The following is a 71,201-nucleotide window of genomic DNA, read 5'->3' as shown; positions in this document are numbered from 1 at the left end:
GTAGTACAGCACACGGACAGTACTAGGCACTTCTGTTCAGAGAAATCTGAATACATCAACCTTAACAAAGAGAGAAAAGGTGAGAATTTCAGCCCTTTTGCTCCTTTACACCAGGTAAAAAGGAAAGTATGGATTAAAGCCGCCCTCAGTATCCTGTGTCCAGCTGACAGAGATCGCTGGAAGCCTGGCTGGGGCAGCTGTGAGGGTCCCGTTTCCCCTGTGGCAGGTATTGGCAGGGACAGGACTTGTAGTGACAAGGAAAGGAAAAATGTACAAGTCTGGGGATGTTTATGAAGACTGCAGACTTTCTTAAGTGCATCACTGACTTCTCCAGCTCCCCAAATTAGGGTGACCTAAAGCTCTAGGACAGCTTCTCACTCTGGACTAACTCTGATTTTTGTTTTTTTACTTACATTATTGGCATAATGGGTGTGAACTAGAATCACATAAAGTAGGGAGGAAATATCCAGGAGCTGAAGTTACTTAAAGGGAAGAGAGGTTTCATAAATATAACAATGAATGTGAACTTTAAAAGATAATATGATTTTTTTTTTAATGCAATAAGTGGAAACATAGCAAGAGAAACAAATGTTGGAAATGTAATCCTGAAAACTCGTGACTCATTGAATGATACATTAATGAATTGTGAAAGCCAAAAAAAAATTGCAGAGAAAATAAACAGTAAACTGAAAATTCAATTGAACCATAGGAAAGTGTTAAAATAGGGAAAATAGCTCCTCGACTATTGTTCTGGGATATGACTACTTTCTCAGATGAGCATTTCTACCTGTTCCTTCTTTTGCTCCCTTTTCCCCTCCTAAATGTTTTAAGTGAGGAACGTGTCAGGATCAATGGAGAACACGCTGTGACTGTACATGAATGGGTTGTGAAATTTACTTAAGAGATGCTGTACAGGCTGGGCTAGAGTAATTGCAATAATTATACATTACTATTAACACATTTATTCATCTTGGTGGCAAGATTTACTTTAAGGGGAATGTTAACAGACATTTGATGGAGGAAGAAAGAAAGACTGACTTACTAGAGATTCCTGGAGACAGGTAATATGGTCGATCTTACTTACAACTGGAGCAGACTCTTCCACAGTGACAGGCAGCGTGATCTTATATGTCTGCTAGTCTACCTTTCCCTCCCATGGCAATACTAATTTTCTCTTCTTCCATAAGGATCTCTAATCCATCCCAGCTGTGCTTGCCTTTTAAATCCTTCTTCAAAATCCTCTTTTTACTGTGATGCTTGAAGAAAACACCTTGCCAAAGGTACCTAGCTTGACTGGTAATTGAGGAGAGATGATTTTATTTATAGTTAAAGAGATCACACATGCACCAGACCTAGTAATAACCACAACTACTTTGATTCGCAACTACCCTGTTGTGCATACGCTGAGAACATATGACTGTACTAATATTACTCATATCTTCTCCAGTCTTCCCCTTTTCATTGCTTCCCACCCTTGCTTATCATATAGCTTCTTAAATTGTCTACTGTAAATCTGATCAGTGTTTGAGTTTTGAGTCTTCTCTGGATCAGTCTTGGATTGTGCTTTGGAGACCTGTAATTTCCCTGCACGTTCTGTCTTACAGCATCTGATGCGTCGGCCTCCTCGTTGTGAATGGATCATTTGGGCACTATGGCTTGGGCTCATCTCACCTGACTTTACCTTTTAACATATAAATCTGACCCAAGGGAGATAGGTAAGAATCTTTAAGGTGCCATTCAGACATATCTGTGATCTGTACTCTAAAGTGGATTATGTTATTGACAGCTCAAGATTGGTCTCCCCTATGACCACTGCACCAGCAAACGACTGTTGTGCTGTATGTTTACTGTATGTAAATGTGCATATATGTATGCATGTATTTATTTTGAAGTCTACCCTGGGAGACCCAAATCATTTGGAAACTTCCAGTGTTTTGTTAGTGAATGGGTTTGTTGAGTCGGAACAAACACAGAGGAAGGCCAGGTGAACTGACGGTGCTGAAGTGATTGCTGTAGGGTGCAGTGGCCAAGGAAGAATATCAGCCAAAGTGAACAATGAACTCGGTTCTGGAGGCTTAGCATGGGTGTATTTAAGCATGGGGTGCATACATTATCCGTAGACTCATATATCACACTGGAACGAGCAGGATATAGACAGATATTTGAAATACAGATTTGATAACAACCAAAATGAAAGATGAGTAACCCTAAAATCCCTAAATATAAAAGAACATTTATCATGGCTGTAGTAGGAAGTGAGCCACAGGAATGCAGACAGAATTATACACAGTGATGAATTTCATATGATAGGATAACGTGGGAGCTTAGTACCCCTGTTAGTGTGCAAAAACGTATATTCCTTAAAGGCCTATTTCTTTTACGTACTCCACAGATCTGCTGCTACTCCATTGTTTTACAGTCACAGCATGGCACAAACAGGAAGCTCGAGTGCTCCTGTTTCATTGAACTTTCTCTTTTGTCCACAATCTGTAGCAGATTTGGCAGTGATGGGTTTTAGCAGCTGAGATTCTCCAGACAGGAGAAGGAATGATGGGGGGAGCAACAAAAAGCTAATTCTGAGGCTGACTAACAAAGAGAAAGGCTAAAAAGCTCCAGTCATTAAAGTAAAAATATTTAGAAGTGTTCCCAAAGGATACATTTAATTTCTGATTCAGAACAAGACTAATGTACCATTTAACCTACAAGTTTACATGAGACTTAAATGATACGCAGTAGGAACTCTCTCCAAAGAGATACAAGGCTCTAAAATTTGCAGCGTGAATTGAATGGTACAGGAAGACATTCATGTTTTTGAGGTAAACATATTATTGGAGTTCTTGGTACCTTGCTTTTAAAGATTCAAAATCAGTATCCATTTTAGGTGACTATTTATTCAGTCATACTAGTGCTTTTACAGTAACACAGACATTTAAAGAATCATAAGAATGCCTGCAATTTCTCTAGAAGTACTAAAAGAAAATAATATATTGTTAAACAAAATGATCGGTGTCTGAGGTCTTTGACAACTGTAAAAACAACACCCTTTCACAGGCAGCACTATTAAATAATTTTTAATTTGCGGTAATAGTGGGGTTCAGGTTCTCTAATGATCCTGTGAAAACATCCACAAAAATATTGAGAGAACATTTATTTTGTGGCAATACTAATCCTAGGTGACAGACAGTGTTCTCAAGGCTTTTTTTGTTGACAAAGACAACAATAATACTTCCTCATAAATAGCTGTATAATGACTACAATCTGCAAAATCCAAAGTCATTAAAAAAATCTACATTCAGAGAACACAGTCCTCGCTTTTTCTGAAAGACAGTTTCCTTATTATGACTTCTTCCATTTTGATTGAGCCAGATGCCAAAAAATTTCTTTTGGGGCCTATTCTTTAAAAACGGAGAGCAAATTATTAGCAGAAGCCAGCAGCAAAATAACAACAGAGTGTCGTTTGCTGAAACAAACTTGAGAAATAATTAGCAGACCCCTTATGCATCTTTACTTTCTCCATGTTTCACTGCTACTGAAGAGCAGGATCATCATTGCCATGTAGGTGCCAGGGCACAGCTCCATACTCATAACTGGGCTTGGTTCAGCTCAGCTGCAGTGGGGAGCGTGGTTTCACACCATCTTCATGTGCCAATCAGAAATACCTGGCACTGCAGAAGGCTGGCAAAGCCTGTGGATTAATTTCAAATAGCATCATTTTGCCCTCAGGACATCAAATACTACTGACCTCTCGTAAGTCTGACCCATGTCTTGGGATCAGGGCCAAGAAGTAAACAACAGTCTCAAATTAGCATTCTTCACTGTCACAACCCCATTAGAACTGGCTTAAACAAAAGCAAGAAGCAATACTTTCCCCTTCCCACCTCCCATTTTCCTCCTAGGATGGCTGTGGCCATAAAACAAAGATCATTAAAGAGGACTTTTGTATTAATGATTTAGTGTACGTTACAGTAATCAGATAATGGCTATATCAGCTTTCATTAGAAGTCTCAAGAAACCCCTCTTTGCTATGCATGATAATCTAATTTCTTCCAAATACTTTGACAGCATTGTCAATTAAAGCCTTAATGTTCACTTTACCTATAAAGGCAATTGTTTTTTGGTCAGTTTATTGCTTTGTTTAACAGCAAACCTGAATATTAAATGGGCTTGAGAGGTGTCAAGGAAAACTCTGCATACTGAGTGATCTCTACCCTAAAGTATTTGTATAGCGTTTTTTTTTTTAATATATAGATATATATATACTTGCATACAGTCCAGATATAAAAGAAAGAACACTGTTACTTGATCTCAATTGTCAGCTAAAATGACTTGGGCCATTAAGTATCAAGAGTAATAAAATAATAAATTAATTAACAATGGGCATTTCTATCATCCTCCTTAGGATGACGCTTTGCAACTTGGAATCAAGCAGATCCAGTGGAGCAGGGGTAACAGACAGAATTTCAAGACTGAAGGTGTGTTGGTCCTTGTTCAATTGCTTGATAATATCTCCTGGTCTGCCTATAGCATGTTTTAACAAGATCTCTGTACCCAGGGCCTTGTTTCCTCTGTTCTGCAGATGCAGTGTAAAGCAGGTGTCCGTCTGCTCATGGGGGCTAAAGTTACACCCAGAAAGGGTTGAAGCACTAACTGAAACATAACTGTCATTCAGAGCACGTAGTAAGGTGTGCAGGGAATTGGCTGGCATGCCAGTGAGTGAGTGAGAGGGCTTTCTCTGGGGGCTCATCTAGGCGGCGCAGCACCGGCTGCCATAATAACAACTCTCTTGCTGGCAGGAGAGAGCAGCTTAAAATATTTGTGTGACTGCACATTTGTACGGGACTGTACACGTGTGAGAAAGGATAGCTATCTTGGTGAAACAAGAAAGTTTGCTCATGTCCCTTGTGGCACCTTCTGTGTTTTGTTCTGCCCTGATTTTCCTGTAAAATCCTCACAATACAGTTTATCCATATTTCTTCCACTGCTCTTCCACAGCTTTTTTTTTTTGTTGTTGTTTGCTTTTCAATATGTTCATTTATGTCCTTCCCAAGTCCAGTAGCTCACATCTTGTTGCCGTTCTTGGCATGTAGTGTATTATTCTGACCACCCATTGGCCTACCTTTCCCAAAATCCTCTTTATTGAATGTCTGGGGCCACAGCTGTCAGTTAGGTGACTATTGAAAAGCATTCAGGGAACCAGGGTGACAGTCGTAAACTGATGGAAACTGGTATTATCTGAACCTCAGCAGTTACCTTTTCTGTGAGGCGATACCTGCTGTTGAATGTCCTGCCTTACAAAGGAGGTGCTTAGTTGCAGTCATCTAGATGACAGACACTGTGCTGTCAGCTTCCAGCTACTTGTAGCATCTTTTAAACCACCTGATGTGTGAAGCAGCCAGTTGGCCTCCCCACCCCTCTTCATCTGTGGATACCTCTGAAATCGGAGAAAGAATCAAGTTCTGGGGACACCAGTAGAGGACCAACAGCACTTCTCTAGGATCATCCACCGGTCCTATGCTTGCAGCATGTGGAGTCCCATTTTTATGCCTTCTGACAAGTAAAGCCGAGGGCTGATAAAGATGACCTCAGGGGCTAGTAAGGGAAATGACCATCCACTGCCTGCTGGTGCTTATTGCAAGTCAGAATGATGGCCTGTAGAAGGATACAAGTGCTTCTGGCACCTAGAACATCTTTGAGTCATGATCGTCATTCTTCCCAATGAAGCCTTAACCATAAATAATAGTATTGTGTGAAATCAAGTGTTTCAAAAACATAAGCTTTATTCCAGACAAGCTTGAATCTTTAACAGTGACGACAGATGAGGGGAGCAAAGCAATTACAAAACTGGATAGTAAAATATACATGTGCCTTTCCCCAGAGTGTGAGAACTGAGATGATCACAGAATCCCTGGCTATTTTAATGAGAAGATGACCAAAGCTATGCAACGGCACTGCTACAGAGAAAACACTTTTCTCTAGAGAAAAATCTCACTCAAATTCCTTTCCTAGAGAAATCACCTGAAGCAGATACTAATTTTTCTTTTGTTGTTTTATGAGATGCTAAAATAGTTGAGTTTGCTTAGTATTTTGGTTTCAGATGCTCTTCCAGTCCAACAGAGCCTGAAGTGCTCAAAAGCTAGGAGATGCCTGGGTTGAGTTTATCCATGCAATCTTTACTTTACTACCCTGATACATACACCTGATCAGGCCCTTAATTGCCTGATTGCGTGCTAGTCTTCCCACAGGACTGTTTACTCATTTAATCTGTGGTCCCCTTTCAGCATCAGTCTTTTTTCTTCCTTCACAAAGTTGCCCCAACTCCACACATCCATATTGCAAAATTTCTACAGCTTCTCTCTGTGGTACCTGTGTACTTCTCAAGCATCAATGAGTCTGTCTCCACACTCTGGAAGTGGGATCATCCTTGTATTGATAACTTAATAAAAGAGATCATTAGATTTGAATGCTCTGTGGCAGATGCTTACCTTCTGCTATTGTCAGATCACTTAGCATTTCCAGTGCTGGGTTACAGAGGGAATCTTTTTCAAAGATCACCCAAAAAGAGACACTTAGAGAATTTTTCCCTGCTGCACTTCTAACAATTCTTTTATGTGTGAACTAAGATTTTTTTCTTATAGTTCAGAAATTTGTGCAATTTGGCTGAATGAGGTACGTTCACAATGACCAATTTCGAACTTTTACGGACAAGTGCAGAGGCATTAGAGCTCCTTCGAAAAGTAGTTCTTAAATAGTTATTATTTTAGCAGAGAAAATGTGTTTGTTGAGAATGAAGTCAGGAAACCAGCTGAACCGTTTTAGAGACTGCATACCTCTCAAATTGGGAACTTCTAGTTCAAAGAGGTGAAACCTGACAAATCAAGAAATATCTGAAAATAGGGCCTGAAAGAAAAAACCCACCAACTGTCAGGCATCCTGAACTAGCAGCAGTGATACAAACCTTTCTTACAGTTTTCTCAGGGATATGCAAGTCCCAAAAGAACAAATACTTTTTCTGAGTAGCTGCCCCAGAGGAGCATTTGTACGATGCCATTTGACAAAACAGAATACAACCCCCTTAGCACCAAGGAGCCCTAAAGCTGATTAGGTGAACAAGCCCACACTTGCTGCATACTGGCCAGGGAGTGCTTATTCTAAACCCCCTTGTTAGCGGCTGGCATAACATTTCTGGCATGTCGTTTAGATTCATAGAGCATTTGCAGCATAAAAGCCACTCCAGCCCCCCTCCAATAAAGGGCAGTTTTTAGGAACCAGAAAGAAATGAAACTGTGGCACCAACACGTGGGCCAACATTCACTGAGGAGAGACATCTGGAAATACCGAGGTGGTCTAAACAAGCTCAGGTATTTTTAGTAGCCAGCTCTTTGGACCCAGGTTTCAGAGCTCTCAGTCTGTGTCCTGTGAAGATCCCAACATCAAGCGTATGAAGATAACTGTGAGTTTTCTTTTTCCTGGGCACTGCTGTTTCTCAGATGGCAGCATCTCATTGAACACGGTGCTGCGATGCTGACATGCAACAGCAAGGGATCGAGCCCTCTGGGGGCCAGCAGAACTGGAGATCAGCAACCTGGACTCCTGCCTAGGAAGCAGCAGGAAAGCAGCTGTACTTGAAGCAGAATCAAACTAGATTCAGACTAACGGAAATATTAAATCTGTAACAACTTTTTTAAAAAATTGCTCTGCTACATTATTTTAGTAAATATTTGTAGGTGTCTGTAATAGGAGGGTAATCACTGCGTTTCCTTTCAAACAAAAGGAGTAAGACCAGTTTTCAGTAATCCAGATGATAAGCAAGGCATTCTAATGGATGGGTTTTAACCTTATTTTTGCTGGCAGATTATGTGTTTCAGCAGTTCTCAGGTGTTTTTTCTTGCAGCACACAAAAACTAGCTCATGCCTGGTCTTTTCCTTTAGTGATACAAGAACTCCACAGTAGCTGGCAAGCAGTGAGGCCTTCCTCTTAGGCAGGGAGCTGGGGTGGGCTGCATGTGTGGAAAGCAGCAGGGGCAGGCGTGAGGGAGGTGTTCAGGAGGTGCCTGGCCTCAGCCATGAGAAGGAGGAATGGTACTTGTGGGCCAGCAGAGAGGTGGGCATCTACAGAGGAATGAAGGAGGGTGCCTAGCACTGCTGGAAGTCACAGAGGTGAAGTGCAGCTCAGGAGGGGCTGCGCTCAGTATCATGGCAGTGCAAACAGACAGCTTTCAGGTTAGATTGGAGCCCGGATCCCAGAGAGTCCACAGAATAATTTGTATCTCAACTGAAGTTACGAGTTACGAGGGATTCCAGGTAGCAGAGTGCAGGTGTGCTGTTGCTGTTGTGGATGGTGTACAAGACATTTCTGTGTGTTTCCATGTGTTTCTTGCACCAACTGAATAACAAAGAAATCTGTTTGGGAACGCTGAGAAAACCTGTGCATCTCTTCTTCAATTTACCTCCTGTCTCAGAAGTGGAGGACTGTACGTTTGGAGTGCCCACAAGACTGGTGCTAGAAGAAAGACTGGCAGAAGTGTCTTTCTCCTCAAGGGTGGGAAACAGCTGAGGCACCATTTCCATTTTCATCAGGAGGTGAGGCATAGAGCTGGGGGCAGGTAAAGGAATGTGGTCCTGAATGAAAACCAACCACTTCCAGTGCAAGGCAGGAGATCTCCCAATGAGTAAGAAGGGGAGCAGGGGCAGCTGTTTTTCCAGTCCCCATTTGCAGTTCTTCTGTAGCAGAGGCCCATGCCCCAAGGGCAGCCTGCTTAGGTCATGTGCCGGGAGTACCCAGGGGAGAGCCAGAGTCCCAGCACGCGGCCAGGGACATTTTAGAGCTCCTGGCCCCAGTGGAAGGGAACTCAAACACAGCAGCCAAGCGAGAGTCCAGCCCTGACAGCAGATCCATGGGCTTCGGGAGCCCTAGGAAAAGAGCACACAAAAGGAAAGAGTAATAATACTAGGAAAAAAGACCCAGCTAGAAGTCTGTAATGAACTGCTGCATTCCCCAAGGGCTTGCTTCACCTCTTTTTTCTAATTCTGGCACAATGCTTATAATGCTGATGGATCAGGGTAGGTTTACAGTGGCCACTTTGCAGATACACACTAGAGCCGGTAACAGAATGAGCAGGAACAGAAAGTGAATTTCAATTTGTTTCCTTTTTTTTGCAACTTTCTTTCAGAACGACCTTAATATTACAAAGGCAGGGCAGCTCCCATGTTCACAGTGTTGCAACATGCTGCTTTCCCTGCATTCCTGCTACAAATGAAATAGGAATGGTTTCTGGACAAGGACCAGAGCCTGCGTTTTTTAACTTTCCGTCCCTCCCATCAAAACACGGATTATGCTGAAAAGGACAATCTGGAATTGCTTTCTTAAGACTCGCCATGAGAAAGTTGTAGCTGGAAGGTTGGCTACCTCATTGATAAACACCTGTACATTTTCCACTCTTCCAGTCCTCCTTGGCTCCCAGGCTCAGGGCAGACTGCAGGATAAAATAGATTAATATCTGAGAGCAAAAAAGCCCTCTACTGAGCAAAAGGTTTCAGGGAAAACCCATTTGAATTGGATTCCACGCTTCTACCCCAACACCAGAAAAGTATGCAAGTTTTCCAGGCTGAAGCAGAAAGGTTATATATAGCACTGCAATTTAATTCACATGACAATTAAAAAATACATGAAACGATCTTCCTTATGCATGAGAAAAGATTATCAGTTTCCCCCTTTTCCTCTTTTAGGTTATTAAAAATGTAACTCCTTCAAGAGTAATAAATTAACTCGGAAGGGATTGCTTAAGTGAGACCCGGGTTGTGATTAAAGGAAGTTTGGCGTTCAGGAGAAGCCTGTGTTTGAAAAACATCCTCAGTGTTTGGAGTATCGCATATGGCTTTTGACAACTAATTTGGGAGAAAAGTGGTAGGGAATGAACCTCAACAGGAAAAGCGCTTGTTTTTTGTCATTTTGTGACATTACCGAAACATCGTTTCCCCTCATTTGTATTTTTTCCCCATAAGTTCATATCAAAACAGAAAAGACTTTGAAAAAGGCAGCAGAACTGTCATAAGCAATGATGCTAGCTAGTCGGAATGTTGCGCTTTATTATGTAAATACATGTTTGGGGGTATTTTAAAATGCATATCATGTGGTTAGAGGCAGGTTATTAGTTTGATAAACTGTACGGGTTCCAAATAAAGTGTACCAATCCATAACATAAATGCCAGTGGTGTGACTTGTGGGAGATCCACCAGCCACCCGATCGACCGTAACTGTCCCTCTTCTGTACCAATCAGTCTCACTTGTTGGAGTATTAACCACAAGGCTGCTGGTCCTCACCAAATCCTGCTGCTGAAATCCACCTCTTCTTACTGCTTCTGGGAAAAAGTTCTGCGGCACTTTCCTGCGGGTAATTCCTTAGCGTTGAGCACCCCAAGTTTGAATTCAGATTGGAACAGAAGGAAATAAAACTTCAGTCTGCGACTACAGCCAGCATTTACTTACATATAAAGCCAGTGAAATGGTACAATTTTCCCTTCTTTTTCTGTAATTTACAAATGGCTAAAATTATTTCCCTGGCAGAGACATCCGTTTCTTAACTGCTTAGTGCCTGCACTGGCTGCACCAGGCTGCAGCATCATCTCTGTGAGTGCCAACACTCGCGGTGGAGGTACCAAGAGGAGCTGGATGAAGAACTTGCGATGCGTTATTTATTCAGTGAATCCAGGCCCTTTTGTGTGCTTGCAAGAACTCTGGGGAAGGCAGGTGGGTTTGGTTGGGGGTGGGTTTTTTGGTTTGTTTTTGGTTGTTGGTTGTTTGGGGATTTTTGGGTGGTTTTTTTTTGGTGGGTGGGTGGGTGACACTTAGTTGTTGAAATTCCTTAAGGAACTGCAGTGTGTTTGCAGGCAGTATGTGCACGCCAGCAGCTCGACGAGAGAAGCCTGTCAGCCTTGGCAGCGCCGGTGCGGGGTGCCCGTGGCCTGCAGGGGCAGGTGCCGCGCACCCCCCGGTCTCTGGCACAAACCTCCTAACGAACGGCGGGTGTTGGGAAACCGCTTCCAGCCGTGCCGAGCCACTTGCGTAACATCCACGGTCGAGCTGGCTCCATTTCGCCTAAATACGCCTGAAACCCGCAGCACCTCGTCCGCCTGCAAGGATAAACGGCGGCGGGGCGGCGGCAGGCACCGGGGAGCCACGCTGGGGAAACTCGGCGTTGCGGGGCCGTGCGCCGGCTGGGGCAGCGGGCGCCGCTCCGGCCGGTAACGCCGCTGCCGGGCGGGGCGAGGCGGGGGCCCCCCGCAAACTTCCCGGGGCACAAAGTTTCCCGGCGGTTCCCCGCCCGCCGCGGGGAGGGCGGTGAGGGCGGCGCGGCGGGGCGCGCCCTGCCTCCCCGTGCCCGCCTGCCGCCTCCCCTCTGCGGCGCGCCGCGGCCCCGCCCCCGCGGCAACCCCGCACCGGGCGGCCGCCGGCCGCAGCGCCCCGCCGTGCCGTGCCGTGCCGTGCCGTGCCGTGCCGTGCCGTGCAGTGCCGGGCAGAGCCGCGCCGCGGGGAGGGGAGGAGAGGAGAGGGGAGGGGAGGGGAGGGGGGCTGCCCCCCGCGCTGCGCCGCGGCCCGTGCGCGCCGCTCGGCGGCGGCCCCGCCAGCGCTGGGCGGCGGGTGCCCGCATCCCTGCGTCCTCCCTCACCTCGGCGGCGATCGCCCCGCCGCCGCCGCCGCCTCCCGCCCGCCCCCGCCCCCGCCCCGCCACACGCGCGCACACACGCACACCCGGCGCTGTGTGCGAGGGCGGGCGCCGGGAGACGGGCGGCGAGCGGCAGAGACCACCGCGCACACGCACACACGCACACTCCCTCTGTGCCTGCTCCTTCCTCGCCCCCCGCCGCCTCCCCGGCTCCCCCCCCCCCCCCCTCCTTTCTCTGCAACGAGCGAGAGAGGGAGAGGGGGGAAAAAAGCCACTTACAGGTATTTGTTTAGTGGATCGGCGGCTTAATTTATCCCCCCCGCCCCCCCCAGCCTCCCCACCGCCCCTCGCAGTTTGTTTACAAGTATCAAAGTTGTAATTGAGGAGCTGCCAAGGCACATCTGGATATTTTTCTTCTTCTTCTTCTTCTTCTTCTTTGTGTTAGGGACTGATGTGCAACTAATTAAAGGCAGACAGGCTGGTAGCGCCTGCACACTCAAGCCCCCCCAAATAAAGAGCCTGGTAAGTGACTGGTTTGCTTTTCCCCCCCCCCCCTCCTTTCCCCCCTTAATTGTCGTGGATTGCTTTTTGTTTTGTTTTGGGGTTGTTATTTTTTTTTAGGGGGGTGGGTTTTCTTTTTTTTTAATTTTGTGGTTTTGTCGGGAGCTTTTATTTTTTTTTTTCTTTTTTGTTCTTGTTCTCTGGATCGTAAAAGTAGATTGATGCTAGACTTGGGCAATAAAAGGCGCCGCTATATTAATTTATTAATTAATCTGCACCCGCCCCTCCTCCTGAATGTTAAATATGACCTTTGATCTCTCTGTCTTTGGCAGAGCAGACATGCAATATTGAACATGTACGGTCACATTTAGCTTAAGCAGGGAGAGAATCGCGAAGCCCGGCTAGCAATTTCTATTTATTTCATTCGTGGAAAAGAGGGCGATAGTTGAGGTGGTGCTGGTGGATCAATAACTGCGTCTCGGGTACCCTTTTCATGCTCCGGAGATGCATCGATTAAACAATAATGACCCGGTTGGTGGGCACCATCATTTTCTCGCTCCTGGTGGCAATAAACCCCGAGAGAGGGCTGCGGGGAGAGGAGAGGTAGCCAGCGAGGGAAGCTTTTGTGGAGAGAAGCCACTTCAATGCTGGGGGGGAATAGGGCAAGAAAATGCGTACGTTACTTGACTTCTGGCATAAAAGGCTGAACGCTAACGCTTTATTCCTTACCAGATGCGTGGCTTTCCTACACATGTCTGGCAAAACTAGTTTTATTGAGTAGTTGTTATCGAGGACATGCGGCTAGGTTTTCCTTTCTGAAAACGGGAAAGGGTTGAAGGTTTTTTGTGGTGTCTGGGTTTTGTTCTTTTTTGGGGTTTTTTTTGTTTGTTTGGTTTTTTTTGCTATATGCAAATCCTTCGCATCCCTCCACAAGACGACGCTTAGCCTAGAGCTTTCCGGGGCAGCCTTTGTATTGCCACCAGCCCTCTGAAGGCAGCGAGTCTGGGTTTTTCCCTGACGTGGAAGCACAGAGGTGGCTCCTGCGGGCTCGGGGTCTTTTTTTTTTTTCCGATGGAAAGCCGCCCGCCAGTCCCTACCGCAGCCGAGGGTGAGGTTTCTGCTGTAGATTTACGCTCCCTTCATCTGGATTTGTTTACATAGAGTCCGCTTTTTTAGTGCACGACGTCGGGAGAAGATCAAGTTTTTGCACTCGGTAGGTTGGGCTGTAAACGGTTCATTAATCTAATTATGATCGTAATTACCGTAATTGATAACCGTTTTGAACTAAACATACCGGAGTCTGGAAACTAGACGTAGCCCCACGAGTGTCTCCCAAGTGAACGTTTCTGATCGATAGCCCTACCTCAGAAAAGATGCTGGAAATATCTAAACTATTCAGGTAGAGCATGTGGAAAACAAAGAGGCAGTGTTCATAAACTGAGGGCTTTTAAAGTTATGTTTATGTTTTGCTTTAGTTCGCGCAGGCTGCCATAATGTACCTTCCTCGTTGCCATAAACTAAAATACCCCCTTCGCCTCCCGGCGGGGGGGGCGCGGAATCAAGCGACCCCCGTATCCCTACCCCCATCTAAACTTTCCTAACCCTGGGGCAGAAAGCCATCTTTCCCCGCCGGGGGCGAGTTCAGCAGGTACAACGACGTGCCCCCCCCCAGCGTTCCCGGGCTGTGACCCCCGCGGAGGGGCTGTCCCCGTGCCGGTGCCCGTGTCCCCCCCCCGCCCCAGCCCTCCCTGCGCAGCCCCCGGCGGCGGGGAATCCTCCCGAGAGGCTAGGATAAATACTCCGTCTTCAGTACAGCTGCAGGCGCCGGGATCACAAGCTGTGAAATTGCCTGCCTGAAGTATTTTTTTTTTTTTTTTTTTTTAAAACCTAGCCCCGGTTTCCCCCGCGGCCCGCAGGCAGCCCCCCCGCCCCGCGGCGGGGGGGCCCGGTGCCGCCGCGACCAGCGCCCGGCGGAGCCAGCTGTGCCGGCAGGCAGCTAATGACCGCCGGGCGCAGAAGGACACCGTGGCAGCTGGCGGCTCCCTGCCCCCGCCTCCCTCTTCTTTTTTTTTTAATTCCTTTTATTTATTTTCCCCCCTTCCCGTCTTTTTTTTTTTTCCACTGCCTTTTAATTTTCCCCGGTGGAGAGGGTAGGTGGGCAGCTCCCGGCCCCCCCCCCCCCCCGCCGTGCCGCCGGCTTGTCCCGGGACCGGGCTTGCTGCGCCCGGGCCGCCCCCTCTGCCCGCGGGTACGGCGGCGGGAGCCCCCGCCCGTGCCGTCGCCCCCCACCCCCCACCCCGGGGTGACTGTTGGCGACCCCCCCGCGCGCGCACCCCCTCGGCAATGACTTTCTGTGTTTCAGCTGCGGCAGCTCCCGTGAGGATGCAGGAGGAGCGGCTGCCCGGCCAGGCACCGACCGCGGGAATGCGCCCGGAGGAGGAGGATTAAGCGACCCCCCCCCCCCGCCCCGTCCCTCTCCCCCCGGTCCCCCACCCCCCCGCCCCGTCCCTCCCCGCCGACCCCCCCGGCCACCATGAACACCAACGTGTGCGTGGAGAGCGGCCCCAACCCCGAGGCGCCGGGGCTGCCCAAGGACAGCCACCTGCCCGAGGGGGCCCTCAACAGCCTTGTGGATTACAACTCGGAGATGGAGAGGTACCGCTCCTTCGCCACCTTCTACAAGACCAACGGCGGCGCCTTCCCCCAGGCGGCCAAGATCGCTCGCATCACCACCCCCATCTTCCCCAGCGCCGCCGCCGCCGCCGCCGCCCGCATCGGCATGTCCCCCTGGAACTGCGACACCGCCACGGCCGCCGCCGCCACCGCCATGCTCTGGGGCAGCGGCGGCGGCGGCGGCGGCGGCGGCGCGGCGGGCGGCGCGAGGAAGCCCTCCTCCGCCGCCGCCGCCGCCGCCTCCGCCTCCGCGGCCGCCGCCGCCGCCTCCTCGCTGCACGCCGGCAGGGGCGGCATGCACCACCGGAGCGACGCGCAGCGGCTGGGTAAGCCCGGCTGCCCGCCGGCCGAGCAGCCCGCCTTGCCCATGGCGAACGGCAACTTCCTCTCCACCCTCTCCCCCGAGCACTGCCGGCCGCTGGCCGGCGAGTGCATGAACAAGCTCAAGTGCGGCGCCGCCGAAGCCGAGATCATGAACCTCCCCGAGCGCGTCGGCACCTTCTCGGCCATCCCGGCGCTGGGCGGCCTCTCCCTGCCCCCCGGGGTCATCGTCATGACGGCCCTGCACTCCCCCGCCGCGGCCTCGGCCGCCGTCACAGACAGCGCCTTCCAGATCGCCAACCTGGCGGACTGCCCGCAGAGCCACGCCTCGGCCTCGCCCGCCTCCGCCCTGGGCGCCGCCGCCGGCGCGGGGGGCGGCGGAGGCGGCGGCGGCGGCGGGGGGGCCGGCGGCGGCGGGGCCGGGGCCGGGGCCGGGGCCGGGGCGGGCAACCCCGCCAAGAAGAAGCGGAAACGCTGCGGGGTGTGCGTGCCCTGCAAGCGGCTCATCAACTGTGGAGTCTGCAGCAGTTGCAGGAACCGCAAAACGGGACACCAGATCTGCAAATTTAGGAAATGTGAAGAGCTTAAGAAAAAACCGGGCACTTCGCTAGAGGTCAGAGGAGATGATTTCTTTTTCCCCAGCCTCCCGCCGTCCCTCCTCAACCCCCTGCCCTCCCCCCTCCAGTGCTTCTTGTCTAGCTTCAAGATGCAGCATCCCTTTTCCGAGGCCTCCTTCAGGCTCTGAGGGTGCCCCCGCCGCGGGCGCGGCCCCCCGCGGCGCTGTCCCGCCGCCCGCCCCCTCTCCGCCCCGCAGGGAAGAGAAACGCCGCCCCCCGCGGCGCCCCGCCGAGCTCGGCCCCGGCCCCGGCAGCCGGCCCCGCCGAGGAGGCACGGAGAGCCGCCCCCGGGGCACCCCCGCCGGGCACCCCCGCCGCGCCCAGCCTTCCAGAGCCGGGGGGCGCCCGCCCCCTCCCCGCCAGCTCGTGGCCGTTACGAGACGCTGCTCGCCTGGTTTAACCTGCCGTGCTGTTTCCATAAGACTGCTGGCTCGCTCTGGTTTCTTTTTTGCCTTTTCCTCTGGTTTTCGTTTTGTTTTGTTTTGTTTTTGTTTTCATGACGATTCGGGGCGGTTTGTAGGGACGGGGAGGTGGGAGAGGGAAAGTTTTAGCCGAACGCCTGGCTCCCGCCGTCGGAAGTTCAGGGGGAAGTAATGGCGAGTTCATCTCCGGGTTGGCTGGTAGCTCGTTGTCCAAGACAGCTGGCCGTAGAGCCTGGTAGTCGGTGAAACGTGCCCAAGGAATCCCTTTGGCAGTATCTTTCACGAAATAACCCGCTCATGGTGTATAAAACACGATGGAAGAATAGTGCAGGTAATGACTGGACTGATTTCTGACTAAACTGTACATACGGTTATTTTTACGACGTGTCTGCAGAACTGACAAATGTACCGCGTTTCCCAGAGCTGTGAGGACAGGTTTTCGGGCTGGCTAGGCGTGTGAGACAGGCAGATCCTGTGTCACAGACATTTCGGTTAACGTATGGGGCACGACAGACAATGGGAACCAAAATACACAACCGTAAGGAAAACGGCGATCGGCTGATATCCTTAGGCAAAGGTAGCAAGCGAGAGGAAAGACTAGTAATCATACTTATTCCCTTGTCATTATTGAAATTATAGTGTTGCTGGTTAGACACACGGATCAGATGCGTCTGAAGGTGTCGAGGATGATGGATTTAGTACAGAGGAGTAGCGTATGCTGGGTGACACCAAGATTCGTAGTCACAGAAATTGGCAACTAAGTGAGAAATTGCAACTTCCCTCTGTCTGGGTGTCTGTGTGCGCGTTTGTGCAGAGCAGTTTATTCCCTTACACGTTGCTTGCAGTTCTCTCCAAGAAGAGGTGGGATGAGGGATTTTCCAGGGAAAGATTCCAGGCAACACCAAGAGCCCATTAATTTGATCTGCATTAAATAAATGGAGATAATGGTGTTGGTATTGATACCGCCATGGGACAAAAGCAACACCCGGGGATTTAACTGACGTTTGGCTGATACCATTAACTCTTACCTAACCAGCCTCATCAAACCAACCAATTCCTCCTTGCAAGAGCGAACTGTCCTTGCTGAAAGTTTGATTTGTAGCTCTGCATCCTCTTAGCCCTTCTTTGTGAATGCGCGGTGACCCAGCATCACCAATGCAGAAAGACCAGGACGGACTTCCCAGGTGCTAGAAGCTAGACATTTCTCAGTGATAACGCCTTTGTTGGTTTCATAGCAAGTTCGCAAAGAAGATCCTTAATGCCCGAGGTCTGTTAATGACAGATTATCATGCAGAGTACGGCCTAAAAGAGACTCCTCTGAAGCAGAGACGTGGAGAATCCCCCCTGCACCACCCAGCATGGGGGGTGCCTTTGTGTGCCAGGTTCCCTCATTAGGCTTGCAAACCAGGACGCTGCTGGGATTTAATGTTTGTGATAAATGATAGGTTCTGATGGCTTATCGATTTGTGCAGAAAGTGAGCTATCTCTGGAAGAAACGAATTTGGACGTTATCAGATCTTCCTGTGGGTTTGCTTGCATCTCTGAGCACATTTCCAGAACTTCCTTGCTCCTGACAGAGGTGTTCAACGGCCTTAAAAACTGCTCAGGCGTGTTATGAGAATGCCGCCCGTTAAAATTGTTTAACTGCTGTGACTAGTAAAAACCATGGTTTTATTAGCCACTTGTGTACTCTTCATAACCACCTGCCTTTGCTTCTTTTCTTCATTCTCTTTTCCCCTGCTCCCTCTCTCCTGTTTGTGATCCGTCAGATACGTAAACACAAAAGGCTCCTCTGCCGCTATGTCATGCCTCGAGCGAAGCAGGTTTCTCTTTCCAGCTGTGGGGTTGTCAGTAAGGCATCGCTTCTCTGCAGGTCATGGCCCAGCGCAAAGTTTCGTCACGGATGTGGCTAATTTCCTTACAGAAATGTGGATTTTCAATAAGAGAGGAAGAGTAACTTTCTTGCATGGTGGTTTTTCTTCTGTCTTCTTCTTTTCTTCCTCTTCTCCCCCCCTCCCCCCCTTCCCCCCCAGTTTAAACTAACTAATAAAGAGTGACAGCAGGGCTGCCTGAAGCACATGTGCAGCAGCAGCGCTCTGGCTGTAAGGCCACCAGCTGGAAGGGTGTGGGAGAGTGACAGGGCCTACATGGGGGCACCGTGGCAGCAGCGGTGGCTGGGGGTGGCCGAGGGCAGCCTCCCTGCGTGGCGAGCTGCTGGGGCTCCTTCGGTCTGCGCGTGGGTCATCCCCCGTCACCTCCGTGGGCATGGTTCCGTGGAAACACGACAAGGATCGAAGGGCTCGCTTTCCACTACATGCTTGTAAGGTTTGTGAATTGTGATCGACGGTGGCTGCGAGCTGGGGAAGTGATTCAAGGCAGGGGGCTGAACTGTGTTTAAAAACAAAATAAACGAAAAATGAGAATAATACCAATAAACTGGCTGGTCCCACAGAAACCATTTCTCTCCTTTTCCTTTAAATCTCTTCTTCTACTGGTGCAATGAAGGCATTAGGATATAACTCTCAAGGTTAGTACATGGAGTTGAAGACAGATTCACATGAATGCTTTCCAGTCCCTGACCCTTGCATCTTTAATGGAATGCTTCCCCCCCAAGCATTTTTTTTTAAAGACTTGAATTATTTTTTCCTATTTTTCTTGTACTGTTTTCACGTTAAAAGTGTCCCGATGCTCTAGTATTTTTCATAGAATGTTATTATTACTAGGAAATTTTATGTACGGTAATAATAAATCTATAAAAATAAGATTGACGTCACGTTGCACGCTGCCTACTTGTGTATGTATATTCTGCATTCATTCAGATTTACAGTCGGCTTAAAGAGACATAATCTTTATTTACCCATAGAGACTACTTATTTTCCTCTGATTGGTATACGTGTCTATAACTTCTGCAGGTTATGAAGATTAGGAGCCTGACGTTACTTTACATCCCCCTCTCTTTGACGTAAACCATTTTGATTCAGGGTGTGAATCTCAATTGCCCCGCTCTTCGTTTTCATTAGCGTGGCAGCAGTGTCAGGCAGAAGGGCTGACTCGCATTGGCAGGGTCTGAAGGGTTCGGCCCAAACGTGAGATCCTTGCTGTTTGGGCATGCTGTCATCATAGCTGGTGCCACTTGCTTTATTCGTAACAGCCCCACTAATTGATATGTGTGCTATTAAAGTAAACATTTGCATACCGACCTGGAATAGTAAATACCAGCATCCAAATCCGAGGAAGCTCGCTGAGTTGCATTTCCAGCCAGCGGGAGTTTGAGATGGCCTTTGCCGGGGATAGGGTTGTGATGATTGATTTCAGCAGGAACGGCATCTGATCCTGAAAATCTTAACACCATATGGCATTGCCACGGGGGAGAGAGGCTGCGCTGGCAACCTCCGAACTTGCACTCCGTGTTGTGGTAGCGCGCGTGAGCGCTGTTAAGGGAAGACTGCTGAGCTCTGTGGATAGGGGTCAATTAGCAGGGGCCTCAGAGGAAGCAATTTCCCTGCCGTCTATCTAGCTTTAAATTACATGCATAAGTTAAGCGACGGCACGATGGAATTGAGTAGTGTGGAGGGGGAACCGAAAAGCGTGATAAGGAGCAGGCAGCTAACACGATCCAAGTGGCTAACTGGAAGGTGGAAAGAAAGACCACCTTGTAGCCTGCATTGCCATTCTTCACTGCAGTGTTGCTGTGTGGCAGTGCTCTCCTCCCTGCCACTGCCTTGTTGCCCTCCATCTGGCCGAGGCTCCCCATGTGTGATGTGATGCAAGCAGGCGTAGAAGCAGTCCCTGTCCCTGGGCGTTTACAGCTGGAGCCACAGTCCTGAGTGCAGTTCATGGTGGCTACAAGCAGTAAAACCCTGATCAGCCCTGATTGCTGGTTTTGTCCTCTCTCCTGGTGTGTGCACGTTGTGCTCTGCCAGAGTGCTCTTGTTTTTCCGTTCCCAGGCCTGAGCCTGCGGGGAGGGCACCTGGCGCTGGAACTGGCTGCTGGCACCACACGAGAGCCCTTGCTGGGGGCTTCCAGCACGGCGCATGATCCTGCAGCGATGGTGTTGGCAGGGAAGGGGGGGAGGCAAGAGGCAGGGCGAGTTGGCGGGTTTTGACCTTTGCTGAACGTTTTGCAATGGCTTTTGTCACTTTCATCCAGATTTTACATGTCTGCGATAAACATACATTTGGCGATGAGCTCTCCTTTTGACCGCCAGGGGTTCTTGGGGATGACACAAGGGCCTCCTAGTGCCACCTCTGTTAGAGACCAGACCAGAGCAGCTGCAGGCGTCTTTGCTCACCGGTTCCTGATCTCTTCTGCTGCTTGGAAATCTTGTTGACGCTATTTGACTTCTGCATTAAGATCACATCTTGCAAGGCGGGAATGCGTTGTGGTTGGTGGGAGATGTGATGTTGGGGAAGGTGTTGAGAGCCCAGCAGAATCAAGCTGTTGGTCTCCATACAGTTCTGGCAAATTACTGAGCACAAGGGATAGCCTCTGAGATGGAGTTGGATGTCTTCTGTTGAACTGTTTCATGTGGTGTTGTTTGCCTTTCCTCATGTGATACTTATAAAGGAAAGAAAGTGGCCAAACCCCATGACATTAGCATTCAATTTAGAATATACATTATATGAACTGCTGTTTGATATGGTGTGGTTTGTTAAAAGGGAGCAAAAATTAAGTTTCTCCTGCCTCAGGTAATAGCTTAGTGGTGGGATTTGGTACTGAACTGAACAGAATTTCAAGGAATTCAGCAAAATTGTAGGTCAGGCAGAGGCTTAACAGCCTCTTTCATACAAACACTGCTTTCTACTTGCGTTGGAAATTGCTTGCTTTAAATCATTGAACTATGATTGTTTGCCAGTGAAATTGTCCGTATGGTAAGAGAGGTTAACGGGTTGTGGTGCTTCTGCATTTTGATTGCACTGAATAGTTCTTTGCACATTTTTCTAAGTACTAATATAGCTTATACAGTTGCGGCATCGGGATTCTGTGCCAGACTTTGGATTTCAGTGTCGTGACTGATCGGTTAGTCTAATTTTTTAAGCTGACATAATGAAATCTCTGTGTATTGTTTAGGCTGGACAAGTTGCACGTATTGTGAGAAAGATGATGAATGAAGCCAGGTTTTTTTCTAGAGCAGTAATTAGCATAATAAATTCTTTTTTCTTTTATCTTTCTTTTTTTTTTTCCCTCCAACAAATTGTCTAAGTCACTTTGAACTACGTATTTCAGTTGAAGGTGCATAGAGCCATCATGACTTGGACTCTTATGCCAGCTACAGGACTTCTGGAAAATCTTATCAATTCTGCATTTGTACAAAATGTTGTGGGCTGTACACATCATGCCTTATTCATGTAGGGAGCCTCATTTAATCTGGTAGATAGGTGAATATTGTGTTATATACTGCTAAGTCAGAGTGGGAAACAGCAAGTTACAGTCTCAATTTTTGTCTGCTTGTTTATATATGTTCATATAATTGGGTTTTTTGAGCCATTTTCCATGCAATTCTAACACCTTTACTGAAGTCAGGGAAGACTTTGCTCACTTGGCGAATAAATTAGGATGTCAGAAAGCAGTCCCTTTTGAAGACCAGCATCCCGGTACTGCATTTTTTGTTTTTCAAAATAAACGTGCTCTAGAGAGTTAAACAAAAGGTAGATACTAATTTCTGTACGCTGTGTCATGCGTTTGATGCGTAGCAATGACTGAGAACATGTGCTTGCCAAATATCCTGAAAGTTTGTATCTGCAAAAAGAAAACTAGTAGTATTCCAACTCTTAACGTGCATGTATTTTAAGGGTTAGGCTTGGTGAAATATTTCTAAGCAGGCAAACCTAGAGCGTACACCTTTGTCTCATCAAATACAGCATAATCCTTTCAATTGCTGGTTGCAGTGGGAAGCGGCTGCTGGTTGTGTAGGGAAAGGCTTTAAGATTAAGCTTTGCAGATGGGCCCAGGTGAGTTAGGATGAATGAGAAAGTAACTCCTGTCACCCTAAGAAAGTCCCTGGGACTTGGCCTCAGTTGCTAAGAATTCCTGAGTCACCGACTATGTGCTTAAAAATTGCCAGCACATACCATGTCTTCTGAGGAGTACCACCATCCAAAGAAAGCATTTCTCTGCTTCTGTAGCGTCTGTAATTTTTGATAGCTCATCCGCTTTGAATGGTTGTACTGAACCATGGTGTCTTGAAGCATGCAGTTACGTTTGACACTTTTTTGCTATTTGAGAGCCCAGCCTGCTGTGTCTGTCTTCCCTCTTCTTTTGGGTACCTTTATTGTTTTCCACAGTCGTGTCTTGTTCAGTCACATGCAAACACCTGCCCTGAAATTGAATTACTCTGCGGCGTGATCTAAAGTCATCCCCCATTTCAGCATCCTGCGCTTCCTCTTGTGTGTTGAGTTATGTTGCACCATACTTTAGATGCGACAGCCATTTAATAATGTTGAAGCCTTAGCTCTGCAGGGGCTAAAAAGATCCCAGCAGGCTTGTTAACTTCTACTCTCAGACATTATGGGAAATATTTTCTCCTCCCTGGAACTCCTAGGCTTCCTCTTAACTAACGCTATAAAATTCCATAGTCAGGTATGCATGAAGCCTGTGTAATTTTTTTGCCGTTTTCCAGAGTTTCTCCATTCTTCCCTGTTTAACCAGGCTCTCCAGTGCCAAGTAAGGTATGAGAACATAAAAGGAATAAAGGCAGCCTGGGTCATGCTGGATACTACTTTCTTGGTGGGCAGCAAACTCATCAAATGCCTTTCCCTTATGCACTATAGGGTTTTATTCTTTCTCTTGCACTACTTCAGTATTTTCCTTTATCTCAGTCTCTAAAGGGTTGGACATTTTAAATCTTTGCACCTCTCCTGTCTCAGGACAGTGTTCCTTTCAGTTCCAGACTGCTGTGGTCATGGTTTCTGTTGTACTTCTGTGTAGGATCCCTGTTAGCTGGTATCAGACTTCATTTGACTAGGAGTTATTTGTAACTAGGAGTTATTGTAGTGAGAGAGATTATTCAGTGGTTTAGGAAGTGGAGAAGCAGTTTAGTATTTGAGGTGAAGGGAAGAACTTAATAAATACTGGAAAATGATGGGAAATCCTAGGGAGTTCAGGATGGATATCATATCACCTAAGATGAGGACAGAGGAGGAGGAAAGAGCTGCCAAGTGCTCAAATAGAGAAGGATGCAAAAGTGGTTGAGGGTTTGTTATAACATGCAAAGCCTTGGTGAGGTTGTGTCTGCTCCTCCGTAGCAGTGACTCAGTTACCTTGGAGCAGACTGGCCGAGCACGGGAGGTGATCTGCTGACGGGCAGGGTACCATGGTAGTGCTGAAGGTGATGGTGAGATCTCTCCTGGTGAGAAGAGTGCAGAATATATCTGCTGCTGTGAGCAGGAGGTTTGCCACTAATAGTTCGGGTGGGGAAGCTGAAGAGCTCACCGGTAACAGTCTTCACAGCATTTCTAAGGGGGAAGGCCAAGACTTCATACAGCAGAAGGGGACCGTGGTGAGGGTGAGTAGGGCTTTCCACGTGCCCTTGTTGGCAGGGTAATCCAGTTTCTTTAATTCATATTTCAAATTGACTAGAATTCATGGAGAGAGTTTGGGCATTGGGGTGAGCACATGGTATGGGAGGAATCACATGATCTAAACAGGTTGTTCAAGAGCTAAGGAAATTATAAAGGCATCTGTACAGACAAGCTGACAGATGTGAAACAGGGAGGGGATGCTTGCATATGAAAGGCAGAAAATGATGATTTGTTGCATAAGGACTGATTGGGCTTAGAAGTTTCTTTGGTGGTGTGTACCGCATGTCCCAGGGAAGCTGGAGCATGCTGACAGCACGTCAGTCTCCACTACCTTGAGACAAAGAATTTGCTCCATCGTCACGAAAGGAATACCCAAAAACAACTGTGGTTCAGTGACATCCATCCTTCTGCACATCCTGATTGCTGGGTGGGGGATGCAGAGGTGGTGCAGCAGCCTTGGAAGACAGCTGAAGAGCTCTTAGCCATCTGTGTAGAAGGTACAGGGAGGGCAGAGTGTGATTATCGTGGTGCAGTTAAAGAGGTCATAAATGGAAAGGGAGAGAGAAGGAGTATATATTGTTAAATACGTGATCTCCAAAGTGAGTGGTATCAGTCAGACAAAGGCTGTTGGTTTTAGAGTGAGCAAAAGAGGAGAAAATATATTTGGAAGGGGTGTGGGTTGGAATAGCTAGCCAGCAGGGAGTGGGTGAGAGAGGACTCAATGACACAAGCTTAGTAATGATGTAAAACCTGTTCCCTCTAAATCACCAGTTCATCTGAGCTCTGGGTGGCAGTGATCACAGTTGGCTGGTTGCTTAGAAGCTGATGTAAAATAAATTGGAGGTCAAAGTCCATCAGAGGTGATAGTGTCATGAAAATAATCACTGAGATGGGTCTTAATTGTCATCCTTGAAAATTTCAGAAGACATACCCAGGAATGAATGGGGTTCAGAGCCATTTACAATCTTTTAATGTTTTCCCCTCCAGTCAGGAATTGTGGTGACCTGCTGTATAAGAGTTTGTGTTGCTGCTCCTCTCTCTGCATCTAATCAGGCAATACATGGCGCTCACCAGCTGTGAGAGAGCCAAGCTGGCCCCTGTAACCAGTCTTAGGCATGGGCTGAAAGTACTCCCTCAGCCCAGGTAACTGACTGAGTACTGCATTGGAGTGAATCTTTTTCTCTTCCCCCCCACCCCCCACGCCCTCCCCCGAATTTTGCAGAAAAAGAAACAAGCAAGCAGAGGCCAAACATTCAATGGATATATTTTTCACTGGCTCTTTTATCAACAGCCTATGAAAAATCCCAAAGGACAGAAGGAGTTAGCTAACCAATGAGGCATCATAGCCGATTGTAGGTTCCATGCAGGAGAAAAATATGCTGAAGCCTCAGCAGCTCTAGGGGAAAGAGATTTAAATTTAGGTTTGGTACTGAGAAACGTGCCTCCCCTCTGCTTGGAGACCAGTCTGTAAGAGATTACTGTACCCCAGAGCAGCAGTTTGGAGGATGATAGAGATGTCAGCCTGTGAGTGCAAAGATTTGTACCACTGGATGATGAACCAGCAGGGATTTCTCATTAATGGAATGAATGTTAACAAGAATAATTCTGTTTTGTGAGCTTGTGTGTGTGGGAAGGATAAATGATAGGGACTGATGGATGGTCTTCACAGAGATTTGATTAGGGAGAAGGTGAATGGTAGTGTGTGTGAGAGAGAGGGGGGGAGGTGTATGCACATGGTACATCTATTGCAGAAGGCAGGCACACTTCTAGTTGATAATGTCTGACAGAAGAGAGTCAGCAGAAGTAACCAGGCGGGTCCTAGGCAAAAGCAGAAGCTGAGCAGTGGTGTGGGTATTTCCTTTTCAGTGTCTTTTGCATTGCCGGGATTTGGGGTTTATGTTGCATGGTGGTAACAAACCTGCATCCAAGAATTTCTCTATAAAACTTTTCTCAGAAACGGAGGTTTCTGCTTTATGCTAATAAAATATTTGGCTATTTGATGCTAATTCCCACCGTCAGTATGGGAGCACCGGGTGACAGCTTTTCTGACCTGCTTAGCATCAGTCTTAGCTCTGAAGTAACACTGTGTTAGAGACTGTACGAGCCCTTCCCCGTCCCTGAAAAAGCAGGAGACGGGCCAGACCTACTGGTTGAGAGGCAGAACCAGCAGAAACAGTCCCTCATCCTGCCTGAGGCCTTCAGATGCCGCTGGAATGTAAATAATAAATAGAAAAAGGCAAAATAGTCACATAAGCTGAATAGGCACTCTAGCAGGTCTAGCAGCCCCATCCTCAGGGATAACTGAAAAACCGAAGGGACTGCATGAAGTGCTTGGGAGAGATGCAGGAACAGGGAAAGAAGCGTGGATCCCTTTGGCAGTGAGCTAGGAGAGACCCCTAAGCTGAAACCCCAAACCTCGGATGTCTTCCCTGCTGCCTTTGCCAGAAAGCAGTTGGGAGCCCTGTCTGAGGCCGGAGAGCGGCCAGCTGGAAGGCAGCTGCCGGGTGGCAGACGGCAGGAGGAGTTCCTGACCCCGGCTTGCCCGGTGCTGCCAGCCCTGCACGCGGGATGCCAGGCACGGGCAAGCTGGCGGCCAAGCCGGCTGCATCCCTCGGGAGTGAGCGGGACGGCAGAGGTGGAGACTTGGCTCCGTCCCTGGGCTCGCTGGCCAAAAGAGCTGCGCTGGCACAAGGGAGGGAGTGTGCTGGAAGGCGGCCGCAGCCAATTACTCCCCGCCCGGGAGGGAAGGGGGAGAGGAGATGTGTACCTTTCCAGCAGCCTGCCCGCATCCTGGGGCGACGCTTGTGCTGCCAGCCTCGGTGCAAGCAATGGTTAGCGGCTCGAGCTGCCTGCCGGGGACTCCAGGCCCAGCGGTGGAGTGTGCGAGCCGCTCCGCTGAGAGCTGGCGTGGCTGCCTTCAGCTGTCGGTGCTTGCCGGCACCGAGAGGGGCTCCGTCACTAACGTGTCCTGGGACTGAGCTGTTTTTCTTTTGACAGCGTTGGTCTGGATTCCTTATGATTTCTCATCTATATTTGCCATCTGTTTTCCCCAGTGGTGTTATGCATTTTTTCAGATCAAAAAAGTGAAATTGTTTACCCATTCTCCAAATTTAATCTCATATATAAAGTGAAAAAAATTAATATAGAAAATAAACTGTGGTGTGTACTGAATGTAAATGAGAGGCACATTTGCTCTTTCTTTCTGCCGTGGAGAAACGCATTACTCCTCAGACTAATCCTATTGATTTAGTTGGGGAGCTGCTGCCTGCTGCTGATGCCGAGTCCGAGTGGCAGGATCCAGCCCTACAGCGGCTGATATCCGTGACCATGGGCACAAACCCTTTACTCTCCAGCTAGCCCCACTGAAATCTGCTGAGGTTAACTCTGCACGAGCTGTTTGAGAGGAGATGGGTTTTCAAAGCATGGCCCTGAACTAGGAGCACATTTTTTTAATTTCTGTTTGCAGCGTCCCGTGGCGGAAGTTTACTTTTCACTTGGTGGAGCTGGTGGTGGAGAAAGTCAAATGAGTTTCCTAATCTGGTATGTTCTAAATCTGGTTTGTCTCAAATACAGCCTGAGAGATACGTGGTGCAAGTGGCAAAATAACTGCCAGCACACAGATGCATGTCCTCTCGGGGCAAATACAGCTGACTTTTAAAGTAAGTGTTAAATCTCATCCTTGGTATGAAGGGACACAGGCCTGTAGCTCAGGTATGGGGAGAGATATTTTAAGGTGGGCTGTGGAAGCAAACTCACCACTGAGCTTCTGACCCGCCGTACGCGTCCCTTTTTATCTGCTAAGTCCAATAATAAGCTTGTTATTAGAAGACATCTGTTACTGCCTGATAACACGTACGGCGAGCAGGAGTGCAGCGTCAGTGGGCAGCCAGGGATTTTGGCAGCTGTGGGGAGCAGCAGCTTCGTGGACTGTTTCACACCTCATCCAGAGCTGGCGAGTCTCTCCTGTGGGCCTGCGGCTGGCTGGGAGGATGCCAGGAGCTGGAGGCACGGGCTGTTCCAACGCAGAGCTCTGTCATGCCAGCCGGTGTTCGTGTGTGCTGAAGCAGCAACGCGTGCAGGAGCAGCGCCTCGTCACCCCACAGCCAGCCCCCTCAGTGTGGGCACGGTGGGACTCCCAACATACCTCCCGGGCAGGGAGCGGAGCGGCTGGGGGAAACTCGCTGTGCACCAGGCTCTGCCTTTTCCTTCCTTCCGCATCTCCAGGAGATGCAATGCACACACCGGTTTCTTGCCCCCAAGCCTCCCTGCCTGAAGAAAAACATTCAAGGAGACTCTGTGTGAGCTGAATGTGAGCGTCAGAAGGTTTTCCCCAAAGTCATTGCTGTAGGTAATGTATATTTATGAGCGGAACAAAGTGGGCCATAGATACTTTCAAAGGCTGCTTTCCTCTCTGGGTGGCTCGGTATTTAGGCAAGTAAGGAGGGGAGATGCTGTCCAGACCGCGTTTAGTTTAGTGGTGGCAGAGCAGGCTGGTGCAGGGGAGGTGGCAAGCATCCCTCCGCCGCCAGCCGTGGGCACTGCTCCAGGGCAGCCGCTGCCTGTGGGTCAGGAGATGGTGTCACTGCTGTGCACCAGTATGTCCCAGTGAGGCGCACAGCCCTGTTCAGCCATGAGGCTGGGTCCATACCGCCACGCGTGCCCTGCAGCCCAGCCTGTGGCTGGGGAAGGGGCTTTCCAGAGAGGGAAATTAGGGACAGAAAGTGAGTTTTGGAGCACGTGGATTTGCACCAGATTCTGCGCTGTTTATGTATGAGCAACGCTGTGTGTATATTTGATGTCATTTCCAGCGTGATCAAGCTGACACCTAGATTAGCTTGCGGCACTGAAAATACAAGGCGTGATGTGGAGGAAAGGCCAGTTTGCTTTCCTGCTGGCAGTTGCTTGAGTTTCTGAGGCTGATTAGGTGTGTAGCCCGCATTTGCACAGGCGTAAGAAAACTGCATACAGTCACTGGTTTGTGGCCAGTGGTGGTCAGCATTGGCTGGGCTGGGCTGCTGATGGATCCAAATTGCATTTTGTGCAGGTGCCATGGCTTTTCAGCTAATGTTTTCGGCCACTGCGGAGCACCAGCATTCTCTATCTCTGATCATGTATCTATATATGTACATATATATGTATATAACTTAGTGGGCCAGATTTCATGCTCTATGTTGCCTGGCCTAAGTGCCAAACTGCTTCTCTTGTGGAAGGCATTTCAAGAAAGGATTGTCCTCCAGGCTGCAAAACCCGCGTAGGGTTCTGTGCAGACCTTGGTAAGATCGTTTTTTCCTGTGGCCAGCACTGGTCCAGCTGCTTTGGGGAATACACTGGTTTCGTTTGCCCTTGCCATGTGAATTTGAGATTTGTTAAGGACAAGGTTCCTTAACCGCTGTCTATTTCTGTGGTTGTGTCGATCTTTGTAAAGACTGTCAGGTAGCCCAGATCTTGTTGAACATGCCTCAGATGCAATATACTTCCCAAAGGGCCTCTGTTGAGCTGGATTATTTCAGCCAGGACTCCTCAAGAGGAGTGAGGAATGCCACACCTGGCCAATAATTTGCTGTAGCCAATGTGTGAGTTTGCTTCAATGAGAGCAGGATTTTTGCTCATGGATCAAACATCAAAGGTTTCTTACATAATGCAACATCTTTTAACATTGGTAAAGTATTAGGTCATAATCATGTAGCACTCTGATATGTTTTATTATTCTATTTTATTTCTCAATGTGGTTCATCTCAACCCAAGTGATTCCCTAGCCTTGGAGAAAATCATAATGCAGATGACTTTATGCAGCGGTGAATTTGGGCTGCACCCCACGCTACAGCATCCCAAGCAGGAGCGGCCAGCTTTCCCGAATCCTAATCTCCACACCAAATCTTTCAGGCTGCTGTGAGCTGCGAGACTCAGAGAGCCGAGGAGAGAGGCATCTCCGGCAGGTTTTGTAGGCACGAGCCTGCCAAGGGATGGGGCTGGGCTGGGCAAGCAGAGCCTGTTGTCTCGCACCCCACGCTTTGCTCCATCAGTTGGCCAGTCGCTCACTCTGGGGGGCCGTGGGAGACAGCATTCTTTAATGGATGCTTTCGCTGTGAAAATACAGAGCACAGCTGTCGAAACAGAGTCTCTGGTGAGGAATTTACAGCACCTGCCAATGTGCGGTGTTCATGCGTTGGCAGCGCATGCACACACGCTCACACGTAGCACAGGTCTGCTTTTATGTGTCTGTGTGGGGCAACCAGGATACATACGTAGGTATCGTTTTTCCATTGCTGCTTCATTGTAGGGATTTTCACTCTTCTGTTAGTTTCCGTTGCCTTTTTTACCTCCTCCTCCAAAAATGTAGTGTGCTTGCTTGCCTATATGAAGCTGATTTTTCAAGGCAACAATTAAAATTTCAGATTTCAGATGATTGAGCTACTTCTTTTGCAGTGAAAGCCGGCAAGAAGGGAACAGAATAGAGAGTTTGAAAGCATGGAGGTCATTTCATACCAGGTTTGTGCAGGGATAAATTCTCTCGAGCGCCATGCTTTATGGCATTACCTGCTCGGAGAAGCCAGGGCTGCGGGTTTCTGAGCATCCTCCTGGGAGCGAGCTTGCCGTTTGTCAGCATTTGCACTGGCATGAGCAACGAAGGTTTTTACAGCAAAACCACACTGATCAGCTCTGGTTGTGCTCCTTGCCACCCCTCCCCAGGCTTCCAGGGGATCTGTCTTTCCTGTCACTCAGGATAACGATTCCCTGCTGGCAGCACAGAGATCCAGGGATGCGCTGTAATCTTGCCGAGAGTTTGATTCCCCAGCTGGGACTCCCAGGTTTATACAGCCAGGCGGTAGATGGTCATTGCACTTAAGCTCGTACGTTGGTGTGCTGAACCACTAAATGGGCTGAAGGGTCTCTTTTTGTCTGGAAATAGCCTTGTGTCTGGAAATAGCCTTGATTCGTGGAGTGGCAAAATCTATGGATTTCATCACGTAAATTGGTTTAGATTTAACTCGATCCACCTATTCAATTCTAAAAGCTTTCTTTTTTGTTTAAGCGTGGATTAATAATTCATTCCCAATTTGGGGGTTAGCGCAATGGATATTTAATTGTAAATGTGTATCTTTAATTAGAACTCGGTACGTGGATGCAAAATTCCTTATCTTGTAGTTTTTCAAAAGCACACCTATTAAACCACAGCTTTGCCCTTCAAAAATATTTTCCCGTGTATTTAAATGTCTGAATGACCTTTTAATCAGACACTGCACCTTTACTTCCAGCTGATATGACAACGTCTGACAGTAACTCAACCTGATGCTGCAAGAAAATAAATAAAGGCCATCTCAGTCACTATGTCTTTAAATCTCTCTGTCTAGCTGTGGTTTTGTGTTTAGGCAGATGGACCCACAGCGGAGTATTACATTTAGTTTTCAGGTGAAGGCAATCTATTGGGTTTAATACATTTGCATGTTTGGCTGCTCTTTTGAGGTCAATTTAGTCGGATGATTGTTTCCTGTCATTCTGAACTCCAGCCTTTTCTGCAGTCAACCTCTTTATAAATTATAAATCTGTATACCTCACTCTCAGCAGCCATCTTACAGCCCACACAGACCGGTGCGGATGGTCTAGCAACTGCATTAGCTCTCCTCGGTGTACCTGGGGAGGAGGGCTGCTGCGCTTTGTCACTACTTGTGCTTAGGCTAAACACACATAATGGGGCAGAACAGGGACTGGTAAGGGTGGATAGGAGCAATTCCTACTTTTGGACCACCGGCACAAAGAAAACTCATACTGGTGAGGGCGATTGTATTCAACAGACCAGCTCATTGTCTTTGAAAGTTAATTTTCGGATGATTTATTAAACCCTAATGTTTGCGGAGGGGGAGAGGGTATTGAATTGACCACAGGTCAGAATTCTGGTGACACAGCAGAAGTATTTTCATCTCTGGTATTTTCATGGGCATGAGCGATAAACATAACAATAACAGCTCCCTTTTCATACGGCTTTTACAAAAAGAGGAGCTGTGTACTGCTTGAGGCTGACTATCACAAAATGGGCTAATTATTCAACAAAAAATACTTGCCATACTAATAAGCAGTTCCCTGGAATTCCGAAAGATATATTCTGACTTCAAGTACAAGGCACACTGTATACTGCAGGGTCCATGGTTTGGGGATTTTTGTCAAAAAAATAGGAAAATGTGTAAAAGCTCTTTCCTGAAACAAAAATGGAAGAATTCCTTCAGAAAGAGACATGGTATTTGTATATGACACTAGCAAAATCAGTGAGAACTCTTTCATTACAGGTATTTATTTGCATATTTCCAGAGTTTTGTTTTTAGGGGAATTTAATCAGATGTGATGCTACTATTTGTGGGCAGTTGTTAATGAAACAGGTACTTGTGAGCTGAGACTGACTGATACAAAGTCATCTCAGGGCTTGCTCTCGCCTCCCTGGTCAGTGCGTGGTCATTAGTTCTGGAGGAGAGACGTGGGTCTAGATGCATGGGTTCAAGGGCACTTTCATCATCTTTTGACTTTGAAGGAAATTGAGGGCAAGAAGTACCTCACGGCCCCTGCAGGCTCAGCGCCTCAGTCTCTCATGTATGTGGTACTTTAAAGCTGTGAAGGGAATTTTCCTGGACTCAGATGTGTATGGAGGCACCTGAATGCAAGTGGGTATCATTTGTGGGGGACAGCAGGCGGGGGAAGGAGGGAGGGTGTCAGCTCTGCAAGCAGACTATTTCTGTGTAAGCCAGGGTCTAGCATGCATGCAAAAGGAAGCACAGGGGCAGTCTGGGCAGCCCCCCCCCCCCCCCCGCAGTCAGCAGGATGTTTCCCTCGCTGAAATGAAGTCAAGGATGTGCTTAAGTGCTTTCTGCATTGCAACCTAAATGTGGAATGAGGTGACTGGCCTGAGATTTGAAAATGCCAACCTCTGCTCCCAAGGCGTCCGTAGACAGAGCACAGTTTCTGAATGACAGATCAATGCCTTCATTATTCCCTGATCAAAAGAAGTGTTCTTGCCAAAGCGTGTGTCTAACCTGCAAACCCACCAAGCCATGGCTGCACATCCCATATGCCAAGGCACAGGCAGAAACCATTGTACAACTGTGTGGTTGTTCTAAAAGCACTATTTTCCAGGAGATTTTTTTTTTTTCTAGCAATGTTTACATTTCCATGACTACCTTGTTTAACTAACTAAGGAGAAGAGAGCATGTTAGGTGTGGTATATACCGAGTATGATGTATCGCGTGTGATTCTAAAATGGGGTGTGTTTGGAGAAAGGATGTTTTGATTTATTGTAGAGCAATGTGAGGCATCATGTTGTTCCTAGATAACTGAAAGTATGCCTAAAATGTAAAGGAAAAGAACAACTAGAAGAACTCAAGTATGCCAATGCCGCAAAAGAAAGCTTAACTTGTTTTCTTGCTTTTTTTTTAGAGAACACCTGTTCCCAGCGCTGAAGCATTCCGATGGTTCTTTTAAGCAGTAGTGTATCTTATTTTCAAGGCAGTCCGAAGTGAATGGCAAGCTAAAGTCTTGTTTTAAGAAACTGCTTAGTCCACCATTGAAGAATATACTCAGATACTATTTTCATTTATGTATAGGGGTTTCCTCAAAAGCAAAAGACAAAAATCTGGGAGCCTGGGGAATTGGCCAGCTTCTTCACATTCAGTACACTGATTCCTTCTTTGATGTAACTTAGCTATACTAGTGAAGTTGTTGTCTATTTTTAAAGTGGCTGTAAAAAAAAAAAAAAAAAGTTTGGGTAAACCCCTGCTATAAAGTCATGTATCTTTGAAAAGTAACATATCTATACTTCATTTTCAAATATATGTGTTTCAGTACTGTAAACTGTACAGATAGCCGCTTGTATTTTGTGTGTTTAGACACAAGGAGACAATCATGTCTGAGCATCTATGGAGATTAACGGTTTGTACACAACGGTGTGGTTCTGCGAGTTAAATCCGGAGCAATAAAATTCTAGCTTTAACTATTATTTTGCTCGTTGTTTAGCAGCAGCAGCAACAGCAGCACTGTTTTACCATGCATCCTTCCATAGAGACTTGATGCCAAGTTTTCCAAGATCAAAAGATTGTGACACATCTAGCAATTACCTTCCGTTGTGGTGGTGTAAGAGGGGAAGACGTAACATTTAAAATTAATCTTTCAAGCACTGTATTAGCGTAGTGGTTTGTACACTTGCATTGCTTCTAAAGGAGCTTTACATTGGGGTATCTCTCCAGAAATGCTGTCTGGTGTCTGACTTGCTTTTCACTGTGCCCTGACGTGGAGTGCCCAGCATAGGCAGATGTGCAAAACCAGTCGTCTATACAAAGGTTGTTCTAGGATGCAAAACAAAGTGAGTATGAGACCTTAGAAAAAACTATGATTCAGCCTAATTACCCTTCATCTATGAGTTCTTATGTAATATTTTCAGTCAACGGAGTAAATATTTTATTAAGTGGAATGCCATATTTTTGGTCCAAGTGGAACTCTTTATAACAGTTAAGTGAGTTTTGACAGTTGGACTGGTTTTGGTCTCGCACTTGTGTTCATTTGAGAGCCTGGATATTTTTGCAGTATAAAAATGAACTTTAAAAAAAAAAAGTTTTTAAAAAAGACCGCTTTTCCCTTCACGTTTCTTGGTTGACTGATCTCGGCTTTGCTGAACGGCCGGTCCCTTAGGCCCACAGAAGAATGCTCTGCCGTTCTTCCTGCTCTAGCTGCGCAGAGGAGATGCCTGCTCCTTGGAAAGGCAGCGCACGGAGGGATATAACTCACATGTCATAAAAAATATGGAGGATACTGAACTTAGGGATACTTATCAGTTGATCATTGCTTTTTATTGCTTGGCTTCGTCATACCACTCATGAGCGAGAAGGCCATCCCATCAAAGTAAACGAATGCTGTTGTGCCATGTATTTGATAGATTTATCATTTTGTACAAGATAGGACTACCAGTAGTTTCACAGACAAGGTGCTGGGCATGGAAATAACCAGATAATGATGCACAGCATGTTCCAATCTGCTGTCGTTTCAGCACTTTCTCCATTTTTGGCCAAGTACTTCGGCCTTTGGCCCCTGGTCACATTCACTTGGTGAAGAACAGGGGATGGGCTGGGAATGCTGCGGTGTGGGACCTATGCAGGCGGGGGGAAACGCCAGCTTTGGCAGGGGTGGGGGGAGCTCACAGGACTGGCGGATGTTGGGAATGGCCCAGAAAGCGAAGACTGAGGGATGGAGGAGCAGAAACCTCCTGAGGTCACTCGTGTTGGGTCAGCAGGGCTGGGCAGAGCATGGATGACACAGGATAGCTGGGGGAGCGCGGGCGGGCTGGGCTTACACCTGCGTCCTCAACTTAGGGTCAATGCCTGTGCCTGTGTCTTTGCGTCGTATGACCTCACATACCTGGCTTCAGAGATGGAATGTCACACTTGAAATGCTTCTATCGTGGTGCCCCTCTTACAGTTTGTGAGAGATCCTCAGTTGAATACTCAACCCATACCCATTCAATGAGCTTTACGTCTGTTTGTATGGCAGCCGTGTACAGATTTTTTTTGTGTTGGAAACTTTTTGGTTAGGGCCTCTGTTACTGACCACTAGGCCAATACGAGCTCTGTAAGGCCTTCTCTACCAAAATGCTGGTTGATTTACAAACTGAAGCCTTATTTGCACATTTGGCTGGTAAGCTTGCCTTGCTTTTTTGGAAAACTGTGATTGCTCTTACAGAAGCAGAGGCAAAATTAAGTTCAGGCTACATTAGGTGTACAAAGATATTCATAGCAATGTACTTACTGTCTAATACCCTAATGTTGCATGTCTTGATGTGGTTTCTTTTTTTGTTTTGTCGTTTTGTTTTAAAGAACTGATGGATCTGTATATTGTAATTGTGGTGTTTTACATGTCAATTCAAAATTGTTAAAACAAACAAACAAACAAACAAGCAAACCTGTTAATTACTGAAAATGAACAAGAGTTGATTTTTCTTTGATTTACCTGTATGGTTTTCATTTTGGATGTTGTTTCTTTGCACCATCAGATTTTTAGATTTTGCTGAAACAGTATTTATATGATGTAGTGCACATAGAGCATTTTAATTAGTGATGTTTGAAGAAGGAAATCCCTTTTCTGGCCTGTCTCTCTCCACTGCAGCCCTACCCCCCAGTTTACGCACATATTTGTCAATTGGATTATTGTCCAGTTCTAATTACCAAATTTGTGCTTTTCACAAGGTCCGGTACCGTTTTGCAGTGTGAAAATTTGTATTCCACTCTGTCTTTCATTCTCATGATGTAAAAAAAAAAACCCAAAGCACAAAGCGGGGGAGGTGGCAAAAAAAAGGCAGAACATACTTTTGCCATCTTCTAGGTGTGAGCACTAAGCCTAATGGAAGCATTTTTGGCATACCCCAGATAAACTTACGAAAAATGGTAAGGCTGAAAGGGAGGCACACATACCCATTCTGTCAATTAATAACAGACCCTCCCTATGAGGGAAAATACTCGCTTTTGTACAGAACCCCTGGTTTGTAAGTCCTACAATTAATGTTAAAGAATATAAAGTCTTTAAATGGGCTATATCTGTAATCAAATAATGAAGAAAGAAAGTAGTTAAATGAACATACTATTCAGGGTCGAATGCATTCAGCAAAAAGCAGTAGTGGGTCTTTGATCATGGTTAGATGCATAGCGATATCAAACAGTGGGTTCTCATGTAACAGCTAAATGTTTCAGATTTTGTTTTTATTAAATTTGGCAGTTTCACGCTGAGCTCTACTGTATTCTTAGTGAATAAAAGACAGCTCCTATGTTAGAAAGTACTCCATTTTCACAATTGCAGGGAACTAGGAGGGTTTTTTCAGAAACACAGGCCACAGAAATGTACTCCTTTCACAGTGTTCTCCTATTTCTGAACTGTGCAGTTATCTATTAAATTTTCTAATAGATATTTGTGTAAGGTGTATGTATGCTTGTGCAATTATGGAAAAAAAACAGTTTTGGAAAACAGTGTATTTATGAAAAAAATAATCACTTATGGGGCATGTACAAAACTGTATAAAGACATTCAATTTGCCCAGTAAAGTTGTTTTTGTGATATTTCTGTGTTGTTGAATAAAGGACTTTAGTATTCAAAATATCTCTCTTTTTCCATAAACAGGTTTTGTTTGTGGGATCTTAAACAAAGAAAACCTCTTTTAAAAAAGAATCCTCAAAATGAGCAAGCAGGTCCAAATGCTGACCTCAGGCTTGCATATGGGAATGAATGCTTATGAAGTGATGGTATAATAGCTACAAAACTAATTCCTTCTCAATTGGCAATTGATGGAAACTCCCTAAGTTGTTTACCTGAAGGTAACATTGTATTCTGGATTTTTTTAAATAGCAGAAAAAAAAAATACTGCCTTTTTAAGACTGGGAATGTTACGTTGAGATTTTGAGGCTACGAGAAGGTAGTGAAGTAGAAGCAAGACGGATTGCAGAAAAGCCTTCAACCCTTTAACACAGACCTCTGTTGTATAAAAAGAGTGGATTAGTGAGGGCGATGTGATAAATTAGCAGTTAGCTTTGTAGGGAAAAGCATACGACGGTGATATCTCATCTGTAACTCTTGCAACAAACAGTCTTGAGATTAGATCATCCCTGTTGCTGTTAGAGTATTTGGGATTACAGATACAGTTTGTGAGAGAATGACGTATCTTCGTTTTTGGTTTGCTGCTTCTCAGTTCAAGGTTCTGCTCTTTACCTGCCTCATGAACTACACAGTAGCAAAGGAAATGGTTTCCTCTTGCCATTTTATTTCCCCTTACTACTTAAAGCAACTTCAGATAGGTGAGAAGGTTTGTGACTGTGCCGGCCTGATTTTGGTGAAATCTAGAATGTCTTTTTCTGCGAATATTCCTTTAATAAACAGAATGCCTGCTCTTAGGTGCCAAAACAGGATTTTGAAAGAGTTTGAAACAAGAGGTAGGTCCTTTGGTCTGTGAGATTCCTTCAATGCCAGCTGGTTTTCCAGGGGAAGCCTTGGTCTAGCCTTTTGTTTTTGAAAGAAAGCAACAATAGTGAAGGGAATAGAAGTGGATTTTCCACTGATCCTGTCTGCTTTCATTGAAATCCGTAAGGTTATGTGTTCTTGGGAGACGTAGGCCGCTCATTAGACAATGCCAAGAATGAATCTTGAGGTCTGTTTGAAGAGGAGGAAAAGGGCTGCCAGGTTGCTCAGGCGTAGTCAGTGATCTCTCTGGATTAAATATAGAATTCACAGGGAGGAAATACACTCATTTCATGAGATGGTCGATTTGGAAGCGAGAAGAGGTCTCTGAGTTCCTATTCCTTTAATGCTTTCTCTTTCAACTTCTTTTTCCCCATGAGTATTGTTTTATACTAGTCTGAATGAAAAACGTCCCTCAGCTCTGGAGAAATACTCGCCCCAGATATGAACCTTGCAGTTTAAAACTACCTCTAGCTTTTTATAGCTTTTATTTTTTAATTTAAAAAAAAAAAAATTTAAAAAATCCCAGACAACCAGCAGGTAATTCTTCAAAGCCCAAACTGACAAACTCATTACTGAGACTATTAAAAGGAGGGAAAATACCCTTTTGTGTGGAAGCTCAATTCTTCTAGGCTGTGTTGGACTCCATTTGGTTTTGCCACTAGCTATTTGAGTGCTGTCTTACATTTTTCCAAGGAGTAATTCTGAAATTACGAATGGTCTAGTGATACAGGGCAACATGCCTTCTGGGAGGCTTCAGTCCTCCACAGATTCCCATGGGCTTTACTAAGATAGCTTGTGAAATTGGAATATATTATATAGGTGACTTAGTTGTAAGTTCTACCTTCCTTTACTGTAAAGATCTAGCCAGTCACCAGTGCATGGTGAGCTTGGATAGGTGGCCCCAAAATCTATAAAGGTAAGAAATACATCTCGGTAATAACTGCAGAACATATGATAAAGTTTGAGACCACTGGAACTATCTGAGGAAAGGAAGGTGAAGTTCAGCATCAGCAAAGACATCGGGATCCTCCGCCACCATAGCTTTGTTTCTCTTTGCCATTTGGTTTTTAGGATGGGCACGCTTGGCTGGGTAGCTGGCTCCTTCAGCAAGGCACTTTTGCCTAAGGTAGGCAGAACAAAGGACATGCTGGTGGCAGGCTGTAGCCCGGCGAGACAAGGGTCTAGGTTGCCTAAATAAACTGCAATGTTTGGGATTTTTTTTTCCGTTGCTCTTCTAAGTTTTTGAACTATTAAAGGATTGTCAGTTTATTCTTAAGTTAATAAGCAGGAAGCATTTGTCGTGCTACTGCCTGTTCCCTGAAGAAGGAGGTTTGGAAATTAGCCTTAACGGGTTAATTTTCCAACAAACTTTGAAGGTACTACTTAGTCTAATATGACTTACCTATAAGAGAAGATGCTGTAACTGTGGGTTCATTGGTCTGTATAAGGTCCCTTTGACTTGCAGAGTTGAAGGTCTTTGCTAGAAAATAAATCAGCAGAATTCCTGCATGTGTCATGATGTCAGGCAAAGCCCAATTAATTACTCAGTGCAGTTCTCCCCAGCTTGGTTTATGATGTGTATAAGCATCCTACATTTGAGAAGAAAACACCTTTCTTCCCTCACTCCTTTAAATCTGCTGTCTTTACGGAGTTAATAACGCTAACCTTCTCACTACTTCAGGAAAACCCAGAAGGTTAGAAGGAATAGATGTCTTTTTGGCCAGACATTTTCCTTTGGAAAGAGAGAGAGAAGAGTTAGCCCAGGTCAGAAACCAGAAAGCCCTGTTGCTTGCCCAAATCTCCTAACACCGGTGTTCTCTGCATCAGGTGTATCTTGTGAGCAAAGTCCATGAATCAGCTTGGCAATCAGACACAGCCCTACAGAAGACCAACACCAAAGCAAACAGACCCCAGTGGGGGACATTCCCACCGCTGCCTCCCTGGTACACGTGACACACACAAGTTTGTGCCACATCTACAACATGCCTTTCTCTCCCAAGGAAGGAAAGTTCATGCCTACAGGGAGGTGAACATCCCCTGGTCTGATGAGCAGATAGTACACTGGAGGGTTTTTAGGAGGAGAGAAGGCACCTGGACAATGACTAGAGTATCTCGACCCATGGGTCTCGTGTTAGCTTCTCATTTCTAGCTGTGAGTGTCTGAGGCCACCAGGCTTTAGGAGAAATAACTGGACTGTTGAGTATCTCTAGTCTCTTACGTGCCTGCATTTTAATAGTCATTCTTGGAGACTGATTGTGAATTTGACCAGCTGATATGTTGACTGAGAATGTACTGTTTAATGTAAAATTGTAACAACTGGCTTTCAGCCCGTTTTTGGAGAATTAGTGGGTAAATAACCTGATCTAAAGAAAGCTGTCACCCACATTAGGAACTGTGAACTAATTATTGCTTTCTGATATTCTGCTCTTACTTGTTTTGCCTTTTTACCCTGATTGTTTGCATTCCTAGGACTGATTTGCCTTTTTGATGCAATGCCATGTGATCTGCTGATTAATTTTTGTGAGCAATCATAAACTCCAACCTATGGCTGACTCCGTATATTTTTATGCTACACTCCATAAACATTCATTCATTTCTTATGATTACTGTGTGGAAACAGACTTTTACAGGCTAATAAACTTGGATTTGAACTGGATGAAGAGTTTCCTTGTGTCACTTCTTTCCTCTTTTTAAGAAAATAAATAATACGGAGACATAAAGGTGCAAACCTTGACTTGATTTAACCAGGTCTCTATAGCTATCTCCACAGGTGCTACCAGTAGTAAACTTGGAAAAACCAACAGCAAAACCTTATTCTCAAGTTGATTTAATTGGCAGAAACACTCCTCATTTAAAATAAAACAAACTTTCAGGGTTTAGGGCCAAGAGAGAGGGGGAAGGGAAATCAGGGTTTTTTCTTTAATTGATTACTCTGGTGCCTTCTCTCCTGTAGACCTGCTTCCTTAAGCACGCTGACATGCACAGAGCAGCTTCCAGCTGAGACCAATTAAGCAGAGCATTTGCCTCCAGTATGGCTCACTCGCTTTAGCCGGGCAATGCTCGCTGCAGCCTGTGTGCTGGTGCAGGGGTGGCCGGAGCACGCGCAGGCGGAAAGCCTCTCCGCAGACTGAGCTCTGGGGCCAGCATCCTCCCACGCTCCCGGGGTCCCGGCGCTCCCCGACCTGCAACGCATGGCAAAAGTCCAGCCAGAAAGGACTCTCTGGGTGGTGGAGGTATTTTCTCTCTTAGATGGCTAGTTCAAACTCAGACAGCTTAGAAGTGCCGATAGTAAGTGTGTGTAGTAAACAGAATATGAATTCCCATGTGAGCTGTTTAGGGCATCTCGATAGATGAGTGAGCTGGTAGTAATTGGTAACCATTTAAATGGCCTCTTCAAGGAGACCATTGGGATGGAAGAGCATTTCTGCAGGGAAAGGCAGCAGGGCTAGAAATCGGTTGGCCTGATGCCTGCACGCAACTGCATGCAGCCCTCTGATGTAAAGAAGTCAGCATCCTTTCCATATGTCAGTCTGACGCATGTCACAAGCATGCATAAAAATTGTATTTTTCAAACCACTGGAGGCCCAGGGCACACACGTGACCTTAATCTCGCCAAAGAGCGTGCAGGAATTTGATAGCTGAAGGAGGGCTGATGCTTTGTCAGCTTTCAGGCCTTGGACACGAGCGGTGAGATCGAGTATCACTGAACTGTGCAGCTGGGTGAGACAGGACCCAGCCTCCATAGCACCAAACCCACCAGAGGCACAGCCACCCTAGCCGGGGACCTCTGGGGCACACCCGTCTGGCCCCTGCCTTTCATGTCCTAGTTTTGCTGGAAAGAGTGACTTTTGTAAGATGGGAGCGATCCCAAGGCAATCTCACCACAAAGATAAAGCGTGAGCAGGATTATTAGCTGATAGGTTTTTTCCCTGTTGCGACCCAGCACATCTTGCTCCAATAACCAGCTAGAACTGCAGCAGCTGGAAGAAGAAGGGAAGCTGGGGAGAACTGCAGCTCCCCCAAGCCAGGCAGAGGAAGAAGTTCACTTGCTCACTTTTTCTTTGTTGTGTTGTGTTCGGGGTTTTTTTTGGGGGTGGTGGTGGTTTGGTTGGGTTTTTTCCCCCTTCCCCTGTATTTCCTTTCTGTAGCTCCTCCCTTCTCAGGTCCCCAGCTGTGGTGTTCAGGTCCCAGGAAGGCGGTGGGGCTGCAGCTGCCTGGTGGCCTGAGCTCCCGGAGGCTGGAGCACCTGCAAGGTAGGTAGTGCACTCGGGGTGCAGAGCAGCGAGGGTGGGAAGGTAGCAGTGCTCTGGGGTTGCTGTTCTCCTGCCTGTGCCAGCAGTTTCCATGGGGAAATCGTGGAGCATGATGGCCCAAAGCAGTTGATGCTGGACTTTCCACATCCCCAGCATGGCAGGAGCAGGAAGACAGTGAAGGTTGCAGTGGTGGCTGTGAATACATAGGCTCCTTCTGCCTTAAGATGCTGTTGCTGACCAAATCTAGAGGGACTTCTAAGGGACAGAGAATAAGAGGCGTGCTCGATCCATCACTGGTGTGTCCTAAACCTTACCCTGCCAAAGCTGAGGGTTCTGCAGAACAGGTTAAAATAAGCCAGGCCCTAGCTATTTTTTTGCCTAATTATTTTCTTGGGAACAGCAGAGTTGGTTTTGCTAGGACTTTGAAAGCACACCAAGCTCAAGGCAGACATGGAGCTTAAGGCAGATGCCTCACCTGGAAGCTTTCAGCCTGCAGGATTAAAGGTCTGAATAAAGCTACAAACTGCTGAAGATGGGACGTTGTAATAGGCACTTTAGGTGACATGAACTGCAGGTGTTGCCGCCGGCTTTGCTGGGAATAAAGGAGGGAGCGAGAAGGGCATTAATTCTGCAGCACTGCGTGGGGAGACCCAGGCTGGTTCTGCACCAGCGAGGCTGCAGGGTGGCAGCCAAGGTGGATTAGTGCTTTTTGGGTAGGCATCCCCACAGCATAGAACACCACTTGTGTGATGGAAAGCACGACTGCTGGGCAAGCCACGTGGGTGGCAATGGCTCCTGGTGTAGAGGTAGCCCCAGGCAAACAGTTGCCCATGGTTGCTAAATCGTGCCCCAGGGAGCAGGCTGGTGAGATGCTTGCCCAGCGTGTGCGCTTTTGCCACGGTTTCTGTCTCTGGCTCGACTGAAAAGAGAAGGCAGCCCAGCTCGTCACCTGCCTGCCCCGGCACGCTGTACATAGAGGCAGGTTATATCCAGGATGGTTGTTTAAAGAAACCTCCCAGGGGTGATGGCAATGCTATGGCAGAGCTGTGCTAGGGTGTGCTGTGCCCCCCTCCCCACCGCTCGGGCGTGAGCCACCACTGTGTTTTGATGCGATGCTCCGTGCTGCTGTTCTGACACATTGCCGCTCCCACTGCAGTCACTGCGTTTCTTTTCTGCTTTATGTTAAAACAAGGAAGGTGTTTAAATATTTATTATCGCTAGAAACTCCAGAAGCCAAGTTTCATTTGTTTAAGCAACTGGGATTCTTTTTTTCCAATTGTCAGTAATAATTCATTAATTATCATTTTAAAGTTGTTGTTGTTCTCTGTGCAATGTGTCACCTTCCCACTGACTTGGTGGCAATCTGCACTAGATGTGGGATGCACGGCACCGTGGTTCTTGCTTCTGTGGGTTGTCACTGCTCCTTCAAACACCTTCTCCTTAAAATGGGTGTTGGGGTTCCCGGTGTCTGTTGTACCAAAGAGTTTTGGGTTTTTTTGCTCTTTCTGCAAGTTATTTTTTGTGTCCGAGTGCCTTCTGCTGTCATTACCACACCTGCAGAATTGGGGTCTGTTCCTGCCCTTCTGCAGATGCAGGAGGCAAATCTTGTGTGGCTTTTGGCACCCAGGGATGCTGCATTTGGTTGTTGCTATTGGATGAGCATTTCTGCTCACCCTGGTGGGTGCACTGGGCTGTGCCAGGCCTCGGTGATCCTTAACACCGGCTCTAAGCATCAAAGCAGTATAGCCTGGAATACAGAGCCGTGCAAAAGCAATCTTGGTGGCCATGGCAGGCTGGCGTTTTTCTTACTCTAAATGCAGAGCGTTGCTTGCTTTCCCCTGCTTCTGCCTGCAGATGAGGGAGGAGGTGGCTGGGGAAAGCAGGCTGCACCCATGAGAAATGGGAATGGGAAACTTGCACTGGCAAATGCTTCTTTTTTGTTTTTTTAGCCCAGAACATGAAGATTGTCTCTTGAATTCCCTTTTTCCAGTGCCTTTCCATCGAACACTGTGGATACTGTTTGTGCTTTTGCCACTTTTGCTGGAGAAGACTGTCCCAAGGGAGCAAAGCCGCTCCCCATCTGACCTACCAGGGACATGCCTGTGCCTAATGCCACCATTGCCATATTCCCATAGATCATGGCTGAGCTGGGTTCCAGTGCTGCCAATGGCCATGGAAACCGGGTGGCAGGCTGCTCAAGGCTGTGCCCTAACTGGGCTGTCCAAAACCACTGCTGGGAGCTGAGGAGAAGGCAGGGAAAGAGTCACCTGGGTCGGCAAACCTGCTTTTGCCTGTGGTAACTGCAGGTTCGGAGTGTCCGTGGTGCAGCCCATGGGGTTGAGAGGAGAAACAACTGCTTCTCTGGCCTAAAACATGCCGCTGAGCCGCGTTTGCCAGCTCCTGACTTGCTTGGGAAGGGCAGCAGCTGCCAAGCTGGAAGGTACAGGGCTGTCCTAGTCTGTACAGATGGGGCTTCTCTGCTCCTGGAGCTTGGGGTCAGGGACACTTCCAGGCAGAGGGGCAAGGGCAGAAAGAGATACCTGTGTGGGCACGTTCTGATGCACACGCTTACAGACATGCCTGCACTTGCTTCTGTGCCCATGTCCCAGCCAGCCCGAGAGCACCAGCCACAGCCCAGAGACCGTCTCCGCTGTCAAACCCATTGGTGACACCATATCCTAGAGCATTTGCACTTGCTTGTCTTGTGTGTGGGCATGTACCAACAGGTAGTGCTGGGCTGGAGATCAGGTTTGCTATTCTGGCTACTTTTTACTTCTTAAAAGATGCACCATGCAATTTGGCTCTGTTCCTGCTCCTTCCCTTCCTCTTCCTCCCTTCCCCTCGACTGAATGGCCCCATAACCCCATTTCCTTAAGGGGAGAAAAAGAGGACAGACCAAGAAAAAGTTCGACCTTGATTAGTGCAGCCAAGCAATACCATCAGGTCTGGCCTCCCTGTCCCTGGAAACCCATGCACCAATACTGCAGCAAGTCAGGGAGCTCCCCCCCAAGGTGTTTCTGCTGGCACCCCCTGGTTTGCTGCTGGAGCAGCTGGGACTGCACTGGAGTAACGGCAAGTGTAGCAGGAGCTGTGCTCATAAGTTTTTTTTGCGGGGTGGGGAGATGTAAAATTTTGCCTCCTTTCCATGGGACAGAGCTTCGCCTTTGCTGCAGCAACAGCTCGTGGGAGATGCTTTCTGCGAGGCAGGGCAAGCTGCAGGAGTGGGGGTGAGCTGCCAGGGCCCTGCGGGATTCATCGCCTGGATAACACATGGCCAGAGTTCAGCCCGAATGGCTGGCTCGCGTTGTGTGGTCACAGGAGTGATTTGCTGAGAAGGGCTAAGATGAATTGCTTCGCCTCCCAGTGGCCCAGGAGCGTGGACAACCCCAGCCCATCGGTGCCTCTGGTTTCTGCTGCCCTTCACCAGGGGTCCCCACCTCGTGGCAGAGCTGCCCCCAGGAGGGAGCCCGGCTTGGGGTCAGGACTGTGAGTGCCACCGGCACATCCAGCGGAGCTGTGGTAGTGAAGGAGAGCTTTTGGTGAGGGTGCGTTAGCCGGGGAAGGAGTGCTGAAACACTGCTTAAAACATGCACCCCCACAAATAGAGGCATGGCAGCTTTGGGGGGTAACCCCCAAAGAGCCCTGTACTGAAAAAACCGTGAGCGCAGCCCTAACCGAATGCATGCAAGCGTCACTGGCTGTGCTGGGAAACGTGCTGTCAATCTGTCCCCCATCCCCGCATCAGAGGAAGGTGGTAGCGCTGCAAGGAGAGGACGTCGGAGAGGAAAAAAGCCTGACAAGCGCTGCCTGGGTGCATACGGAGGAACCGAGCGTGGGGGGGCTGGGTATGTGGCCATGCTCCTGTGGGTGCATCTGGGCTCCTGGCACTTCCCACTGCCCCAGCTGGGCTCTCCTCACTTGTCACAGCCGCCCACGCTGAGCACCTGCCTTTCCCTCTCCCCTCAGGAGGTGAAGTTGCTCCTCACAGTCCTTCCCAGTGGCTCAGAGCCCAGTGGGGTGTAAGGGATATGGCCACATCTCCAGGAAAGGCCCTGCTGGGACGTCCTGCTCCAGCCATGGGACTGGCACGGGGGAGCTGCGGAGTGACACAAGCGCACGCTCTGCCTCTGAGGCTCTGCGCTGCATGGTGCTGCTCTGGGCTCTCTCTTTCAGGTTTTGGTCACATTGTTGCTTCGTTCCTGTTCTCATGGACGCCTGTCACAACCATCTCTCAAGCTGTGTTTTACATCAACTCTTACCGGGCCCACAGAGCCGTATGCAGCCCCTAGGCAGGGCACTGGAGGAGGATCTGGGGGAGCTGCAGTGGTGTCCAAGTGGCATGGTGGGGACTCCCTGGGCCAGAGTGGAAAAGAGGACCTCAGCCTCCACCAGGCACTGGCAGCCTCTTTCCTAGAGCATGCGTGGAAAGCCCAAAGCTGTGCAGCAATAAATGGGGGGGGGGGGGGGGGGGGGGGAACTGCTCCTGCATGGTGGCTGCCTCCCATGCTGGTGCCTCTTCTGCACTATGGGCTTGACCTCCAGCTTCTTGCCCATGTACCAATCCAAACAAGTATTACTGTCTTTGCACCGGCCACTACTGAAGACCAGCACCCCTCTCCTGCTCCCTTCCCAGGTCCTTGGAGCACAGGCCACTGCCGTAGCCGGCAGGGCTGCAGGCAGCAGCGTGCCTTTGCCTGGACGTGCAGAGGAAGGGGCCGCCAGCTGCTCCCAGCGTTGAACCATCGACCTGCACTGAGCAGCAGAGAGTACAAGCGGGCTGATTTGCACCAGTGTGGCTTCCCTTAGAGCCACCAGCTGGTTTCTAGTGAGTAGATTTAACTGTGTTTCCCTTAACAATGTGGCTGTATAATGCCCACTTTTGAAAAGGTCACGCTTACTGGAAAAGTGATTTTTCTATTCAGGTGCCGATGGTGTTTACATTGCACATGAGTATTGCAGGGTGGACCTGTAGTCTAGGCTTACTTCTGGTTCTGCCTTCATCCAGGAGCATCTCCTCATCAACTGTATTTCAGATGCTGGCAGCAACTGGGGTAGGAGTAATTTGCTGGGCTGGGGTGTTGCTCAGCAATGAGCGGCGGGTGACAGCTATGATCGAAAGGGACATTTATTTGCCTTTAGGATGGAAGGGACATGACACCTCTTGTCAAATCCCATCTTTGCAAATTTGGGCTGTGAGGCAATAAGGCAGAGGCCATGGCAAAAGGTCAGACAAAGCAGCGCTCTGCCTAGGCAGGCCTTTGCCCAGGTGCTACAATGGCACGAACACGGTGCAGGATAGTGGCAAGTGTGAGGAGCAGCTGGTTCACCTTCCACAGGCTGCTCCCCTCAGCAGCTCAAGTGGTTTTGCCCATTAATGGCTTACACACTGCTTCAATATATGCACACTTGATTTTACACCTTGGTGATACTTTATACCATGAGAGTTACTCATGAGGCCAAGGGATGCTTCATGTGTTGCTTTCTGGTTTGATGGTCCCCCACGTGGGTTTTCACTGCTTTGGAGGCTTGAGAACTGGAGGTGTGCAACCCCTCTGAAATATGAGTATAGATTTTTTTAAATGGATTTTAAAAATCTCTATTTAAATATGGACTCAGATCTGTAGTTGAGCCATGGTGGTCAACACAGAGTGAAACAATGTGAACTAAAAGTGACCATCAGCTGTAGGCTGTAAGGGACTCCCACAACCTGCTCGGCTGCTGTAAACATAAAGACAGGAGACTAAATGGATCAGGAAAAACACAAGTGAGGGACTTCCATGCCCAGGGGTGTGAATTGTGCTGGGCTGCAGCCCAGCACCTGCCCCATCCTGGATGTCAGGGTTAGGTCCCAGGTGTCAGGTTAGGTCCTGGGTGTCATTCCTGCCGCTCCCACTGCCAGCGACACTAAGGACACCCCATAAGGCTGTGGCACGCATGCGAGCCCTTCTCTGGGCTTTTCCTACTTTGGCCCTGCCTGCGCTGCCGAAAGCAGCCCATCTTCAGCATTCATGGAAAAAACAAGCCTGCAGTTTACAAAGACCCACTCAGCTCCTCTTTTCCCATCAGTAAACTCGGTATAACCAGCACTTCGCACCATTACACCTCCTTAGAGATGCAGAAAACACATAGGTTGTTTGTTTTCACATATACCTACCTAATTGATGGGTTGAGAAAGGGGAGGCGGGAAGAGAACTTCAGCCCTATTAAACTGCTGGGAATTGCGTGTGTTAGATTAGAAATGTTTGTATTATAAATACTGTGAGGGGCTGAGGCAGTGAGTGAGCTAGCTCTCGGCATTGGGATAAAGCTGCCGGTGATGGTCGAGCCCTTAATAAACATTTGCATTTTTCTGGATGCAGGGGATAGATAATCCAAACTACACGCCTGGAATTTAGCTCCTGTGGCCAGTGGCAGCATTGCCTCTGTACTGGGACCCAGCCTTAGGCAGCAGGGCTGGGATGTGCATGCATCCCTGCCTTGCCTGCCTGGTCCCCTGCTCCAGAGGAGCTGTTGGTGAGCTGCTCCCTGGCTGTAAATACCAGCAATCTTTGCAGGTAGATTTTTAAGTCTAGAATTGAGCTTTGCAGCTCTGATCTATTTATATACCATGTGTGAGGCAGAAGTATATTCAGGTGAAATTTTTCAGGGTCCAGAGAGATTTGAGGCTTATTTATAGATGGGCATAAGAAAAAACCCTTCAAAAACCATCCAGAGGGGTTTTTTTCTTTTTCTTCTCCCCCCTCCCCCCACTGCCTTTATGGCTCTGTACAATGCTAATGCTGAACCAGAAGGAGAGTGGCTGAAGCAGACCCACGCAAGTGTCTGAAAAGCCATGTTCACATTTCTTAGGTAGCATTGATGGATCTTTGTTTCTGGGAGTGGGACTGCATCCTGTGGGGTCATGGCACCTGCAGAGAAAAGCAGAGTTATTACAGAAAACAGAACCAAACAGATCTCGCTCTGTCTTCTCCTCATTTCAGGGGATTGTGGTGAAATTTGCATGGTCAAACCCTCCTTTTTGGAGCTTTTTGCTTTTATCCTGACAGATGGGCCTGACACCATGCAACCATGCAAGGTTAGAGATGGCTCTCTGTGCTTCTCCCCAGGCCCACATCCTTAACTGTGGGCTGCAGCCCCCATCCCCTGCCTCCAGCTCAGGCCAGACAAGCAGTCGAGGGCATTTCGGAGGGTTGTCAGGTGGATTGGGCCGTGCTAAGTGAAGTGTGCAGGGGGGAGAGGGGGAGAAGAGAAATACCAGGGCTGCATGCCAGTTCTTCAACCTCTGGTAGGGTGACAACCTTGCAAGGGCAGCAGAGCTAACCGTGGCTAAAACGGATCCTCTGGGGTGGTGACTCTCCACTTGTCATCTCCAGCACAGAGCTGAACTCAGCCTGGCTGCCTGTAAAGCCGGGGGAGCGTATACATGGATTAGTGATTACCTTTCCCCTAATAAAAAAGAAAAAAAAAAGGGGAGAGCGAGAGGTCCTTTAGCAAGTTATTGCTTTTATATGCCGCACCTCTGTGCACTGAGCTGAGACAGCTTCCTCTGTGCATTCAACTGAAAACAAAGAGTGAGAAGGAGAATGAAGCAGCAGGACGCAGCCTTCCCTGGCGCTCAGACCTGAGCCTCGCATCGGTGCCTGCCTGCTCCTGCTTGCCTCCTGCCTGCCTCTGCCTGCGGGGGGGCACGGCCCGGAGGGGGGGGCTGCAGGGGGGCACCCCCACCTTCTGCACCTCTGAAAGAAGAAGAGGAAAGGACAACAGGGCTCAGTTATGCAATAACTAACAAAAAAATAAATAATAAAAAAAGCGCATCCCCCGACCCTCAAAATTAATAATAATATATTATTAAAACCACCACTCGGGATCACTCAGGCAATGATTTCAATGTGCATAAACCAGTCTAAAATGGAGAGTGTTGCAGAACCACGATCGGGTGTCGCTTAGGTAAAATGGGTGCGTTATCTGCAGTAATATAGCAATCTCACTCTTTCACCTCCACCGCTCCACTGGCATGGAGGCAACTGCACAGACAATGTGCCATCCCTCGCTCCCTCCACTTTTAATCCCCCCCCCCGTCAATCTATGCAATTTTCTGTTAATAAAAAAATAAGAAAGGAACTAAGCTCTTCCTCAGAAATCTAGACATTAGCATACTCGCCCTAATACTTTAATCCCCATCATTGTTTATAATCGGGCTACACACAAGGTTACGTGCGGTGCCGACTGATTTATGAATATATACGTGTGTGTATATATGTATTTTGTTTTAATTGAAACGGCAACATTTAGGTTCCACCTTAACAGTGCACCTTAAAAGATTATCTCGGTTATTTCACAGGCACCGAGCCGGCACTAATAGTCCAAGGCAGATATTGAAAAGCAGCACAGGGCCAGGCAGATCTATTAGAAATTCCCATCCACGCGCCTCATACATATTGATTTCTGACACCAAGCAGCAGTGAAAGCCCCCGTGGGAATAATATATTTAGCAGGGTTCGCTGCGAGGAGGTCACAGAGTGCATACAGATTAGCTACAGAGGACCAAGGCACTAGTGTTGGAGCCAAATGCTAGATTTTATATCATTTTAATCTGAACTTTTATAATCCTTTTAGTTCTTCTTTCTCTGGATGGCAGAGGAAAGGCTCCTCCGCACGTATCATGCATCTTTTTTTTTTTTTTTTTATTCTTTATTCCTCCTATAAATGTGCAAATGCTGTTGTAATGGGAAGGAATGCACCCTTAGCATTAGCAGGGAGAGGTGCAAACAGATTTAGGGGTTTTATATAGGTGCGTGTGCACATATGCATTTTATAAATATATATATATATATATATGTGCCTGCTTGTGGATAATAACGGTCATTTCAACTGGAGACATCTTTATTTGAAGGTTTCCTTCCATGGGGGGGTGGGAGGGGGCGCCTGTAAATCTCAGGCTCCCGCTTTAACGCGCAGAAATAAAGAACTGCCCTAAGACCTTCTTTTATTTCATTTTTATCCCGCAGCTTAATTGAGCAGAAGTTGCATTTATGCTGTTGAGCCTCGGAAACCAACAACAACAACAACAGAAATACCTCAACAGTTTTAATTACCGTTCCGCGGGGGCTGCGGGGGAGGCCCTGCCCGCTGGCTGTGCGGGCGCTGTGCGGAGCAGGGGCGGGCGCTGGGCGGGCGCTGTGCGGAGCGGCGGGGCGCTGTGCGGGCGCTGTGCGGGCGCTGCGCGGGGCGGGAGCAGGCGCTGTGCGGGGCGCTGTGCGGGCGCTGTGCGGGCGCTGTGCGGGGCAGGGGCGGGCGCTGTGCGGGCGCTGCGCGGGGCGGGAGCAGGCGCTGTGCGGGGCAGGGGCGGGCGCTGTGCGGGCGCTGCGCGGGGCGGGAGCAGGCGCTGTGCGGGGCAGGGGCGGGCGCTGTGCGGGGCGCTGTGCGGGGGGCGCGGTGCGGTGCGGGCGCTGTGCGAGCGCTGTGTGGGGCAGGGGCGGGCGCTGTGCGGGGCAGGGGCGGGCACTGTGCGGGGCGGGGGCCGTGGCTGGCGCGGTGCCAGCGGCGCGGGGGGGCGGCTCGCAGTTGACACACTTTGACACCAGAGTGAAACGCGCCCCGATAACAAAGGAAACCGGGAGGTTGCAGCTACACAGACACAAAAGCTTACGGGAGTCTTGCGGGAGAGAGAAACACGCTGGCTCCCCCGTCCCCCCGTTCCCCCCCCTTTTTTTTTTTCTTCTTTTATTTTTTAGGGAAAGTTCCCCGTGTTTCCCGAGAACCGGCCAATATTCCCGCCCGGCTCCAGCCCGCCGACGCGAGGGGCGGGTTTGCGCTCATCGCCTCGAATAATTAACCCCAAACCTGTCCCCGGCAGGGGACCCCCCCCCAGCGCCGCCGGGGGAGCCCCCGGGGCCCGGCCCACCGCGGCCCTGGCTGCTGCGGGAGCGCTGCGGGAGCGCTGCGGACCGGTTGCTGCCCCGGGGGCGAAAACTCATTTGAGGCTCGTTTTCTAATTTGCAAAATAAGAGGGAGGAGCAGCTTTTGCCGCGCCTATAGTCACTCCAGACGGCAAGGTGCTGCACCTCGGGCTAGGGGAGGCTGCAAGCGCTGCCTCGGAGGCGAGAGTTGTCTCTTTCTTTCTTTTCTTTCTTTTCTTTCTTTTCTTTCTTTTCTTTCTTTTCTTTCTTTTCTTTCTTTTCTTTCTTTTCTTTCTTTTCTTTCTTTTCTTTCTTTTCTTTCTTTTCTTTCTTTCTTCATTTATTTATTTATCTATTTTTTCTTTTTAACTCTTTGGACCTTGTTTTTCCTACTTAGAAGTGCTGCTGCCCCGGTGGAGCGGCGGTCGGGATGTCCTGCAGGAAGAAACCCGTGAGCCTGCAAAAGATGCTGGGAAAGCAGGGGGGTCAGAAAAGCCCTGGCGGGTGCTGGCATGCTCCCCGGGGCCTGGGGAAGGCCCCCCGCCGCCCCAACATCTCCTTCCCCCCGCCGGGGAGTGGGGACCGCCAGGTGCCCCGGCGCAGGGACAGCGGGGGCTGCCTTCGCGGCCGGGCTGCTGGGGCAGCGTGAGCCCCGACGGCTTCGGCTGCCTCCGGCCCCCACCTGCCCCTGCAAGGCCGCGGGAGGGCGGCCCGGGACCCGCTTTCCCCCCGCCGGGCCACCCAGCCCCGGGGACACACGCACCTTCCCCGGCCTGTGGGGTCTCTGCGTTTGTCAGAGGTGGGAGGGGGTCCCCGTGGGGCGGCGGGGGGCCAGGGGGTGCCTGGGGACAGCCGGGGTGCCCGCTGCCAGCCTCCTCTTCCTCACCACCTGGGTCGTGGTGCCAGCGCAAAGGGCAGGTGCTGGCCGGGGGCCTTCCCCAGCAGAAGGACGTTGAGCAGCTCGGTCCTCCCCATCCAAAAACTGAATTTACACCCACTTCGGCCCCTCACGTGCATCTCAAAGCTGTTTGCAAGGTGTTTATGCCTGGAATGGCAAGCAGTAATGTCATACGTACCTTCACAGTTGACTACTTGAACACAGGATTTATTTTCAAGGGTGGATTGTCTGCTTGGTTCTTGACACATAAAAGTCCCAGACCAGATCAACATGGGAAGGGTGACATCAGTCACCCCTTTGCTGCTTACCTGCAGCCTCCATGGGCACCCGGTTGCCAGCTCTTTGGCAGTGGGCACCTCTGATCCCATGGGTGCTAGCCCCTGTGGGCTCCTTACAGACATACTTACTGTTGATCTTGTCTTTGCATGCCTCCTGAGAGCAAAGATTAATCTGCTGCTTCCTGGGTTTCTGCATTCAGGAGAAAGGTTCATAAGCTATAAGGAAAGTGCAAACCAGCTGTGCTGTGACACGAGAGAACAGAGCTCTCCTTTCCTTGTCCTTCAAAAGTGCAACGGTTATGAGCACCTCAGCATAGCATCACGTTTTTGTCTTGTTTCCTGCTAAACCTCCCCAGGCACTGGCCTTGATGACCCTTCCAGGGACTGCTGGCTAGCACCCACCTCTGTTAGCACAAGTACCCATTTATGGACGGGGCTGTGCTGAGCTTGGCTTTCATAAGTGGTCCAAAACTGCAGTGGCACAGATCTCCCGGCTTGTGCAATGCACTCTCTTGAAAATCCCCTTCACATCACATCTGTGCTCTCCAGGGGCACCCAGCTGCAAACTCTGTGGCAATGGGTGCGCCTAGTCCCAAGGGTGCTGAGCTGCAGTTAATGTACCCTCCTGTCCTAAAGGTGAGGTTTAAAAGAATGGCACCAACGGTCAGATCTGTACGAGACCAAGAAGGCTGTCCTCTGAATCCTCAGGTTAAAAACCCAGGGCTGCTTTCCCAAGGCTCTGAATGAATCTGTCACCTCGCCTCGCTCTGTGATCCCCAGACCAGGGCTTAAGCTGATGCCAAAGCTCTTTAGGGGGTATGGGGTACATCTTCCCACCCGAGCACTGCATGGGTTGCTGTCAGTGGCCACTTGTGATTACCACCAGTATGTCCACAACCTTCTTATAAGAGCTTTGGGGGCATTTTTAGGGCCTTTGCTGTGGCTCTAGTAAAAAATGTAAGAGCTGTATAACAAGTGTAATCTGAATGCTCTGTCCAGCTTTGGGTTTGAGAGAAGGGATAAAAATGGGTGCCGGCTGAGGAATATCAATGGGAATTTCCACAAGAAATATAGATGCTCTTTGTGGATTATGGGAGCCTTAGGTCTCCTTATGCAGCTCCAGCAGTCATGGGGGAGGCTGGCAAGACTATGGTTTTACTGACCAGCTGCATTTAGCCACTTGTCTCTGTTTTGGGCAGTCCCAGTCAGCCCTGTACCCTCTCTCCAGAGAGAAAATAAGCCTGAGGCAGGAAAAGACATACGTAAGCTTAGTTGTGTCGGAGTGGCTTTGGTTTCTTGCCTTCTGCTTTGTACTCTTGGCAGTGTGAGCAGTTCTTCACTGGGACAGACAAACTTTTTCCATCTCTTGCTGCTGCTGTTTAGTTTGTGATGCAAAGAGGCTCTGGTATTTCTGTTGCAGATTTAGTAAGTTAAAATCTCGCGGTGCACCTGTCACAGTGCGCTAGATGGCAAAAATGAATGGCTGGTCAAGCCTTCCACAGACAGCAAAATAAACCAACCTTCTGGAAAAAAGCCAATGGAAAATGCCATAAAATCGTAGCTCTTGTTAAATCAGTGTGGCTCGTGGTGCTGCTCCATGTACGTGATACATTTGTGCCATGGTAGGAGATACCTGTTTAGGTAATCTGACAAAAAGAAGGTTGACTATCAGCTTGTTAACAATAACACTGTAGATGGCCCATTGCATCTCCTGCCTCAACAAAACCCACTTCTGAACAATGTCAATACATTTATTCATGCTTCTTATGGTCAGCTTCAATGACTGGAACTGTATCTGAACTGCTAGACCTGCCCTGGAAGACTTAGAATGTGGTCACCATCCAGTCTTCATGTGTCTTCCAAACGTGATGTTTGCTCTGTGGTGTTACGAATTGGAATGAAGCAGCCAGTGTGCTCTGTGCTTCTTAAAAGGCTGAGCTATGATGGGAGCAACAAACCTGCTTCATTTGAATCCCTCAGCCACCATCGGATCTTTCATGATGCATTTTAATTAAGAATAATCTCTTTAAATGGCGACACTAGCAAAGAATGTCCAAAAATCTCTTCATCAGATTCAACCTCCCATACCATAATACCTGGCATTTATTATGAGTTGTGCTTGCTTGAGCCATGTTATGATATTTTGCAGAGGAGTTTGGTGGAAGCTGTGTCCAGCCCAGTCCTTTGGCATTTGGAAATCCTAGGCCCACGTTACATCTGCACTGCCGGAGAGGTTATTCAGTCGAGCAGCTGCCTGGAGCCAAATCCCACCTGCAAAATCTGGTCTTTGTCTGACCTGGAGCTCAATGCTTGGGTACAATGCATGTGTTACCAAGGCCTTCACTTGTCAAATAAAATATTTATAAACCCTTGATTATCTTTGTCAAGGTAAAAGACTGGGGTTTATTCTCTGTTGTTTGCTACTGGATACTTTAAATTAAATTACAGCTGAAAAAAACATACTCATTGACCTTAGAAAACTAGTGGAAAGGGTGCCTGATGCAAAAGTGTTTAGGAATGGGGGCCTTTACAGCAGCTGCAGGCTTGATCTGTATCAATAAGAACACCGGATGGAAAACCATATTTTAGGTTTATATACTACCTCAGACGCCTGGCCACAATTTTTCATTTACCTGGCCTCCAGCCCAACACCAGTCCATCCATGCACCACTCAAAGAAAATTGCTACCAAGAACCTGGGACCTGATCCCCCTCAGATCTTGAATTTTTTTGTTTGTTCGGATTTTTAAGACCTCCATCTAAGTGGCAGACGGAGCCAGCATACCGAGGTGAGGTTGTTGCTGGCCCTTGGACAATCTCTTCTACACAAGTGCCCCATTTCCTTCTGTGTCTGGAGGAAACGACTACTCACTCCTATGTTGTGGTTGTCAAACTTCACGCTTTGTCCTCCCACCTTGGTGCTCCCCTGGAGCACTCTTTGTGGCTCCTTAGCAAGAACAGTGCAAATCATTGAAAGTGCCATCTGCTTCATCTGCTGAAAGATTTCTGGCTCCCTGATGGCACAAGCCCCATGCAATATTTCCTTGGGGCCACTCTTGAACTAGAGGTGCACCTGGAGAGGTGCCACAGGAGAGGAAAAGCTGCTGGTGGTGGGTATGGTCAGGAAGCTCCTGGTACTCTGGCTGGGAAAGGGTCCTTGTCAGTAGTGAGAAAACTTGTATGCAGACCCTTTATCAGCTGCTCTGCAGGGATTGAAGTCTGTCAAGGGAGGGAGACTGCCGAGGTCAAGGCTGGGTGGGAAGGCTGGGGGCATGCAGGGTGGTCCGGGGAGCAGGTGGGAAGCCTGGCTGCTGCTGGTGGTTGTGATGTGCCGCTTCCCATGCTGCTGGTGGGCTGGCAGCAGGCACTGGCTTTGGCATGTGTTTCTGAGGCTGCTTCTGCAGGAGGAGCTGGTAAGTCAGCAGAAGACCCAGAACTGGAGTGTGTGGGTTTGACGTCATTTCTGTCAGCAGCCTTCACACGGCTTGTGAGGTCACTTCTCCCTGGGAAGCTGATTGCCCAGCAGCAGACCCAGGACCAGAATACATGGTTTTGAGGTCCCTTCTGTCAGAGCAGCTCATAGACAGCTGACAGCAGGGGACCGAGGCATGAAGTTGTGTGGTCACTCTTCGTTGGGCAACTGTTTGGCCGATGGCAGGCACATTCCTGGAGTATGTGGCCATGGCGTTACGCAGGAGTGACAGCTGTTAGGCCAGCAGGACTGCGGCCCTATCTGGGGCCCACATCAGCTTCCTGCAGTTGCTGAGGGCTATTTCTGGCACTGGAGTAGCTCCTGATGCCTGGGCCAGTTTGGGATGGGTTGCCAGCCGTCCTCTCTCCCTGTCAGGTCCTGTCACGGCTCCGGTGGCTGATGCCTTGCTGTGCACCCAAACATGTGAACAACAAAGAGGTCTCTCCAGAATCCATGTCTTTCTATGCTGTTGTGCTTGGTGTGCATCCACATGCTGCAATGCACCTTTCCCCTGCTTCTTGTTTTCCCCTCCTTCCCCCAAACTGTTAAAACCTGGAGGGCTGCAGGCGCTACACGATGGGTGGGTTATGGGTGACACACCAGGATGTACCCAGCCTGTGACACCACAACAGTGATCAGATGTGGCATTGCCCCTTGGAGAGCAAGGCCAAGGGAAAACAGCAGTCAGTAGGGGGATGCAAGCTAACCTTACTCTCTTGGATGTCTTGTCCCAGTGAGGCAGGAATTAATAAATTCTTCTTTGTCTTTTACTGACGTGGTGGGAGTTTGATGGCTGCTTCCTTAGGCCAGTCCTTGGTTGACAGATTTTAGCTAAGATGGACAAAATTCTATCAATGCTTGTACTAAAGCAACATTTGTTTCCTATCCAGTGCTGTAATTAATCTCAGATACGAGTGGCCTGAGCTTTTCTGGCATATAGATATGATCTTTTAAGCACCACATTCCTGAAAGATGCTTTTAATCGTCAGGAAGAGTAAACATTATCTAACAAAACTGGTCTAGTCACAGGTCCCCACAAGTATATTACAGTCTCTGAGGGGCTGCATGTTTTTTGTGGGAGTTTTGTTGCATTTGGGTTTATTTATTTATTTATTTATTTTATTTATAATTTTTATAGTGCAGACCTGAATGCTGTTTGCATAATTTCCAATCAAACAAAGATCTCTTATGTTTTTAGGAAGTAGTCTCTGCTCAGGATTTCTGTGTCTTGAAGAGGGAGTCCCCACCAGATACTATCAAAATCTCTCAAACTAGTTTTTAATTTCAAGGTCTTGGGATAATCTAGAGATGTTCCTCCTCGGTGCAGACCACTGTTGCAACATGAATGCAACGGGCTAAGTCTAAGTTTCTGCATGGAAGAGGAGAGCAGGCAGCGGAGCAGAGAAGGCTGCATAAGTCCCTGCTCCTCAGACCCTGGCTTTGGAAGGGCTGCACCATGGCTGGATTCACATCAGGCTTACGCTTAAAAGCATCTCCACACAGGCCAGCTTCCTACTGTTTATACAGCTGGGTTGTAACACACCAAGCTTGTACTGGGCTTTTGTCTCATCACGTGGTAAAAAGCTGAGGTTTGGTGGTATTTCTTTTGGCACGCTACCTCACAGCCGGGATATCTGAAAATGAGCAGCGTTGGTAATGGAGGAGTACCCTGTTCACATGGGCATCCCACCCCTTCTGGTTTCAAAGTACCAGCTTGTTTCGTACCCACATATTTATATTTGCTATACATCCATACATTTATAGACATCCATATATAGATACATTTTATTGAGCGGTTCTAAGAGAGGAAAAGGAAACATCTGACTCCGATGCAGATATGCACATCATCTTGTCTGTATCAACCACAGCTCTACCCGATGTATAATTTCGGCTCAGATTTGGGCAAGTAATGGAAAACAGTGAAAGTTAACAGTTGAACAGTTGACCCTTGCTTCTGTCAGAAAGGGAACACAGTACGATGCAACCCGTCCTAGGTGACCTTGGGCATGCTGGAAAGAGGTGTTTGAGACAGCAAGTACAGAAAACAAGTGGACTCTATCAACAGAAAGTACTTTGTTTAAAATGTGAAAATAGAAGTTGGGTTAGGATAGTCAAAGCGTAAAATTATGTGGTTCATAATTCATAGAAAGAAAAAGAACAGTGATGGACATCAGTAAAATGAAAGATTTGTAGGTGAGACCCTGTGAGAAGTAGGGCTGAGTCAGTGAGTAGAAAAACACTGTGGAGCTGCAGGGGCAAACTGAGAAGGTCAAAGGCATAAAATGAGATAAAACCTGAAAATGACATAAAGAAAAAAAATATGTACCACAGGTATTTTAGTTACTTCTCATGATGACCAGGAAGGGGTGGCTCACTGTTAAATGAGATGGGAAAGCCAGCAATAGGTGATGCCAAGAAGACAAAAGCACTTTGTGCCTTTATTTTTTTTTTCTTTCAGCTTTACCCATGTAATCACCAATGAATGTTGCCTAGGCTGACAGCGTTAATCTCAGCAAGCAGGACATGGAGTTTAGGGTGGAAGAAGAAGACAGCAGGATATTTTCCACTAGACTGGATCTGAGGGAGCTCACAGAAACAATCAATTAGCTGTTGGCAGTATTTTTTTGAGAACTGGTGGCTACTAGGAGAGGTCCTGGAAGCCTGGGAGAGGATAATCAGAGTGCCTGTCTTTGAAAAAAGGCAAACCGAGGGGGCCAAGGAGCTGTAGACCAGTCAGTCTACTTAGCGCATGGAAAAATGCTGGAAGAAATAATCAAGCAAATTATTTATGAGCCTCTAGAATATAGCACTGAGATAAGTAACAGCCAACAGGGATTTGTCAAGAACAAATCATGTCAAACTCACCTTATTTCCTCCTATGACAGGGCAATAAGCCTTGTGGAGAGGCAATGAATATCATATATCTTTGCTCGGCAAGGCTTCTGATGCCGTCTCACTCTGCACTCTCCTGAAGATGCCACAGGGTCGTGGACCAAGAGAGGAAGAAAACCACCCACGATGAGCCATTAGCCATGTGCCCTGTCCCCGTGGTGGGATGCATGGTGTTTTTGTGTATCCCTTTGATGGGCAAGGGAGGGCAGAGGGATCAAGGGAGGAGAGGTGGGGAGACCACAGGAAGGCAGGGGTTCAACATGCTTGTGGGAGGCAGTGGGGAGAACTGGAGGAAACGGGATGTGGTTCAGTAAAGCAAGGGCAAAGGACTGGTTTTAAGTAGGAATAAACAACAGACATCCTGGGTGACAAACAGCAAAATGGTGGGTCAACAGGAGAAAAGGGTCTGCTGGGGCTGGAGAGCATCACAAGCTGAACACAATGCGTGGCTGTGGAAAAATGAAACGCCTCAGCGGGTGAAGCGAAGGGGGGAATCACAGGCAAGTAAGGCTTTCTGCACCACTCAGTGCTAGCAAGGGCTCAGCTGGCAGTGTCTGCCTCGGTGTGAGCACTGCTGGTCAAGAAAAATATGGATTAATTGGCAAGAGTTCAGCTGAGAGCGCTGGGGGCGATGTGCAGTCTGGGGAGCATGTCCTGCATGGGAGGGGGGAAGGAACGGGGTTTATTGAGGCTGAGGCTCCCCAAATGGTGGGTGTGGGACAGCGGGGGCGAGGTGATGCTCTCCCTGCTGCAGCCAGGGCTAGGAGCTGTGGCTGCCTGTCAGGAAGGGACTGGGAGGTTGGAAATGAGAGAGATGGATGGTCAAGGTGCAAAACGCTGGAAGAAAGCATGTGACTGGAGGAAGGAGGTGGGCTGGCCGCTGTGGGGAAGAGTTTGGGCACAGCTGATCCCACTGGGTGGGCAGACAGGGTGGTCCTTGGGGCTCCTTCCAGCCCTCATTTGGGGGGGGTGGGGTGGTGGAATTGGTGAGGGGTGTGTTTTTGTCTTCCTGAAGTTTTTTTCCTTCAGCCTGGGCTTTGTGCCGCACGAGGATGCTCTCCAGAAATCAGAGCAGGCTGCTGCTGCCTCGTCAGCATTTGGGATACGCTTCTGTCGACATGCCAAAACGAGACCTGTGTTAATCAGCACAACGGGGAGATAATTAATTATTCTCAGCACCTTCTCAATAGAAATGTTAGAAAGGAGGGCTAAACCGTTCCCGCTGTCCCCCTGTAATCCTATGCCACGGCTGGCTTTATTGGCTCTAAGGGGAAAAGAGGCACATTTGCTTTCCCGCTGATACGACGTTAAGCATGCTCACTTCACAGGCGCGTACAGATGGAAGTGTAATTGCATGGAAGGTGAATTGATTGCAATTAACCTCGGGACTTGGCCTCGAGCTGGGGTGTCCCACCTTCCTCCCTGGGAAAGTGCCATCAGGGGTATAACGTGTGGCTGATGAATACGTATATCATGGCATGAAACACATACGTTATGGAAAAAAGTACATAAATCATCTAGGAAAACACATATTATACTGAAATGATCAAATTATAAATGAAGCACATAAATCATGAGATTACACCGTTGGATTGTATCAGGGACCATAAATTATGTAGTGAAGCCTGAGGTTCACTGAGAGGTTCATGAAAATAATGAAATGGGACTCATATAACTTAAGGAAAATGCCGTTATCTCCATGAAATGCAAACACAAATATCCAGCCCGACCCGCATGTATTTCTGCAACATTTTCTATCAGAAAGGCTCACAACAATAGGGCCAGTGGAGCACAATAAGCCCCAAGGAAGCCTCCCCTGCTGAAGCAAACAACGATTACACATTAAAAAGCATGTTCGAAAGATAAGTTTGTAAGGAAGATAAAAAGTCTCCAGCAGGGCTGATAGTTGGACGGCGAAGCTGCTCCAAAGGTTGGCGACACGCGAGCAAGCTGAAAAAGCCTCGCTTCTAAGTGCAAAAAGCAGGGAGAGTTATTCTGCGAGCAGTCGCTTGATTTCCTATTGATGGAGAGCGCGGGGTGCTGGGGCTGGTGGGGCGCTCGGGATGGTGGCTGGAAATGGGCTCAGCAAGGTGCTGCCCTGCAGCTGCAGCTAGACAATTAAAAGTTAACATGAAAAAAATTCAAATCGATACGCTCTACAATTGGAAGCCAATGGACTTCAGGAGAAAAAAGGGGAAGGGGATATTGAGTGCAGACATTTCGTACCTGATCTTCTGCTGCTTTTTGCTTCTATTGGTCTATTTTCCATTCCTTGCTCACTCCCCAAAATAATTTGCTTTTTAACCCCCTCCCCTAGGTTGGTTGTTCAAACAGAGAGAATTCAGCAGAAGAAAGGCCAATCCAATAAAATACAGGCTCCTCATTTATTTTTTCAAAATACAGCTTTGTCGTTAATCAAACAAGCAGTCATGAAAGAGACCGGCTGACCTTTGTCTGCTCCGGGATCCCATGGAACGGGATGAGTCAGGGTGTTGGGTTTTTTCCTAATCAGTCAGTGTGTGAGTGATGTTGGTGCTGCAGCATAGCTGCAGGATTTACACCCGGCCTCAGCGTGGCTGAGCTGTTATGGTTGGTACGTGTGTACTAGGGGATTCCTTAGTCATAAACAAAGTGTTTGACCCATTTCATTCCTCAGGGCAAGCGCAAGCTGGAGCCAACTGAATTTATGTACTGGGAATGTCTGGTTTATGGCTGACCCTGGAGGGGCACTGACTCAACCTGTTTCTGGCTGAAGATGCTAATAAGGTTGCAGAAGATGTCTCAGGTGGGCAGCAAAACTAACATTTCAGGGAGAGTGCCTAAAATGTTTCATGGTACATAGCCATAATTTTTAATTAGCAAGCATACCAGATGCAGCGCCCGCTAATACGCAATAACAAAATCCATCTTCAATAGCAAAACTGTCTTCAACTTGGATGCTCAGCTCCTGTAAGAGAGTGCTCCTTGCTGATTTATTTTGGTGAGCTTGGGATGGGAACCTGGGTTTGTATCGTGGGAATATAAATACGCTTTCGAAGAAAGAATGTGTTTTGGACTGCTAATCCCTGGGAGGGGGAGGGCTGCATCAGCCTCCTAACCAAAATCAGTTGGTTAAAAATAAATAAATGGTTGAGCCTGCTAGGTATGAGCATAATCATTTTACTATATGATCTATGCGTTTCATTAGTTGAGGTACACATTTTGCTATAATAAATGTGCTTCAGCAAATGATCTATGCATTTCTTTCTGGAATGTATGTGTTTCACTGGAAAAGGTATGTGTTCATCAGCTATGAGTAATGCTCCTAATGGCACCGCATTATATTGCTCGGCTGGTATCGGCGCAGCATTACACATCCATTCCCTCACGGCTGCGGAGACGCCAATTCGGCAAGACAGCACGTATCAGGCCCTGTCACTCCCGTGTGGTGATGCTGCACGGGCCAGAGGGCTCTGGCGCCAAGGGAATGGCGTGAAGGAGGGGAAGCGAGAGGGCTCATGCGCGCTGCCTGCCTGCTGGGCATGCATTAGAAGTGCGAAAAGCAGAGAAGGTGGTTGCAGCAGGCAGGCTGGGCTTTGGCAGCACACGCGAGGGGTGAGCTCGTGGGGATGCAGTGGTGCATGCAGCCGGGGGTTCGCTCTGTCCTCAAGCACTCGGCAGTCCTTTCTGCTCCCCCAGCAAAGAGTAGGGCGATTTCTTTCACTTCCCAAGCTTGCCCAATGCAGCAGCACCCTCCTACAGCTCCTGTGGGCCAGCCCCTACCAGAGGCCCTGCAGAGGCATCCCCATCACTGCTCCAAACTTTGGATTTCCCCTCGTCGTGTTCCTTGGCATCACCGCTGCCTTGTGGGAACAGCCCCTGCCAGCACCTGAGGTAACTAAGACTACGCAAATAATTCAGAGGTTTCCTAACTGCTTGATAATCCCCTCCCCCAGCGAGGTTCCTCGCCCATTACAGCATTGTTATTCACTTGTAATGACATCGCTTATTACAGCAGAATACATATTAGTCTTAGCCATAGGACTAATGATTTGTATCTGAGCCTTTGTTTTAAAATCACTTTTCATCAATACATTCCTTTTTATACGTAGAGTTTTATATAATTCATTACACATACTTCCCTTTCTTGACCTATTTTGTTGTACCCTGCATCTATCACTGTAGACACTATTCTGCTCCTGAAAAATTCCTGCCTTTTCTACTTTCCATTAATATGCTCAGAAGCTGCAGTTACGTGTATTTTTTATATTATCTTATAGTTTTCTCCCCTCCGTCTGAAAAGATTCTGGAGAGGATTGTAAAATCTGAATGAATCTGAATTAATTAGGAGCTCTATTGATGTTACGTAATGCTTGTTTCAGTTTACCCAGTATGTTTTCTGATTAGTTCCATTGCTTTCTCTCTCTCTCTTTCTCAAAAAAAAAAAAATTTAAACATTTCATGGTGTGTCATTTGTTAGCAGCAGTTTTAAAGGAAACCATTTCTGATGGAACTAGTTCAGCGCTGAAATAAGGCTGAGTGTAGCTCACACTCCAAACTGGGTCAGCTGGGAACATTGGAGACCATTAGGAGACCTGAAGTATCTGTTTTCCACGAAGGAATAAATATTTTGGGTCAGGTCCTCAGCAAGTGTAAGTTAGAATAGGTCACCAATTTATAAGCAGTTCTGGATATACGTTGTTATATGCACCTCTCGGTAATGTGCCAGTCACCGAGCAACAGGATCATCATTAAGGGCCTCATTAAGAGTGGGTAATGATAGTCTCTTTTGCCTGGGAGTTTGGGAAGCGGCAGTGTCATGGATGAGCCCGGTACTCTGGATGTTTTTGTCACCCCTTGGCCTCTGTGTTGGTGTGGCACCTGTGGGCTCAGGGGAGGGAGAGACCCCCCCTGTGCTGGGCTCTGTGTGTGGTCCCAGCCCAAGGGACCCAAACCAGAGAGGAGAAGGGGGCTGGGAATGCACCCCTGGGCCCGTAGCAATGGGCTTGGGGCTGCAGTGGGGGTCCCGTGGGGTCTCCCATTGCTTTTGCCCACCACCTGGCGCTGATGCAGCTGACCCTGGCAGGAGCTTCTCACACTCTGCAGCTCCATGCCAGTCTCCCTGGAGGAGGGGGACCTGGCTGGAGCATCGTGGGCTCCTTGAAGCTGAACTTCAGGTCCCACCCTTGTCTTCCAGTGGGGTGAGCTCTCCCCTACCTCCATCTCAATGTAATTTCTCACCACCTTTTTCCCAGCCTGGTGCCTAGGGGTACGGTGTGACCGTGCCTAAGGGTGTTGTACAGCAGCTTTGGGCCTGTGGCTGTAGGGCACAGTATGTTTGTGAGGGGAGAGCGGGGCTGAAGGTGCTGTCACTGGTAAATGTTGCAGCTGCTGTGGTTGATGAACACACTGTGGACTCGCTGCTGGTCTGCAGTGCCCTCCTTCGCTCTCGAAAAGATGATGGAAGATGCTCTTGCTTCCTCCCCAAACAGCACAGCTCCCAGCTTGTCTCTTCCTTCAGCTTTTTTCCCTGTCCTATTTCATTCTGGGCTTGCAGGGCACATCAGGTTACCTGCCAAATATTTGCTGAATCAGGACTATGATTTGTGTACTGGCTTCTCCATACTCATTTGCTGACTATAAATTCTTTGCGTAGACTCTGGGACACGTTTTTTTTAATTTGCTGCGAATTGCTGTATCCTTTTCAGATGTTTTTGCTACCATAGCATTATGGTTATGAAATGAAGTTCAAAGAACACTGGTGGGAAGGAGATAGACTGAAGCATTACTTTGGCTTCTGAAGCATCTATAGGTTTTGAAAATAAAAAAATAAGGTGGGTGGGTGGGTGGTGGGAGCGGGAATCAGATTATACAGATGACCACAAATCCTAAATTACTCTGGTGTTTTGGTCATCATCTGCAACCCCAGTGGGGAGATAAATCAATGTGCTGCAGCTGCAGACAGCTATCTGAGTCAGGGCCAGGACAGCTTGACTGGAGCGGCACGGCGAAGTCCAGTGACCGCTATCACAGGAGGTTTCCTGAAAGTGTGGAGGGATGGGGGAAGGACAGGGCGGAAATGAATCCATAAAACAATATTCCAAGTTAGCCTGACATTTTTATGAATTCAAACGTATCTGCGGTGCCTGACATTTGCAAACGTGATGTGCTCCTGCCTGTTTCCAATCTCTGAAAGCGATGCAGAGCGAAGGAGGTTGTAGTTGTCCGAATCTGCTTTGCTTGGTGCACTCAGCTGCTTCTTATTAGAACATGATTTAATGTGCATGGCAACAGTAAAACTACTAGGTTTATGTTCTTTTAATCTCAAATGGAAGCTAAACTTGGGGTTTCTAAAATGTGAAAAACAACTGTGATCTAATACAAGATTCTTGAAGGCTGTAATACTGGGCTCTTGTCAGGGTAGAAAATCTTTAGTAATAGTGTCCCAGATTGTTGAGATAAAGTATTTGCAATGATAATTTATTTTTTCTTAAAACTGTGGAAAGAATGTTGTGTAAACTACAGTTGGTCTGCCTCTTCCTGCAGTTTCCTTTACTTTTCTACCTTATATGCTGTTAATTTTGGAATATATCTTCAGGGATTCTTAGAATAGTCTGATTAATTAGTGTTTAGTTCTTATCCTTTTTGCTTTGGATCTACAAGGAACAGCCTCAATGGGTTAATGATTGTCCAATATCTGTCACAGGCCATCTTTTCTGCAAATTCATTTTCCATGTGTGATGATCACACCCAATTGTAGACCTGTGGCTGCAAAAGGGTTGAACAACATGCTCAAGCATCTCTGTAATGGGTGGCATTCTCATGCCAAATGATTTCAGAGTACTATCAATGCCAAATATATTCCTGGCTTTAAATACTGTTTTCCCCCTCATTGTGCTTATAAGCTCTGCTTTCCTTGCCATAACTCAGTGTTTGGAGTGGCTAATGACAGCTGCTGCTGCTGCATTTTAATATGTCTAGTGGGCAAGTACATGTATATTCCGCTGAGATGCTCCCTGCCTCCTATTCTTCCCCCTCCCCCCCCCCCCCCCCCCCCATCAAACAGTGGGCCGACAAAGGCAGAGATGGATTTTTATTTTTCGTCTCAGGATTGGTGACGCAATACCAGATATTGGTGGGGTTAAGGCAGAAACCCCTCCGGAAAAATGGGTTCTTGTGGAAATGGCCGCAGAGGTCCTTTCCTGGCACCTGCTCCAGGCACTCGCAATGGGTTGAGGTCTCTGGACAGAATTCTGGATTTTGAAACCTTTACAGCACAAACCAAGAGAAAAGCTTGGAAACAGCATCAGCTGTAAGGCAATTTCCATGTGGTGTTTTTGAAACGTAAGTACAGGCTGACCCTCCCACCCTTCAGGCATACGGGAGGTGAGTGGATGGAGAAAGAGAGAGCAAGAGAACATGGCACGATCACCAGTCAAATCAACCATTTCCCTGCTGATACCACTGGTTTCTCTAATTTCTTTTATACTTAACGTTATGGAAAGGATGAAGTGTTTCAGACCTCCTTTGTCAACTACTCTAATACATCATTTATAAGGACTACTTAGTAAAACCTTATTGATTGCACCTCAGATCTTCATAGACTAATATCACAGCTGAAAACTGTGATTTATGAACATTTTTGAGTCGTAAGTAATACTAACAGGGCAGAGGTTTTGTGGGACAAGCCCACAGAAGAGTTAAAGAGTTTTCCCTGCGTGAACCAAGAATATGTAGGAAAAATGTATCATTGAGGTCTTTATCACTGAAAAGGATTTGACAGCGCACTGATATACTGTCTAAGACTTTTACAGGTGCTGGTATGGGGTTCTCCACCAGTATCGAAAACCCCTCCATATTTGATTTCTCCTTGTGCTGCCTGAGCAAGATGATGCATGAACAAGGAGGTGCCTGTAAGGGGGAACCGCGCCCCTCCGAACCCCAGAGAGGGCTCTTGGGGAACCAGTGTGTGCCCTCTCCCAGTAGTTTGCTGGTTGGCTAAAGGAAAATTGCTGGTGGGTCACACGTGCCTGGGGGCAAATGTCTGAAAGCAGGTCATTTTGACAGAGTTTTCCAGAAATTCAGTGTGGTGGTTATTCCAGAGGGGAGAAGTGGGGGAGCTGAAAGTCTTCAGAGAGCCACAGCTAGAAGTTTCACCATGATCCTAATTACCATCACTGATGGATTACTCAAGCTAAACTTCATTCTTCTTCATCATCATCATCATCATCATCATCATCATCATCATCATCATTCATTTTGAGGCAGGATTGGTAAGGGTTACATGTATTTACCCCACAGTTAGGATTTTAACAAGATTTAAACCCTCAACAAGATGACAAAGCAGAGAAATTTATTGGACTGCTCTTCTACAAAGCCGCTGGTGCCTCATATCAAAAGCTCTCTCACATGTGATAACCAAGAGCAGGACTTCAATTCTATGGACCTTTCTAAGGACGGAAAAAATACCCCCACCCAACAGTCCTCAGGGTCTGGTCATAACCTTTGGGCTGCATGTTCACGGCAAGACTGGAGAGCTCTTGTAACACCCCATTTGGTGTCTGAAATACCATTTGGAGCATGAAGCTGCTCCAAAAACATACGGTTATGTCACAGCAATCAAGTATAATCAAATCCAAGCTTCCTTCTGCAATTTGCAATTGCATTTGGATGGGGTTTTTGTATAAGCCATTGTGTCATACCAGTAATGCAGGTTGATTAATTCAGGGGATAACATGATGCCACGTTAGCCTTACAGCACAGTTGCTGCCTGGGTTTGCTCCAAGAGGAACCCCACATAATTAACATGACTCTCACCCTTTCACTTTTAACATGCTTCCTAATTAAGCTCTCCAGGATCTGAACTTCACTTTCTGGCTGCAGTGGCTGCAAAATGATTTATCCCCTGATGATGGTCACTAGCGCCAACCTCGCTGTCAGGGAGGCACGCTGATGCATTTAACTCTTTGAATTATTTTATCCCTTCTCTCCTGTTTAAGTATAGAGGTATGGGGCAAAACCTTACATTTCAAAGCCAGAACGTAAATGTGCAAATCTACCTATAGGCCATCTCTTACCCATTTGCGTATAATGGATGTATACATAAGAAATTATAAGGATGCGTATAAAAAGCCTTTGACCTGTAATTAGCCTATGTTGCTGTTTAAAAAAATCTTTATGTCACTCCATTTGCAGATTAATTAAACCTAATAGGTGTAATGAAACGCAAAGAGAGCCGATTGCTTTGTAGAGATTTAGTATTGATTTGTACGCTAAACCAGCTTTAGTGGATTTTAAACAATTATTGTCAATAGATAAATTTCTGCAATAACTGTTTTATGTATAAAAGGGTCATATTGAGGTACAAAGTCTACTTATATATATAGTGGACAATTAACCCCCCACACACCTCATTTGTATTTACACAGCACCTCCAGATCTTTGGCCGAAAGGTGCTGTTTACACAATATTATTTTAATTTCACATGAAAAATGTGCTACCATGAAGCTAAACATTCATCATTACCCGGGCGTGCTTTCCCCTTCTGTGGGGGGAAGTGCCATCAACTACTGACACAGGCTTTCTGCAGATAGCATTGGCTGGGGAATAGCGGTCACGTACCGGAGAAATCCCATTTCCAAAAAACCACTGGCTGTGGAGGTGCCCAGGGGCCGGAGGGGCCCCAGGTACCGCAGCCCCCAAATTGGGTTGGGCTTCTGCCTTCCAGAGTCGTGATTCCCTGGCTGAGCAGGCGGCGAAGGCAGGCAGCCCTGCCTGCCTGCATCCCTCGCAGCTGCCGAAATGGGAAGGACGTGGAGCCAGCGATGATGAGGAGGGTTCGCATGAATCCCCAGAGCCAGCAAGCAGCGTTTCCTAATTGTCAGCTGTGCTGCACTGGGCTTGTTTAAAATAATTAGTGTGGCGGCTTAAACAGACTGGGGGTGGCGGGGGGGGCAGTTGGGGGGGGCTTTTTTTTTTTTTTTCCTAATCCCTCTGCATGGGTTTTTATCAGTTGCTATCAGCTCCCTGCTCATTTCTGACACCGTCACTCTGCCAGGTGGGGGGGAGGGGGAGGGGGGAGGGGGAAGAAAGGTATTATATTTTAAGTACACGAACGCAGTCAGAAAGAAACAGGATGAACCAGCCCCAACATACGCGATGGATGGAAACAATACACTCAATACATGGAAACGATATTATTTAAAAAAAAAAGGGGGGGGGGCTGTATAACAGGAAAATCTGCTTTCTCCTCTTCCTCCTCTTTTTCCTCCAAGAGGACTAGCTGGAATCTTTCTTAATTACTGCTTATTTCAATGACAGAATTGTAATTTATCATTTAGTTGTAATTTGACATATGTTCACACCTTTGCCATTTCCAATTTCCTCCTTCACTCTAATTGTCTGCCTGGCTCGCCTGTCACGCGTGCCTCCTGGGATTAATTCGAGCTGTCTGTCTGCAGCGGGCTACCGGCGCGCTCGGGGCTGCCGCCACTGTGACAGTGTCAATGCGCGCACCGTTTAGCCAAGGCATTACCCGGCCGTCATGCCCCCGCCCTTCCTCAGCCCCCAGTGTTTATTGTTTAGCCCGTTTTTTGCATTTGTGACTTTTTGGGGTTTTATAAGACTCTAATTACGCTCCCTGGCTGTCAGCTGAAAGGAGAGGAAACCTTGCCGTAATTAGTGGGAGGGGGCCCTGGCAGCGGGGGATGCAGAGACCGGTAGATGTCTCTCGCTCTGCCTTGAAAATACACACCGGCTTTAAATACTCTGCCTTCATTTTCCTCTGTGGCTGTTTATGCTCCACTGTCCCACTGATGTGGCCTCAGTAGAGCTATCGCACCCTCCTTCCCTGGCTTTTGGTCTCCCTGGCCCCGATTACCCACTTTGACACGCCGCACCCTGCTTCAGCATCCTCTTAAAACAAGCTTTCCATGGCCAGGTCCTGCTGCACCTTGGTGCAACTCCACTGGCCAGGGGTGAACTTGGCCCAGGATACGTTTGCTTGCCGAGGATGGTAAAATAGCAGGGAAGGGCACTGTGTGCCCAACACTGAGTATACACTGTGGCTAAAAATTAACCTGTGCTTTGGTCACCCAGGAGGTGTGGCCCACGCATCTTTCCCCATGGCCGGTCATGCTGTGCTCACACTGAGCTGATCTCCTCATCCTTGTACATCTCCAACATGCAAGGCTGCTGCGGCTGGTCCAGAGAGGCTGCTTGTTTTACCAAAGTGTTGCAAAGTAACACCAAAAATTAGATTCTCAGCCATGCTTTTCACAGGCAACAGCTGAATTCACACTGTGACTTGTTACCTGGGCTCCTTTTCTCCGTCCCACCCAGATCTCTCCCAGAGGCTCCCCTGCAAGTCTGTGAAGCACACATGGATGCCATATACCTTTCTTCAGCAGGGCATCTGAAGATGCACCCCGTTTCGCCCATGGGGGACCACCCTCAGGGCTCCTCTTACACATAAAGATGGCAGGAGAAAGCTGTTCGGTGTGTCTGCTTTTTTTTTTTTTTTTTTTTTTTTTTTATTATTTATCTTTCAACCTTTGCCCAAAAGGACAGAAAACATCAATTCTTTTCCTAATTTTCCTGGGAGATTTTTTTCCACAGACATAGGTATGTGGGCCAGGGCTGTCAGCAGATGTTTCACAAGAGCAGTTTCAACCCCAGCCCCCAAAAGGGAACTTATTTTCCCCAAGAGAAACCTGACTCTACCAACTGGCTGAGCAGATGCTTTGGACGGTTTGAAGGCAGAAAGCAGGCATCACCCTCTACCTTGATTATCATTATCTTCTATTATGCAGCCCCCCGGATCCCCACGTCTTTGTTGTGG

General features: G+C 47.9%; 1 protein-coding gene across 3 annotated transcripts; it reads left to right on the top strand.

Annotated features, from left to right (window-relative positions):
• The first annotated feature begins 11,571 nt into the window (after nt 1-11,571).
• On the top strand, nt 11,572-68,580 carry CXXC4 (CXXC finger protein 4). Of its 3 annotated transcripts, none has more exons than XM_056349829.1 (4): nt 11,572-11,944; nt 12,109-12,185; nt 14,527-15,771; nt 66,472-68,580. In XM_056349829.1, the coding sequence occupies exons 3-4, from the start codon at nt 14,698-14,700 to the stop codon at nt 66,478-66,480; spliced, it is 1,083 nt and encodes a 360-aa protein (XP_056205804.1). In that variant the 5' UTR covers nt 11,572-11,944; nt 12,109-12,185; nt 14,527-14,697; the 3' UTR covers nt 66,481-68,580. The 3 variants fall into 3 exon arrangements, with proteins under 3 accessions (XP_056205804.1, XP_056205796.1, XP_056205787.1); XM_056349821.1 differs by lacking the exon at nt 66,472-68,580 and adding an exon at nt 33,139-36,835; XM_056349812.1 differs by lacking the exon at nt 66,472-68,580 and having other exon boundaries at nt 14,527-36,835.
• Nucleotides 68,581-71,201: the final 2,621 nt, after the last annotated feature.

Source organism: Falco biarmicus, chromosome 1, assembly GCF_023638135.1.
Source record: "Falco biarmicus isolate bFalBia1 chromosome 1, bFalBia1.pri, whole genome shotgun sequence".
Lineage (NCBI taxonomy): Eukaryota > Metazoa > Chordata > Aves > Falconiformes > Falconidae > Falco > Falco biarmicus.
Note: the sequence above shows the minus strand (reverse complement) of the source record. Positions and strands in the feature narration are given on the sequence as shown.

What these genes read in the sequence shown, in the direction of transcription:
- CXXC4 (XM_056349812.1), top strand. Translation starts at nt 14,698, where the DNA reads ATGAACACCAACGTGTGCGTGGAGAGCGGCCCCAACCCCGAGGCGCCG.